At 44.3% G+C, this 63,688-nt stretch overlaps 2 protein-coding genes across 2 annotated transcripts; both read right to left on the bottom strand.

The window, feature by feature from the left end:
* Positions 1-5,628: 5,628 nt before the first annotated feature.
* On the bottom strand, positions 5,629-12,531 carry LOC122403559 (L-lactate dehydrogenase A-like 6A). The gene is made up of 6 exons (XM_043407150.1): positions 12,370-12,531; positions 7,377-7,494; positions 7,097-7,270; positions 6,848-7,021; positions 6,525-6,766; positions 5,629-5,805 (listed from the first exon to the last, which is right to left on the bottom strand). The coding sequence occupies exons 1-6, from the start codon at positions 12,529-12,531 to the stop codon at positions 5,629-5,631; spliced, it is 1,047 nt and encodes a 348-aa protein (XP_043263085.1).
* A 1,146-nt stretch (positions 12,532-13,677) lies between these two features.
* On the bottom strand, positions 13,678-19,175 carry LOC122403560 (L-lactate dehydrogenase A-like 6A). Its single transcript, XM_043407151.1, has 7 exons — positions 19,110-19,175; positions 18,467-18,616; positions 18,276-18,393; positions 15,254-15,592; positions 14,970-15,087; positions 14,748-14,871; positions 13,678-13,875 (listed from the first exon to the last, which is right to left on the bottom strand). Exons 1-7 carry the CDS (start codon positions 19,173-19,175, stop codon positions 13,678-13,680), a joined length of 1,113 nt encoding a protein of 370 aa, XP_043263086.1.
* Between the last annotated feature and the right edge of the window lie 44,513 nt (positions 19,176-63,688).

Here is a 63,688-nt window from a genome sequence, read left to right as displayed (position 1 = left end):
ATATAATTATCGAGGGCTACGCGCGACCTGTAATCATCGATCTCACGATGACCGACTTTTGTCTCTATCGACCAGCAACAGCTTCGAGCGACCAGACACGTTAGTAAACAGTAAATTAACTGGGACAAGTACGTCGTAATACTTTGTATCGAATTATAAAATATTTTCATAAACATATTAATTGGAACATTTATGATGCACATTTTACTAATGTGTTTTGTATATGCAACGAATAAGGTTTCATTTGATTTTATTTATCGGAAAAGTATTACTTTTGTATTTTTATGAAAAGTTTTTTTTACGTTTGCTAACTTTACCGATTTCGGCGGTTCAGTCGAGTATAATTCCTCAAGTCACCGTTCTTTAAACAAGTTTGTCGCTCTAACACCACGTACTTTTTACTAGATCGGTACTTCAGTTCGTGGGACACCAACTATCATGAGCTGGAGGGTCCATCGTGTATCTCGTTTATGCTCGTAAACGCCCAAATCGTGAGCCATGAAAAATGTGTTACCTCCAACCATAAGTTCCATGGTTCTGGATCGAATAGCGATGCCGCGGGTCATCTTCAGTAGTTGGTTCCTCTCGCGTACAAAAGATGGCGCGGTTATGATGATTTTTTTTCTAGAAATCGTCATCAGAGTTTATAGATCTTCTACGTATTTGTTTTAACACGTTTACTGTTGGATCGTATACGTAATAAACATCTGTCTCATTTTGTCAATATTGTTGACAATACTAAAAAATGTTTTAAATAAAAGTTTTAGGCTAATTTAGGTTAAATTACTTGCAAATGTCTTGTATCGAAATCCCCTTAATTTGTAGAATAGATTACTAAACTATAAACGTGTTAAAACTGTTGTCTTCGTTATAATTTATCTGCTTGAGCATTTCGAAAAATCGGAGTCACAGAATTACGAAACGGTGATTTCTTTGGATCGCAATAACATCACCAAAGTCTATATAAAGGTGTGACAATTTGGAGAGAACGTTTCGACTCACGTAACGAGGGATTTAATTAACGCGAGAACTTTCTTATTGAGTAAACACGTCTGTTGGACCACTCTTTTCGAAGATACGACCGGCGATATTAAACGCCTGCTTAAAACATTTGTCGCGCGGTGCGCATACGATACGTAACGGCCGCAGTTATTATGAATTACGGCTCGCGTTCTGTGCGACCCGGTACCATATATTTGATTTAATGAGGTAACAAGTGCACCGAGACTTATAGCATGAATCCGAACAGGTGATTAATCTCACCCTGATTTCTACCTGGGGCTTGCCTGGATGCGTCTTACTTTATTTAAAATGACATCTATTTCGGAGTGTAACTATCTTGGATCGTTAACCTTCGCTCGCAGGGTCCACCGTTCCCTCAAAGCCTCGTATCTGATTGGTTGCAATATTCATTACTTATCGAAGCTTTTGCACACTGATTATACAGCCTAAGATTTCGTAACTTACGCAATTACTAATAAAAAGGTTTTGGTAAAGATGCTAGAACTGCTTCGTGCATCATTAACGCGAACAGCTTCCAGGCTATCCCCTTGGTACGTTCGATGGAGCTAATAGTAATTGTTTCACGATATGATCATTTTTAATCGGAATTCTTTAGGAGGTACTCTAATCTAGAGTTTAATTATAGGTTACAAAATAATTTCGGTTTTCCCGTTCTTAGCGAAAGATTTAAGGCGCGAAGTTTCCCTTCAGAATCAATTGAAGTTTTATCAAACATTTTAAAGATGCAGTAGATGATAATGAAAATGGCAACTTGACAAAAATTCTATCACAATTATGAAATATACGTTTCATGACTAAGACAACTTTCATAATAAAGTATTTCTTCGAAACGAAAGAATCACAATTCGATCGAAGACTTCCCAACGCGTCCGTCCAGACCACTAAGCAGCGAGCACCGAACGAATCGGGTTTGGGCCTAGTATACATAACGAGGACCGATCCTCGTTTTATTTGCCCTTCGATCTACTTTTTTTCTGGTCCCCCGGGGGCCGATTCTTCTTTTTGGGGGATTAATCACGCGCGTAGAATCCTCCGGGCTGCCGTACTGAGCGGCCAATCGCGCTCGATTGATTCACGGGCGCGCCGTTGGGCCCAGAACCAGGAAGGATAAGGTAGAAACTGGCGAAAGAAACGTGAACGAGAGAGACGGAATCACGGCGAAAGGAGAGCAGAAGTTCCCCGCTAATGCACGCCCGGGAGAAGACCGATCGAAGGGGTGCTGCGTTGATTAGCGGATATCTTAATTACTGATTGGCCGCGCGGACTAATTAAATCGTAACTCAATCAGGATCCTACCCCACCCGTCGTACCGTTTCGATTTTACGACGACATTCGAATGGTTTAGGATCTCGCGTACATCCGTGTCGTGTTTGTTGCATAAATGATTCTGACGTATCGGATATTGCACCAGAGGGACCGTTCCATCGGCTCTGCCTTCCTTTCGGCCCCGTCTCCTTTTTACTCCTACACGCGTTCCTTTTTCTCCGGCCTCCTCCGCTCGCGGAGGACCGAGGCTGCTCCGACCGGCCAGGCATTATGCCGGGACGGAATAAAAAGTTCAGTAATTAGTAGTACCTACCGCGGTGTTTTGCAGGTGAACGATGTCCTCGGGAACCTCCTTTCGGAATCGTATTTCTCGCTAAAGACAATTTCCCTCGCGAAAACATTAACAACCGATCGATCCTCGGATCAGGACTTCGTTAATTGTTGCGCTGTTCCGTCTGATTTTTATTTTCTTTGAAGGTTACACGCTGTGAGATCCAAGTCTAATGCCTAAAGTTCGCTTAAAGAGTTTAAATACCGTGTCATATAACAATTTAGACTAGAACACGCATAGCACTCATACGAAGACGCACAGAACAATTGTACAATCAGTCGTTAACGAGCACAGAAGCCACAATTACAAAATACTATAAATTACAATACAAACGCTTCTAGCTATCCTCCTGCTCCACGCATCCAATACTACTTACGAAGCGCTCTGTAAGAGCTGGTTTGGAATCTGAGAACGAGTATCGGTTCAATATTTTATTCTAATTGGACACGGTAATATGTGTTTAAATTCTTTAAGACGCAACGTCACAATTCCTTTGCAAGTAAGAACGTTGCATAAAATCGAGCGGTCGAACTAGGTTGTCATGTGGCCAGAATTTAGGATGACACCCGAATTACCTAATTGGAATTCAGAGCTACCTTCGCGGCTGTCTCGTGGCTAGGCGCGTAATAGCGACTTTCCATCGACGAAGCAATTTAGTCTCGATCGCCGTGCACGATTTCTCCTGGATCAAAGAGTTTCGATCCATTAAGAATCAAGTATGCTGCGCATATTGTGCACATGGGCTGGTCGCGACGTCTTTCAAGGATACGTTCTTGGTCCTCTTTTATTTAACGTTTGTGCGAGCAATTTACACCTTCGCCTTGCTTTTACAAAATGCAACGTTTCTTGCGCTTCAAGGTAGTTTCTGCTCTTTTTTAGTACGGCGGAGTGAGAGGGAGTTGAACGAAAGGGAGAGGAGGCAGAGGAGGACCGAGTGACGTTTTAATTTCGGATGCGTTTTGAAAGTCAAATGCGGACGGACGCTTTATGTCGAGCTGAATGCCGACGGGCGGAATTATGTCATTAGATCCATAATCGCGGTGCGCGGTATAAATTATGTACTCGGGACGCGTCATCGAGATAATACAGAAAAATGGCTTCACCTCGGAAGCCGGTGCCTCGGAGATGAAGACGTTGTCGTGCTCCCCGTCGTTATTGGTGTGGCTTCCAGCCGCAGGAAACCCTTCGTGTGTGTTTTCTCTCTCTTTCTCTTTCTCGTAACGCACATTCGTTAGCATGGATAATGAATCACCGACGCGTCGTCGTGCTCCTGTCGCGAGTACGACGAAGAATTCGCCGGTGGGTCGCCGACGACAACGCGCCGCGTACATAGGAACCCTCCTGTTACGGCCCTGGCCGTTTCGAATACGAATCGAGAATGAGAAAAAGAGGGACGAGTCGGAGCCATTAAAAGCAGCAGGTACCAGCTTGCCACTTGCCTCTCTCTTTCGCGCATTCTTTAGACGAGGTTTCGGCACCGTCCACTCGATGAAATTTTGACTCCGTAATTGTCGTAATGAATCACTGACGATTATTTCCTGCCCCGTGTATCCGCAAAAACGAGGGTTCGTTCGTCATTGCTTGAATAAATTTCTTCCCCAACGTACAAGCTCTCTGCGTCGATGGCTCGTTATCGCTTTTACGAGATAATGCATAATTCGTGCCCCCTCTCCCTAAGATTGATTATTCGTGTAACTTAGGTTACTTAGAAAGTGTGAGAATAAGGTTTGTACGGCGATGTATAGTAATCCCTCGCTAATGTTTGCTGACGTGAACGTTATTGAGGGAGATACTTGGATATTGTCGATTGTTATTTCTGTTAGACTTGATCGTGGGATAAAAGTGAGAAACACCGAGAGAGAGTGAAAATTCTGGATAGAGTTATAACCGGTGCCTGATATTTTCGGTTACCCATCTCTCATGCTCTGCATAATGTGGTCTCGTTCGAAGCAATATCGATGATAGGACCTCCACGAAGACGACTCGTTGCATGGACAGAATCTTTGGCAGTAGCGTCGAAAGCGTCGGCACGCGAGCGTCTTAATTAATGTCGCGGCTGACAGAGACGAAAAGGCAGTATCGGCTTGCACGAATTCCATAACAAATTGCCGTATCGTTGACCATCGCGGCCTCGAAACTGGCGTTCTTTATGTTTATAATAGCAATCGTTTCATCATCCGGATCGCCTTCGGCGAGACGGTTAACCGCTTCGTACATCGGCCAATTAATTACGGCTGGTCTGCATTAATCTCTGCAAATTAGCCGAAATCGTCCAAGAGGCGCGCGTGCGCGATTTATAGCACTCCTCTATTCATCCGGTCGCGCAACAAAAAGAAATCGATTTGTAAAACAAACGCGTATACGTCTTGATCGTATCCAGCCGCGAGTCGGCGCGCAGCCCTCGCGAAGACGTCGTTTAGCATAGGATAATCGCGAAATTGACACAAGGAATTTGCTAATTAATAAAAAAGTGCCAACTTCGATATTCATAGAGCCGCGTATCTATTGATTTCTATGCGTCCGAGTCTTAGATTTGTCAGTTTAACGCGTTAAAATTTCGCTTTTCATTTAAGCGGTGTATAAACATAGAAAATGAACATTTTATTTACTTTAGAAAACCTGGTAAAATTCACACAATGCGAAGTTTATTTGACGTACGTGCGATTTTGTGTCGCTTTTCAGGTGTTTCGAACCACCGTGTGCGGCAGTCCCACGTGCTCTCTGCCACGGAAACGTTAAATCCAGCGCGGCAAAGAGGATTTCCGTGAAATTTCTTAACTGATGCAAACAAGCACATAAAACGATTCGCGATATCATCCGCGAGTCACTTTTATTTGCGTGCGGCGACCCCGGCATACTTCTTCCTGCGCCAGCTTTCACGTGATGAAACACGATCGAGATCGTACGGTTTCGCCGAGAAGCATTTATAATCGCGAATTTCTTTGATAATTTACTGCACGACGCGAATTGCCGGGTGTGTTCTCAGCGTTTTCCGAGGTCATCCTGACTCATTCAAGCGCGTTAACGATCGACCTTTGAGTCTCGTAGATCGTGCGGCAGGATGCTTCCGTGAGTTCTTGCTCCTCGGGCGTGTAGGGATGACGCAGAAACGACTGTATACCGTTTCTACCGACTATGCAGGGCAGGGACATGTACACGTCTTTTTCCAAACCGTGTCGACAACCCTGAAAAAGTCTGACTTTTAGTTAGCTCACGAACAAATCTCACATTTTCATCCGTTCGTGAATAAAACATTCCCAACTGTGGCGAGTAAACAAAAGGATACCGGTAAACATGGGCCCGGAAAGCTGGCCACTTTCGAATCGTATGTTAACACAGATGGTGGTGCTATGGTGTGTCAAGTATAACACGATGGGAACAGAGATAGGAAAGAAAGGAGGAAAGGAGATCGCTTCTTAGATTTATAGGACTTGTTTATAAGACTTTATGGCTAGTGAACTAGTCGCTAAGTCAACCTAGCAGATCCTGTCTTAGGCACTGGGACGTTCGATGTTTTTTTCCCTTGGGTGATTCCGAGCGGTTCCTATGGCACCTGGTGATGGGACACCCTATAACCCGTTTGTTACTTGAGAACTGGTTGCGGCTACTTATTTCATAGTGCTAATAATAGAGCGTGCATTCGAGGGAAAAGGTTAAAAAATCGTCGTACCTTGAAAGGGGAGTCAAAAGTAGGTTAGTAGGTTAATATATTATGGATAGTATATCTTTCTTGTTTGTTGTGACTTCCTGAGTATTATAGATGTCTATTATACATCCAGTTCTCTGTTACCACGCATTAGAATCGCCAGAATAGCGTTTGCATTAAGGATAGTATCAACTTTTGGGTTTCAAGAGATTGGTAAAATAGTGTATTTTGTAAGATTGAATTATTTCAAATCGTCACCTTCAGATACGTCGACACGGTGATGCAGATACACGTGTTCCGCACAATGGCGTCTACAACTTCTGCAGCGCAGATGCCTATGCCCCAACACCGATACCCCTTCCTCTTGATAAGATCGCTGTCGCAGTCGATGACTTTTTTGTGCAGATCGCCCCAAGATTCGGGGTCCGAATTCGCGCCGATGTCCTTGTTGATGTCTTTCAATTTGATCCCCATTACCGTCACCGCGGACCAAATGGGCACTGTCCATCAGATTTTAATTGCACGTTGAAAAATTCGATGTCGAAATATGACAAGAGGGCGTTAATTCGTGTGCTCGTTACCGGATGTCGGCCCATTCTCGCAGATCACAGAAGCTTGCACCGCGCTCGACGAAATTCCAAGCTTCTGCGCGATGAAGTACTGAAGCCTACAGCTGTCCAAAAATGTGCCCAATCCTATCACGCGCTGCGGCGGGAAACCCGAGAGCTTCATGGCAACGTACGACAATATGTCTACTGAAAGGTGACGATTTCGCGTTAGTCGAACGCACGTGCATCGACGTTAAAGGGTGTCGACCGCGTCAAAAATACCTGGCGTAGTTGCGATCAACAGCACGCTGTTCGGCGCGTATTTGCAGACGCTCGGTATGACGACTTTCAAGATTTCCAAATTCCGTTCCAGCAAATTGCCATCTTCTTGCACGTTCGTCGACTTGTCGCCTATCGTGATCACGCATACCGTTGCGTCTCTGGCCAAAGAGTAATCTGAAAAAATAGCTACTCGTGTAGTTTCTGAAGAGAATTCAAAGAATTTTGCTTGTAATGAATTAATCTACTTCTGCAAGAGTTTTTAATAGAGATTTGTGATCACCTTTTGTACCGACGATCTTCGGATTGCTGAGAAACGCCGCCCCGTGGCTGATGTCCTCCGCCTCTGCTTTCGCTAAGTCCTCGTTTAGATCTATGAACACCAGCTCGGAGGCTAGCCGCTACGCAGGCCCGACAACGAGCAACAAAAAGGCAGATTATAAAGGAGTAATTAACGGGAACCGGTCACTAGCCGGGGGCCAGAGTTATTACACACTCGGAATCGTTACGCAATCAAGACCCCCAAGAATCGCATTAAGACTCTACGCGCGCGCGATCGATCGCGCCATTCGAGCGATCCCTTAATGCGAAGGATCGTTAGGATATGATCGTTTCTGTTCGAGCGGGACGAGGTTTTACGTGCCCTTCGCAGGGAAGACCCACTTTGTCGGTGTCCGTCGATCGCGGTCCTGATGGATTCGAAAAAAATTTGAATTTTTCCGATTAATATTTAATTCGCCAATACATTTATCAACAAACGCAAGAAGTAATCCTTTAATAAGTCCCTGAAATACTGACTCATACTTAACGCATAGTCGACTATAATTTAAAAAATCTAATTATGCTATATACCACCGTAAATATAGAAATTTAAATTACATTTAGTAAATGAAATGGGAATGTTATTCCCAGAATTATAAGTCCTGTTCTGTTTCATCGTAATGGTTAGTACGTGTTAATAAATGCTTTTCATCATTTATTCTTATTATTACGGCGCGTCGAAAGAAGGCTGTCGTCTTCTTGAGACTCCCACAGTAAAAACTTAAGGTAGCGTTTTTAAACTCTGCAGGTAGGCGGTTGACGTTTCAAAAACGACCCTTGCAACAATTTCATACATTTGTCCTCAGTTTAAAATCTACAATTCTAGGTCCAACGCCTTGTTTCTGTTCTTGCGTAATTGATGTTCCCAATCCATCATCCGAAACCTGTAATTTTGTGTTGAAACTTTTTAATACTGACACAGATCCCCGGTAGGCTCTCGCGGTAATTTTTCTTAATCACAGTCTAATTCGTCCGGGCGAAGAAATGATAGGGTATCGTTACTCTACGGGCCACGTGGGACGAACACATTTTCGTGGTGCACGCTTTCGCTTCCGCGCCAGCAGATGGACACATTTTTCTCTGACAGATGGTACTTTCACACGTTAAGACAAACCAGCGGCTACCAACAGAAACGGCTTCCTAATATATTACGTTACGCCCTTGTGCCTTCAATCTGTTATTGTACACCGCTTAATCACCATACTTCATCAAGCATGACTTCCGTGGCGTACATAATATCCCAGCTGATGAAGTTTCCTCGCAGCCCTTCGCCTCTTTTTTCTCCGCTGTCCTTCGTAATACCCGTACACGTATCCCGCGACGATATTGAGCGGTAATTAACTCACAAACCTCTTTGTGTACACTTTATAACGAGATTTCTAATGACACGTGACCGACACTGATGCGAAATTTTCAATAGCGTGTCGCGGGTTGCAACGATCGCAATTTGTATTTAATCGAACCGAAATCGAACTACAGTAAAACCTCGATTAACCGACTCAATCGGGAGAAAATGCAGGTGCAACAAACTATCGAGACTCGAAGGTAAATAACTGAAAACGTGTTTTCCATACAAAATGAGCTCTTTTGTTTAAATTGTATTTTATTCTGATAACTTTGCTCTTATAAGTGCTATATCGTATCAACTTTTTACAGTTAATAAATTTTTGTTACGTATCATCGTGTTCTAAACATCGAACAGCATGATTCAACATTGAGGCTAATTTTTTCTTATTGATCCGTGTACTTAATAAAAGCTCATCAACATGTTCAGTGAACGAGATACCGTGACGAAATTAGTTCTGATTGATGGAGTTCTGCTTTAGGAAACACTGGATAGCCGAAACCACGGTGAATCGCGATCCGGTTAATCGAGGTTTTACTGTACTTTAGTTTGCTACATCGTGCAGTCTCCCATGCGTTTCTAGTTACCTAGCCCAACGTTTCACCCTCGGTTACCCTTGTCCTTTCTGCTTCGTAGAGCTACAAGCAATCCGAGGACACCGCGTAACACTCGATCCTACGCACATTTTATTATTCTTCCGGTACATCGTTCTTGTTAGTTTCTAAACACTCGAACCTGTTCGTAAATATTATTTTCCTGATGCTCGGCAGTTACCACGCGCGAAAATAAAATACATACACTACGCGTCAGACACGAACAAAATATTGTCTGATTAAATTTTTCGCGGAACAATTATATGCAATAACACTGTGATTACACATGAATTACGGTATAATCATAATCGTAAATCTTTAAAGCGTGTAATAACTGTTTAACTATCGTGCAATTATCGCGTGATTACAGTGCAATTACAGAGTGATTACATATAATCGCATCTTGGCAACTGTAATAAGATTACATTTTTGCTCGATCTTGTTACGTACTAAGTAAACGCTTGGAAATAAATTGCTCGCGCAGAAAACGATGAATCTAATTAAAAATATTAAACACGTGGATCTGGTTCGCAAATATTACATCTCTGCGAAGATTCTAGTCAAATGAAGAGAAATCCAAATTTTAATATGCTTAATAAAATGGTCGTTTCGTGGGTTTCGCGAGCAAAGTCGCGTGCAAAAGTTGGTTAACGAGTTTTAGTTAAATGAACAATATTGTTTTTAAATTAGATTAGGTAATAGACGTTCCAGCATACTCGACCATTAAACTGGCCGTAGGTATCTGGTGCATTAAAACAAACTGAATAGCTTAAATGAGATTCGGAGCAGGAAGCGATGGTCGGAGGACTCTTCATCGTCAGCACCGACCCGCAAGATGGTTTGTACGATTTAATGCGGTCCGACGGACATGACATGTTACAACGGGTCGAGGAACGACGAGAACAAGAAGAAGATGAACGTCTTATGCAAGTACTACCGAGGAACTTGGGCGTAGTATGGTCCGCAAGGTGGACAGTAAGCCCTGAAGATGGTACTGGAACGCTGGTACCTCGCGATCATCTCGTTGATGCGATCTGCCAAGCCTGGACGAGGAGAGCAACCGTACGGTTCACTACCTCGTCTTCCTTTTCTTTCTCACCTGCTTTTCCTTTTCCCTTTCTCGACTGTCTCCCTCGTTCTTTAACCATCGTGCTCATCTTCACCGACGCGTATTGGAACCGGCGGACACTGGCCATTTCAGTTCACCTTAACGAGTTCGCCGTTTCCGCGGATGGCCTTTGACATCGTCGCGTTCGAATATTCTAAACTCTCGCTCCTTTCGCGGAGAAAATTAACGACCGGTGACCGGTTAAATAACATACGAAATATTTTATTCTCAGCCGGCTACCATTATCCCGTCTTGATGACAGACCGTAACGTTAGTAGGTAATAGTATACACTCGTTAAAAAGTCCCGTACAATGATGGTCAACGAGGTGAGTAACAACCGTCAGATACTTTGCCTCTATAACGATCCTCGGAAACCGAAACCTGAAATTATTCGCCCACGTTCATTACCTCCTACCGGAATGTACCGAGCGGCAACGATTACGTCGCTTTATTGCCCTTCCGTCGACAGTTTACCCTATTTTCCTTCGGCTTTCATTTCCTCCAGCGTCAGCACATGCACGAAACAATTACTCGCGGCTGTATTCGTTCGAATTAGGTGACTCATGCGCCTAACCAGCTGGCTTCGCTCCCGTTGCATCGAAAGTACAAGGTATTGCGTCTCGAGGGGCATTAAGATGAGTTGCGAACTCGTAATAACCGCCCGTTCGTAGGCGGTGGAATTTTTCAATGACCACCCTACCGATTTGCTTGAATCGTTACTTCCGTAACCGGGGAAACGTCCACCGTTCGCACGAAAAAAAAAGAAACGAAGCCCGGATGAGCAAGCGCGATAAGGGCGTCGCGTCCTCGTAGACGGGTATGGATTTCAAGCTTTCCTCCTCGGTGACTAACATAAATCAGCCCCGCGACGATCCTGCAGGGGCGTCCTACGTGTAAATGCTCGCGTTACGATCCGATAACGAGCAGGAGGAAGCACGTTCCTCTTCTACTTCTCTCTCGTCCTGCCCTTTTTCTTCTCTCGTCTTCTCTCTTCCTCGCGTTCCGATCTCTGCCTCTTCCCGTAGCCGAATTCCCTCTTCTGGTCTTTCGTGAATCATTTGCATAATAGCCTTTTTGATCCGGCACACTAACGAGCCCACATTCAACCTTCGTTCCCCGTAAACGTACGTATACGAGCGCACACGTCCAACGACCAGCTGAGTCGGCCCATTCCTCGGACTCCTCACCCTTTGTCGAGCACGACTCGAAGATATCCTTCGAGATCCGCGACCTGGGCCCGACGATCGTTCCCTCGGACAAATACGAATCACGCGCTGCATCGGTGTGTGACTAGTATGCGATCTTCTTAAACTGCCCGAGGTCGCACACGTCGCTTTTCCTACGCGTGTTGTCAACCTTCGACCGCTGATGTTATTTTGTTGAGTGTGCAATATTTAGTTTTATAGTTCAGTTCATTATATTTGTAACATCTTCTAACAGAAGCTTCAAAGGCCACATTCTCTAACGAATTATCCTCTTGTTTCAGTGTAATTTTTTCCAGTTATAATTCTGTCATTAAATTGGCCAAGGTCCTTTTGGCCAATGGCGTAGAATTTTATACTGGCTAGTATTCTCGTCTATTGACAATTTTAAAGCATCTTCGTTTGTTACGAAGTATGGATGAGTTAATTTAGTGTGTTCTATTTATATTCGTGTTATTTTGACCTGGTCATTTCTTTTCGTTACGTAACATTCTTGCAGATACTAGAGAATTTAGTGCTTGGGTCCAGTTATTCAAAAGTCTTCCCTTCATCTTACTGTTCCCTTTTATTTATACAGAGTGCCATCGTATATGGTTATGATTTTGTACAAAATTTAAATTCGTTGATCAAGTGAATCTTTGTAATAGTGAATTCGTACATAAGCAAGAAGGAGGTTAAAAGCAAAAACGTAGAAAGTTTTACAAACCTTGAAAAGTATAGCAATCCCAACAGCGACGCCAGTATAACCACTGCCAACGATAACGATTTTCACGCGATGGCTGTCCGCGAAATCCTCCGACTGTTTCGTCAGTAAAAACGCTGCAGTATTTCCACGATTGTCGATTAACTTCTTCCTCGGCACGGACATAGTCACTGAATCCGATACTCAGGACCGGGGCGTTGCATCCCGAGGATTTGAACGAAATAGAATCTCCTCGGAAGATTTAGTAATTCTCGCGGTACTCTGATAATTTAGCCTACACCATTTCAATCGACGAAAGCAACAGTGAAACATTGACATTGACGTTTGAATTTGAAGTTGTCTACCGACAGAAACGTGTACGAGCGAATACAAGCGATCAAACAAAATTGTTACGGTACAAAGAAGATTGTTAGGCAGGTTTCGATCAAAGTAACGATTGAAACCGCAAAGAGCAATTTTTCTAAACTTTAACCGGAGCAGGTCTTTTAATGTAATAGATTAATTGAAAAAAATTAGTCGATTAATACCCATTTCGAATAGACAAGCTAGAGTGAACAAAGGCGTGGGCGAACGCACGGAAATCGACAGACAGCTGCCGAATTCGTACAGGTGGGATATACGCCATAGTCGAACGCATACGCGAACTTCAATTTCCGCTTTGGCGGTCGCACGAGACCAGTTCCTTTTTTTTTTGTTTTTACAACGAACATTCAGGATCCACTTACTTACGGCACCGGGTCGATCGACGAATACTAAATTGCAACCAATTTAACGTCACCTTCCATATTAACTTCCTTCCTCTACCGTGCTATTATCGGGGCATATTTGAACGCGAAACGTGTAATTACGGAAATTTCTAAACCTAAACCCTCCTCGAATAACAGACTTTACGAAATAATTTAACCAGCTCGATTACGTACCCGTTTACGGCGTTCGGTGTTTGAACAACGTTCGAGGAACGTAACGCGGATAGATTCATCGATGCTTATATCGCACACGACGAAGATCTATAGATCGACGCCACGGAGAACGCATAATACGACGCGAAATAGACAACCAGTCATTCACGGGTCGCGTGGAACGCGATAGTTTCCTAGGAAGTCGATTCCAGTACTGTCATTTATTACGACGATCAAATACGCGTACAGAGAAAACCGGTCGCCAGGTGCGCCGACGTTATTGATGAAGACGCCTTCTAAAACGCTGTTTCCTCTCCCTCTATCTTCCAAGCTCAGACCGCAATTTCCGGTAGTAAGAGCTCTGGAGTCTTCTCGCCACCTCGCCGTCCATCCCAGTCGTCCTCCGCGTTCCTCACTCCTCGGTCTCGTTTTTCGAGTCTTGCAGTACCCCGCACTCGCGCAGTACGGCTCGAATGTTGTTGGCGCACGTCTGCACATCGGCCTTCTCCTTGTCGGTCAGCTTCTGTCTAACAGTGCAATACACACCCTCCCGGCCGATGACACAGGGCACCGACATGTACACGTCCTTGTCCGTCCCGTGGGCGCAACTCTGCGAACACAATACCCTTTCTTCGAGTCGCGTGTAAATCGTTAGGGCCGTTGACGCATCGACGCGTCCTCTCCTCGGAAGCTGCACGCCAAACGAGGCTAAGCGTATCTCGAGAACAGAGCTAAGGAAGTTGCCATCAAACCCGATACTTCTCACATCAATCTATCTCTTTTTCTTTTTTTCTTTTTTTTCTTTGGTCTTTAAAGGCAACTTGGAACGCTTTCAATCCCTTAGATTATTTCTGTCTCCTTCGCGAATCTCACGGATTATTTAGAATTACGTTTGATGTTGTAGTAGATCGTGTTAAGAATATAATTATATGCATTTACGAATGTCTTCTTTTATTGCAATATTAGATGTAAAACTACATAATCTTTAAAATTCGTGATAAAGTCACATATGGGTAACATATGATTTTTCACTAAGGAGCTACAAAAATTAATTTGTAAGATTAGACGTTAAAGAAAACAAATCTAGATAGGACTCTTGAATTCTAACGAGTAAAAATAAGTTATATAACAAATTGTATATGCTATAATAGTAGTTTCCAATCGTTTAAAAACAGAGTTTTGTTTTCGTGGACAACATAAGTGATAGTAGTTATCGTCAAAGTTTAATTAAAATAACTCAACTGGTGAAAACTTACACATTCTCATGATACGTAGAATATTCATCAATAATTGAAATATATTTAAACCTTACTGTGTAAGCAAATCGTGTTTGATCAATTAGACGATCAATTAAAGGACGTAGTTAAATTACCTTTCACTAGAAATTGACAAGGAAAAGTCTATACAAACGTGGAGTAACATCAGGTTGTAATAAATGATTTCATTCGATACTTGGTCGTTTAATGAAACGTTGACGCTTACGTGTATGTGAGTCGAGGCTGGAAGGACGACTTTAGTGTTCCTCACAATAGCGTCGACGATCTCGGACGTACAAAGGGCATGTCCCCAACAATTTAATCCCTTCTTTTTATCGAGCTCTTTACCACTGAAACATGCACGCATCAGAATGAGACAGGAACTTTTCACTTTTCCACGAACGATATATACAATTGTTCTTTATTTTACTCGCAGAGTATCATTAACCTGTTCTTCACGGCCTCGGTAATCTCATACCACTTTTCTGGATCGTCTTGTTCTCCTATTCTGGGGTTTATGTCGCGGAGCTTCATGCCTCCAATGTGAATGCTTGACCATATGGGAACTGGAAACAGTCGCAATTATTATGCTCTATTCACTAAACATCTATTCACATTAGCTACGTATGTCATGGGTCAAAACCAGTTAATATCTTAATTTAGGTCAAATAAAATAATTGGTACCTGAAAAATTTACCACTCATTTACGTAAAATAAAGTGCAATAAGATACCAGACATGTCTCCTTGAGCACCAATTGTCATGCAGCTGACGGAGCTCCGCGCCATATTTAGTCTCCTACTGACGAAATCCTGGAATCTGGCACAATCGATTAATGTGCCGGTTCCGAGGACGCGATTGGTCGGAAATCCTGACAGTTTCCAGGCAATGTAAGACATTATATCCGTCGGCGGGGTCACCACCAGTAGAACGGATTTACAAGCGAACTGTGCTATACTAGGTATGAGCATCTTAAAATTTTTGAAGTTCTGCTTCACGTTCGGAGTTTCGCCAGACGCTGGATCGTCCGTGCTGATTATCACTACTGCTGACTTTTTCACCATGCTGATATCTGTTGCAACGAAAAGTGCAAATTACAGTAAACCTTCATTTACACATCCGTAGGAAAAAATACAAAATACAAAATTAGAATCTATATTATCAAAAGTAAATTATTTGAGAACTTGAGAAACGTTCTGTTCGTAAAATTCCATCACATTCTTGTAAATATTCATGCGGAACGCGATTCTAACGGGAAAGGATGTTCGGAAAAATTGTTAAGAATCAGATATCCCTTTCCGGAAACCTTTCGCTGGTGACATCTTCCTCGATGATGAAGTCATCGGAGGCTGGTGGAATACAAAACACTGGACGGGATCAAATACACCTTTTTCCACCGTTTCGGGGTAAGGAATTCTCTTTTACCGAGAGATGCGCAGATAAGGGCGCGAAGAGTACACAATCCAGCTTGGTCGGTAGAATAAAAAAGCACAGATTTCAGTTAACACCTTTATAGACGCCGTGTAACCATGCATCGCAGCTAAGTTGCGCGCGAGGTACGTTCCCTCGTGGCGGGGAGATGATGTTCGAGATAAATTAGCCGGTAAAAAGTCGAGACTGTTCTACTTGTCCCAGTAATTGCTACCTCGGATGGGCCGAGATTAAAGGGGAACTGTGTGGTGCTGCAGAGGCGCGTGTGTTGCAAAGAACTCAAGATTTTTACATTCCCGAAATGTAAAAACCTGTAGGATATCGAAAAAAGATTGCAACATTAAACGAATAAAATTGTATTGGAAGAAAGCTGTGATCGTTCGAAGTTTGTATATCGATAACTCATAGTAGCCGTAACATTTTTCTATTTCGAAAGCGTCATTTATATCTGTATACTAGTTTAAACACCCATTCATTTAAATACCCACTCGAAAGCGTCACTGCTTGATAGATACCAGCGTAGGGTCCCATCCATCAAGAAGGGAAAAGGACATGACAGTTTGGTTAGGATTATTTTCAACGGAAGCATGTCGAGATCGTAAGATAACGTTAGTGATAGTTTTCGAAATTTGAAAGGTTTTATTGGATTATAAATTATGTTAGGTATTCCTAAGACTATAAAGTATGTATTAGATTACAGTACAAAAAATTAGTTGAAAAGAATAATCTTTTATAATTGTAAATCAAGCAAATCAAAGCTCGTATGTTTATTAGCTGCTGAGATAAAAATGATTCAATTTCGAAAACAATAAATTGATGACATAAACCTATTATATTATCATATGGACTACACATGACTGGCACAAAGTTGCAAACTAAGTTAAATAGGATAAGTGTTTATATGAACTTTCTTAATCGTTTGAACGATCTCTTGAAGAAAGGTGCCACGTGTTATTTTTAAACCCGTAAACGCGAGAAAAGAGGAACCGTGCGATTCGGGGTCTGTCGTCAGGAAACCTGGAAATCGCGCGCGGTTCGAAGCACCGTTTTCGACCGCGAAAGGAACCAACCGGCTTTTGTTCCCGAATTCCCGAGCAAGGTGGTATATTCTTTACAAGCGACCGTTTTACGGGGCCAGCGGCCACGCACGGCCGACAGAGAAAGAGACAAGAAGACGCCGAGAAAGTCGGAGAAACCGAAAAAAATGTATCGTGGAGTCGATCACGGCCGAGATAAATAAGAGTGGCACGAAATTTACGAGCCTGCCCGTGAAAAGCTCGGGGAAACGCTTGCTCGTTGGCCACGTGTAAGCACGCGGCGATGTAGATGAGGACCGAGATTAAAGGACAGGACCAGAAAGATCTCGGAACTCGCTCCTAACCCAAAACTTATTCCCCCTTTCGGGGCTGTGACCGTTGTTTCTGACCCGGTGCACGTTGACAGAGGTCCCCCTGACGAGCAACCCGACGCGACGGCTCGTCTCTTAAAATGGCCGTCGATCGAGCCGAACGATCGCGGCTGATGCTCGCCAGGCTCATCAGTCCGAACGTATCAATCTGAAATTGCTGGAACTCGGCCTGTCGTGGAGTCCGGATTATCGTCCGATCACCGACACGTGGAAAGAATCGTTCAACTGTCTCTGAACGAACGCTTCTGGGTCCTCGATTCTTTGACAGTAAGTGGGCTATGACGATGAAACCGCTTGGGACGTGACTCACCTCCTGTGCATCGTACAAGCTTTTCTCTACCCCTTTTCCGCTCCATCATTTTTACTTTCCCGGTAGTTACAGACTGCGACAAACATCCATTCAAATTTAACGCGTCTGGTTTTTTACATCTTTTGTCGTTTTGCCTTAAATCCAAAAATGCAAAAACTCTATAGGTATAGGTGTGGATTACCATTTTGTTTGCTCGTCTTGAGAAATACAAATTAAGGCACAAACAAAATTTTTTAAAGCATTACTTTACTCCTACCATCACGCTCGCAATTTTCAAAAGTGCAAAGTATGTGTAACACGATTCTCAGTCGTAAGATTAACCTTGATGTGTTAACAACGTAATTTGAAGAGAAGTTGAGACGAACCCGAGCCTCCACATTTTACGTTTATTTCGTCCATACGGGCGAACGTGAGTTAAATAAAGGGTTGATGTAAGGGTATCTTCATAGAGGAGCCAACATATTTATGCACGGGTAGAGCCATCGCCGAACTAACACGAGAAGAGGCAGACCGAGCCAAAGGAATTAAAACCTGAATCTATGAGATGCGCTTTTGGGGGGAAAAAGTGATCGTAAAAATGGCTTGGAGTGAGATATATCGAAGTACCTGACGTGCCAGTTACCAGGGGACTTCCCAAAAAAACACCGACGTGCTGAATGTCTTCGGCCTCGGCGGAAGCCTTGTTCGCGTCGTGGTCGATCAGGCAGACCTCGCTCGCCAACCTCTAAAGATCACGGAGAATCAAACGGTTGATCGAGCGTTGCGATCTGCACGCCTCGTTCCGCGGCTATACTTACTCTCATCAGGATCGCGATGGCGCAAGCTATTCCAACCTTTCCTATGCCCACGATCGAGACTTTGACGCGATGGGGATAGACGTCGCAGTGGCCCAGCTGGGTCGTTATCAAGGCGTTCTTCGTGGTGGTCGTGATCGGGACTTTGTCGTCCTGCAATGTACAGAGCCCTTGTCAACCAACGTACGCGAGGCAATAGTCCTTGATTACCCTGCGACAGGGATTGTAACCATAACTCAAACCTGACTCGATCCTCAACGTTATACAATAATTGCTGTTCAGCTTTCAACCGTCAAATTTAATGAAACTTCCTCCGGGCACGATTAATTATATTTCTGATACACATTGTTAAATTTAATTTGAAGTAACTGGGTTAAGAAGCTTATGTCAATTTTCCTGAGCATACCAACATTATACTAATTTTCTAGCAAATCGAAAACATATTTCGTTCAAAAAATTATTTTTGCAAGCAACAAAATATCCTATCGAAAGTTAACTCGGTGCAAACGATGCACTACTGCTCCACCATGCTCCAGGCGTTAACTCGAGTGTCCTTTCGAGTTAAACAGCGGTTGCAATCCCTGTTGCACGTGTTCCCATCGTAGAATAAAAAGAAACGAAAAGGAAACGTGTCACGAATATTTACATCGTCGCACGGGTCGGAGTCGGCGTCGGTGTCGTTCTTTATCGGCGTAACCTCCGGCTGGTCCATTCTCGGAGACCCGGAATCGTAAGTTCGTTAACTCCGTGGTTTCAGCGGGGGCAATTCGATCGTCGAATTTAAGTCTCGCGCGAACCTTTTAGGGCGCTAATTGGGTGCGCGAGTTGAGACGTTCCACTCCCCCTGGCTTCAAATTCTCCCGGTGCGCCCCTTCCAACGCGTTTATTGACTCGACCAGGCCCAGCAGTCAAGGTGGTCGCTGTTCCTTAGACGTTCACCTGAAACGAGCGGCAGGTAGAAGGTTGCTGTCCGGTCTTATGCAGATCCGGATCGACCTACGCAACAACAGCGATGCTTCGAAGGGAGCCAGGTATTTCAGGCTAATCGCGCTCTCCGTTACGAGAAACGGAGAAGTGCCGCGGAGAGAAGACAACGCGCGGGAAATTCTACGAGAGGAGAATAACGACGGAAGTTATCCGCGTGGTTCGTTGTAAATTAGCCGCAGGTAGTCGCCCCGGGAGCGCAGGTACATCGCGGCCGGGATTGTTCATATATTTCTGAACCCTCGACGAATCGAGTGTGTAAAATACATTTATTTCCGCACGTCGATAGCGGGACCACTAGTTGGTTTATTTTTGTGGGCGATAGATTTGTCAAATTAAATTGTAAACCGTATACAATTTTTCGCGAAGATAGTGCACCCAAACTTTGCACTGTGCTTTGCAAGAGAATAATTTCTTCCGTTCAAGCAGCCACAGTAATTAATCTTTCCACGTAAAAATAGAGTTCTTCTCGGACGACTTTCAATGGCGTTTGAAAACGACTTCGGTTCAGTCAGGTTATTCAATTTCCAGTTCAATTATATACTCTCGACCATAACTCGTTGGACACAATAAACATGCATATTAACAATGTTAAATTTCTTTTTATCAACGTATATATCTAATTCTATCACTATTAGAAATTGTTCGAGTTATCCAAAGAGTAATACGATAATTTCCTGCCTAATTCTACGAGTTCGTTTATGCAAACGACGAATTTGCATCCCGTGCTGACCCAATTCCCTCGCAGAGGAGTGCAGCAAACCCTCGTAGCGAGACTTCTTCATTTGTTCTGAACCCCTTACGATAAATTAGGCCTGTCGGTTTGCGTGGCGAGGCGTTCCCAGTAGTTCGGTTATCGCGGTAGCTTAAAACACATTTAAAAGAGGTCCTTTCTTTTCGCGCGTGGTCCTCGCGTGAGCGCCACTCGTTGCTCCCAGACACATTCAATTTTAACGTTAATAATTGCCGGGAAAAATGGCTGGCTTAAATGCGGCCATTAATCAGCGCCGATCGATATTGCGAATACGGCTTAACGACGGAGAGATAACATCGGCCGTCCCGGGCCAGAGTTATTGAATCGCGTCAAATAATATACGAGCCAATAATGTATGAATAGTCCTGCAATTATGGCTCGCCGATCGTATCTAAGGGCGCGTTGTAATTTAGTAATCGTTCATTCTCGCCGCGCGGGCGGGGAACCGCACGAATGTCGGAGGGTCTGCTATCGCGTGCATGCGATTTCTTTCATCAACCGTCACGATTTGTCCACCCGCAACTTCCGATCCACCGTTTTCATTCGCGAGATCCATGCGTAGAAACTGGAGATCGAGAGGTTCTCTGTTTTAGTTACTTCATGAAGTTTTTCTTCTTTGTTCCTTTCAATTTGTACATTCTGTTTACATTAATTTTAGACCATGAATCACGAGCTTTGTTAAACCAGAGATGGATCATGAATTTACAAATCAAAATGTCATTTTTGATTGTGTAATATAATAACTTTAAGGACACTTTATCCGGTTTTTTTGCCCTTTGCCCTCTGCGAGAGACACGTATTCTTCACAGATAGGAAGTACACGCGATGAGTTTTCCAATCGGTTAATACGTCTAGCTTTTTACTGACCCGATGATACTTATCATCATTCATAATACTGGTTGAAATCGGTATCTATGAATTAAACGATTCCTCAGCAAGCGGCTCCGTAGCATCGCCGTGGCGAGGAAGTAATTTAAACTCCGACGTTTATAGCGAAGCACAGGCAAGTGGGAACGAAACGACGCGCTTCTAGATAATTAATTTCCCGTTTTAATTAATCATCGCCGCGATTTTATCGACCGCCCGGGTCAAGTAACAATACCGATCGCGTAAAGTCGGCCCTTTATCTGTTATCGCGCTGTTACGAGTACGCTAGGCCACGATTTACCATCGCGATCTGCCAATTAACCAAACGCCAATTATTGCGGGGGTTGCAATAAATTAAGAATTCGAATTTTCGTTTATTATTTTGTCGTGGTATTGGCTGCGTCTTAAGTCATGAAATTAACAACTGCACGTTTCAATTTCGAAGCAAACCGGTTGACTCGTAAAGCAGAATCAAGTCAGAAGTTGAATTCGTGTCGTATTAACAGCCTATGGTCAGGATGGAGTTAATTGGTTCCTTTGCTATCTCTATTATCCCAGTATGTAATTATCCTCTACTGTTACGATATTCTATCTCAAATTTGTTGGTATTTGTATCTTCCACACAGATAAACCAGTGATATCGATCCTTGTGAAGATTGGTTAGGAAATTTTACAAGAATTCGTGCATGTTTTTAAAACTAATATTTCTTTACATATGACATAAAACTCATGAAATGTTATCAAGTATGGGGTGGTTATATAATTTTGTTCGAAAGCTAAAAAAATTTGGTTTGGCTGATCTTAAAACGCCGAAATTTTCCCAATTTAACCCCTCTGAACGCGTGGTATCGGGCTTGTTCGAGCAATTTTGAGAAAATGATTATCGACAAGTTGACGATCAACCGCTAACGAGGTGATCCCGATCCGCTTAGCACGTGACTGGAATCGAGTTTACCCCCTTTCCGGCTTGCATATCGCGCGTTAACGCCCAATTTAAATTACTCGATAATGAAGTTCTCGTTCGCCACCGCCATCCGTGTATTGACCGAGTAATAAAAAGAGCGACGATAGTACAACGATATTGCTACCGGCGCAGGAATGTATGATTAATTGGGGCCGAAATAGCCCTCGGTCGCGAATGCTTTTTTAATTAACCGCGGTCTCGGACCGTGACAGCGGGAGAGTCCGAATTGTCCCGCGATAAAGGCGCGATTGGTCGATAACGATGTCTCTCGAGAGGCAAGATTCAGCTGAGCGAACGGTGCAAACGAGTCTCCACGCTCACCGCGGAGATAGTCCTTGAAGGTTGGTCGTAAGCAACCGATCTTCTGGTACCAGGCCCAGTCAACCGATCCAGACACCGGCTCGCGCATGCCTCCGGTGCACAATGGTTGGTAGTACTGCAGCTGATACAAGTATGTTCGCCGTGCAACTGGAATTTTAATTGGCTATTTGTTTGTCCGCTACACTTCGCGGCGCTGCTATTGTCCAGCTTGCCGGAGAGGAACGATCACCGTACTTCCCCTACCGAGTCTCCCGAGTTCCTCCGCTTCATTTTCACTGGCACGGTATTAATCCGCCATTGAGAAAAGTTTTCTCTTCGACGGGGAATCGTGGCCTCGTCTGACCAGGGAAGAACTCAAGCTTCTTCCGATTTTGATCTTCTTCGCAAACAGAATATACGGGATGTTTTGGGGGGCAATAGCACAATTCGAAAGGAGGTGATTCTACGTGGGGGGAAGAGAGTAGAAAATGTATAGACTTCTTCATTTTCAAATAAATCGATGTTGATGACTCTGATATAGTGTAGTTTTGATTATATTAATTTGAGAATAAAAAGGAAGTGCCAAAAGGGTGTGTCGCCTAAGATTTGGAGTAGAAATATTTTTGAAACTGGAAAGGTCACAGCACGTCACAAAAATTGGAGGTTTCCCGTTGGCTGGTAGCGCCCGGAGTGCGTTTCGATTCTGGGATGGCCCCTTTGGTACCGATCGAAGATCGAGACTCGATGAAATTGCAGTTATTACCCAGGAACTGTACCAAGGCCTGCATGTATAATCCTCCGGTCGGAATCCTCCGGTACTCTCGGCGGTACCACTTATCGACTCATTAAGTATTATACGGTGTAATTGCGCCGTTTTTACCCGCGGTTCCTACTGCAAGCGACATTAATCATCGATACGATCTTCTTTCGACGCCATCGTTGCGAATGTCTCAATTCGCCCCGTCCGAAGAGAAAGATCGCGCGCGCGTACGTCGGTCCACCTCTCGGATTTATCTTCGTCGAATCTAATTTCGTGAGTCGGGCGCGGCTACGAATTTAATTCACCGCGCGTTGGGCTCTCCCGATTCTCTTCGGTAACGCGGCCTAATAAATTAGGAAGCGACAGGGCCCCCGCGATTCGCTTTAATCGCCGGCGCAAGAACCGACGCGCGGACCAGTTGTCCAGAATCCCGCGGACTGCCCGAAGCGGGGCAAGGAACGCCGCCCCGATCTCGACCAGCTTGGAAGTCGGTGGTTTTTGCACGCTCCGCGGAACTTATTCCAATTAAAATCGTACCTCTATTTTAGGTCAGACTCCGGTCCGGGTTCAAATTAATCGGCGGGACCCGAGCGTACACCGGCCGCTCGGACCCGCAACGATTTCCTAAATAAGCAACGACACGCAAAGCTTGCTGCTTACGTAAGCGTTTCTTGATCGCGACAGATCGTTTTTTCACTACCTTTTTCACCTCGCGTCGCTTGGGTCAGACACTCGTTACATAAGTGAGAGAGTGGACAATAGCTGGAATGTTCATTGTCGGTTAACTATACGATAAGACGGGGCTGACACTTTCTACTGTCTTCTTATGGAAAAGATTCCTGCAACTACACCTCTTCGCTTTGAATGATCGTCTGGATTTTGTCCAAAATGAACATTAAGAGTGGACAGTGAAGAATGTAGAGCCTCGATTTGGATGAAACGAACGGAGCAATAGACAAGCTTGCAAAACTATCAAATGACAATAGAAGCATCCAGTATTGCGACCCAGAGGACAGGGTAATTGACTACTTTTTAATTTATTCAAACACAAAGAATTAAATAACTCAATGAAAAAATAGACTTGTACTAAAAACAACAGTTCCATTCATAAGGAACAAGTTTTCTTCATTTAACCCTTAAAATTACAAGCATTTATTTTTAAATTTCTCCGGGGGGAAAAGACAATATTCCTCAATATGGCGTTACAAAAGTGTTTTCGAATAGCCAGTTAGTTCTATTAAAATGAATTCTTGAAGTGCAAAGGGCTAATAAAGGGAATCACCATTATGTTGCACGAGTACGAGTAACTGTATTTTGATATCGAATCTAACATTCAATAGAGTGACAAAGCTTCTCGTTATCATTTCGAATTTAGAAGCCCATACATTGTGTCTACATGTTAGGAAAAATTAGTTGAAAAATAAATATCTCACGAGTTATTTCAAGTTTCTAAACTTCATTCAAGATTCCGTTTATTCAATCTTAACGCAAGCAGAATAAAATTCAAATTAAATTTAAAAATTAAAAGGCTATTAAAGATAAAATGATACGTAAATATAGTATATAATCGTGGATGAATTTTCGCGAATGCGTCTTGTGCGACAGACTGTATCGGTCGTCGATCTCCTTCGGCTAAAACCGAACCGACGACTCTCGATCGATCACATTCCCGCGTGCGCGTATTCAGCCATAATTGCAGCGTTTACCTCGATACTAAAAATCGGTCCGACTCGGTTCTTTCGATCTCTCGGTTGCAACGGGAGACCTTGGAGCACAATCGTAGGAGGTCGAGGATCCGCTTTGCTAGCACGGACGACCCCCGTGGCTCGTTGAAATATCGCGCGGACGCTGCTTCATTTCGATATTCCTGGCCCTGGGGCCCCGATGAGGAGTAACTCCTCCGAGATCGAAGCGACGCGAGAATGTGGAGGGAGATGGACGGGGCACAGGGTGGAGGAGGCCCAGCGAGAGAGATCTCTCGTTTTATTACGTCGTATCGGGAAGGGGCGAGGCCGATGCGCAATTGTTTATGCTCGTGTCCCGCCCTATTGGACGCATTGAACATACTCACAAATACCCGTCCACGTAGACGAGGTGCGCGAGCGCGCTGGAGAACGGCGTCGTGCGTGGTACACGCAACGTGCCCTCTTCTCCAACCCCCGTCCTACCCGCATCCCGCTCCACCTCTTTGTTTCTTCGTTCGGGCTAAGATTATTAATGGCGTGGGTTCGGGCCCCGGTACACCGAAGTGTCAGTTCCCTGACAATGACGAAGTTTGCACCTCGGGCCCACCCCTTCTCTCCATTTCCGCCGAAGAGAAGGCGCGTCACGCGTCTCCGCGCGAAATCTCTTACCTTTTTTTCGATCGTACGGAGGATTTATCCGCGACGATGAAACGAAGAACGTTGAAGGAGACGTTCGATACTCCGATGAAGATGATCGACAACCACGGATAACGGGGAATAATCACACTGTTCAAGCTTTTATCGGTACCTTAACCCCTCGTTGTATTATATACCTTTCGTTTAACACTACGTTTACGGACAATTATATTAAAATGCAGTTTTTATTTTAATTACATTGATTAAATTCAACACAATTTGATAACAAATAGTATTTATGAGTTCTGTAACCTTCAGTTCAGAATCTGAAAGCGTCAAATTGACCTAGTGTTAAAATTGCCTTTTTCTATGAAACTAACTTTTTAGATATTCTTCTAACGTGTGTGGTAGGGGGTTATTTTCAAATAAGCAATTTTTTATACATAAATATATGCTACCGTCCATAAGCCATCGGACATTTTGCTCGTTAGTCTCGGAGAATGCAAATTGAGATACAGATAAAATTTTTTGAAGCGACTTTATTATCCCGCCCTCTTACACTTAGCCATTTTAAATTCTTATTTTAATATACATTATATAACGCTTGTATGAAATTAAAATAAATACGAAACGCGTGTGATATAAGCTTGCACACACTCCTAAAGGTTGCTATCGGGACGTCACGAATTAATTTCGACTCTCACTCGAGGACAAGACTATCATGCCCGCGATGCAAGTTCGATCGTAAGGCAAACAGCCATCATAAACACGGAACAACTTCAACGTGTTCTGCCATCGAGATCGATGTCTCAATCGTTGTATCGATGGATCGCTGCTCGCGAGTAATGACTCGAGAGATATGCGAACGCATAAACCTCGCCTGGTCGTACGCGCGACGTAGAGGGATTGCGCCGAGTCGCGCGACTGATTAACTAAATTAACAAGTGCCCCGCGACTTCCTTTATGCTAGTTTAATTTACGTCCATCGCGGGGCGACCGGCGCTTGGACCCGTTTCCACGGAGTAATTGCTCGATCGCGACTACCGGTCCGAAGCCACTTCGAAACAGCAAAACAGCCGTGATGCAAATAGCAAGGTACTAACAAGAACCATTATTTACGAACAGTATATATTAAAGGCTACGCGAACGTCAGGTTGGCATCATAATAAAGCGTCATAATGGAGAGGTAAATAAGGCTCGGAAACGTTGATTACGCGACGGTTTGACCGGTAGCCTCCACTAAAACACGACGATGAAAAGCAGGTGCTTTTAAAGGATCTTTATGCGAGCCAGTTTAGACGCGCAGGTGTCTTCCTAGTTATCTGATCACAGAGTGGACTGATTTCAAATTGATAAATATCTACGAACCTAACTCTTCCTCTACTCCTTCTTTTGTATTTGGTAGCTTTCTAGAAACATACATTCTTTACTTCCCTCAACTACATTGTTAAGAATTGTACTATTTCCGTACACTGAAATGCACTATATGATATCAATATATCATCTAAAGAATAAAAATATTTCAAAGAAAAGTGTAAATACTTTTCTGAACGGATGAACTCAAACAATTGATTTTCCACGCACGTTTTGTAGAGAATCTTACAAACAATAATTGTTACCTGTAACTTCAAAATGCAATTTGTGTAACGGAAATGGACAATTGCATGAAATATAAAATCTCGTTAACAATATCGTTATGATCTATCTAATAATGCTTTGAGTAGTCCTTTGTCAAACGACGCCGGCATATCGCGTGCAAATTAATCACTCCCAAACGAAGAAATTTCAATCACCAATAGTAACAGTATTGATTGTGATTCTGCGCCTTGTGCTTAGAAGTATTCTAGCTCACACCTATAACTTCTCGATCGAAGGATCGTAAACACGAGCTTCCTGTTCAGCACATCGTTGTCAGGAGAGATATTGGACTCGTAATAATTAGCCCTCTGGTCGTTAACCGAGCTACAAAGAGAGTAACAATCAGCTGATCTATCAAAGACAGACTTCCAAAACACAGGAGCCTCCAGCCTCGAAGATGCAAATTGCAACGTTTACGAAATGTCAGGTAATCGGCATAAACCTAGACATCTAACCGGAAACCATGAACTGGAACAAACTCAAGTCGTGAAATGGTTTGTTAAAATTTTTGATGCCTAAAGAATCGTAAAATCGACTGCTTTCGGCCATCGTTCCTCGCAGATAAAAATCGGTTCCGCGTGCTCGAATAAAGACGTATTGCTCAACCTCGTTCCTCGCTCGCGATTCGCGAGTGTAGCATCGATCGTTAGCGGGACGATTCTAGATTGCCATCAGAACGGCGCGGTAATTGGCACGATAGAAGTCTCTGACAGAAGAGAACGAGCCGTTGAAAGACTAGGAAGTCCAGCGGCGTTCTCGCGGCGATAATTAATACCGCGATTCGAGAATATGGCGCGGGCTCGCGGAGGTGGCACGGCGAGAAGGTGGGAAGAGGAGGTGAAAAGGCAGTAGGAGGTGACGGCGAGACGAACGAGTCGACCGGTACGAGAGAGGAGGTGTACGGGGAAACGATAAAATCGCGCGAGCGAGAACGCAACGCGGTTATCTCGCCATTTGCCGAGCACAGTCGCGATACACCGGGGTCTACAGCATCGAGCGTCTCCGTTTTTCCTCTTTTTATTCGCCATTCTTCCCCGATCTGTGTCTGCCCCCTACCCTTACGTCCGTGCTTCTCACTTTCCAGTTGTTTCTTCGCGCGGCGCGCAATCACGGCGCGAAAGAAAATTAATACTCGGCAAGTGCGCCGCCATAAAGCTTCCCCGCGACGCGGTAATTATGTGGGACCCCGTATTATGTGCCCTTGCTCCCCGTGGCATCCAACTTCGTGCGCCCCGCATGCTTTACGAGCTTCTGACCCGTAATAACGAAGCACCGTTGCACGATGACGCGTTAAAAATATTCGATGAATCGCCCATCGACGCCCTTCTTTCCCCCACGGTTCGAGATTCATTCCATATGTGGAGTACTAGTTTGTTTAAGATGAATACAAAATGAGAGGACAGAAACGCTGCATGATATCATAGCGAAACTGATAAATTTTGATACTTCAAAGTTTCAGTAAAAATGAGAAAGTTTTGGTCTGTTTGGTCACTTTGTAAAATTAAAATTCTTATCATCTAATCGAGCACAAAAATCACAATATAAGTACAGTCGTCTTAGGTAAATATAAATTCCAAATCTTAAAACTTACATGCACCCATTGTTCTTCTCTTTATACTTTACTAAGTCGCTCGAAAATATAGAATACAATTCTTCAAAGATAATTGTATCTAAAAATCTCTTGGATACGAGTGCAACTGAATACGACTTGGCTAGCATGGCTGTCCATTACTTGTTACTTCTACTTGCGCTGATATCAAACTCGTACTCCATTGCACGGCGTAGCTGATAAATTTTCAAAATAAATTTTTCCTAAACTATATCTACTGACCAAACTTCTAATATAATTTTGAAATATCACTTTAACATTTATAAATCACTGAAAGCAATACTGAATCGTAGTGTCGATAGAATATCTTATTCTCTAAACATGAATCATGTAATAAAAACCTTCGGCCCTTTGAAGTCGATGAAAACGAACAAGATACGCAGGTGCAAAGCCTGACAATGCAACGACTATACCGGTTGTCCTTGCAAGAAATTAACTCACTAACATTGTCGAGTACGTTGAAGCGATCACCGATGCGTCTTCTATAATTTGTGGTTTTTTGTCATTACGATTTCAGCAAGAGCGTGTCAGACCTTGACTGAAGAAACATCGTAATTTTTTCAGTAGGGACGAACCACCCTGAATGGAGCGACCGTTTCGCTAATAACAGTTGTCATCCTTGGGCATCATTATTGCCGTTGGTCCGATATTAAATTTCAGGACGATTAAGCACGGCCTAGGTGTATTTCTTCCTCTCGCGTGGCTAGCGAAAAATATCAACGGCAATAACAGCAAACGAGTCTTCAATTACTCAGATTGTAAAGCAGCCGCGTGTATTGCTCTCGTTCGATCCACTTTTACGATACTCGGTACGCGCTTGGCCGTGCTTGACATGCTTTTACGCGTAATGACAAGGTGCACCGTGCACGGCGAAGAGGGAAAAGACATCCGCGGAGTAAGTTGCACGTCAGCATCGCTGCGTGATTACGGCCGTGAAACTATTTTCGCCGGGGAATAAAAGCGGATCCGGCGGAACCCGTGCAGTAAACTCGAGCATCGGTTGCGCTCTACGTTTATTTGTTGCTCGTTAGACGCCCCGGTACGTCGTTGTTGTAACAAGTTGTTACAGTAAATGGCGTAACAGGTGAAACCGGATCGTGTGTCTATTCGCGGCAAGAAATTGTGCCAATGGATTTTCCTCGGCGCCTCCGGACGCCATCAAGAGCATCAGTAATCACCCAACTAGGGGTCAAGAATCCCTTGGCTAAATGTGTCGGCATTTCCTGAGTTGCTCGATAACATTTTATTAACACTAGCAATGCAGTATAGCGATTATATAGCTATTACCTCTGGATCGGTAGAGATTTGCTTACAAAATTGACCTTGACTTAGAAATTCAAGGTTAAACTTTTTTTTATTACATAATTTTCTACTCGTTGCAAGGATATAAAATATCGAAGGAATATTAGGTTGGAACTCAATTCTTCTCTTGAAAAATGATCTCAAAATTGCATTCCGACCAGTCCAGATCATTTCCATGTGTTTACGTTGCATGCGTTCAGTAAAATTCAGTGCACTTTTTTGAAATCATCACATGGGGGGAAAGTAATTTTAAAAAGCGATTTCCAGACCGTGAGTTTCTCCTTGTTAGTGGCAACCTCGGCGTTGCTAAATTCCCGAGTGCGTCACTGCGACTCGGAAGCGGACACGGTGGGTCTATGCCGAACGACCGGCAACCCCTCGTCCCGTAATTTACTCGCGACGTTCCGGCCTATTCCCAAAGCCACTTTGCATTTATATGAGCGCGTCTCGTCGTCGGTGCACGCGCGCGTTCCATCGACGAGACGCGCACGGGCCCCGATGCATGCATTTCTCTGTCGGTGGGAAAAAGAAGACAGCTCGAGGGACCGATGCACCGAGAGCATAGTCGTTCCATCGCGGTTATAGGAACTCCTAAGTCGTTGATTCGCTCGCGGGAAAGGATGGAAGAGACGCAGAAGAGGAGACTAGGAAGGCGAGAGAGGAACAGAGGGAGAGAAGCGGAACAAGCGCGGAAGAAACGACGGGAGGGAAAACGGGCGGAGGGGACGAGGGAAGAAAGAGAGAGGCCGCGAAAGCCGAGAGTAGATGAATTATGTTAAACGCCTGTTTAAATACATGTACGCCTAGGGATACACACAACGCGCGCGCGAGTCAAGGAGGCCGCGCGCGCCATTCGTCTTCTCGATTTATATTAAATCGCCTCTCGAATGACCCGACAACGCACCGCTCGCTCTCTGCCCGAACCGCGCCAGTTCGCATTACTTTATTTCGTCCTTCGGTTCCGATAACAACGCCGCGGAGACGAGTGCGAGAGCCCCGTTTCGAATTAAAATACCGTGCTGGCGCACGCGCTTCACGGTCTCCTGTCGCCGCGATACACGATTACTCCCGCGGCACCGAGAATACGAAGCTACGTCGCGTAAAGATTTCGTCACTTTGCCGCAGCGAGATTAACTCCTCCGGTACGAAGGTATTTTTAGTTGTCCCCGCGCGCAATGGACGGGTATTTGTACATCTTGATCGATGCCGCGTAGCTTCTTGCAAGAGGGAACTAACCGTTAATGTGGTCATAGTTAAAGCCAGATACTCGCGTATCCTTGTAATGCACAGGACTCCCTCACTAATTTTATCGAGGGAGAGTCATCAGAATGGTCAGCTGTTATTTCTTTGCAGTCTTCGATTTTAATCTGCTTTCGCAGAATGATAGTGATTCCTTTCGATGTATGTAAAATATTAGGTGCAGATATTCAACGCTTTTTAAGATATAAATAATTAAAATGGGACTATTAGAAGTTCTGTATAACCCCATCGACTGTTCACAGGATGGCTCGTGAAATTTTATATTAATACAGTTCGTAAGCTTAAAAATTACCTTTGTAACCTTATTTTGACTATCATGTTCTACTACTAAATAACTAAATAAATAAGTTTTTGTGCAAAGAATAATCTTGCGTTACTGAAATATTTTGTCGACCAAAATGAACCGGGATCGTGGAGTCGTGGATCGATGCAACGGATCGAAGTCGAGCTCGGAGAGGTTAACACTTCGATACGTACTAATTTCCCGTTAGTCCGTAACATTAGAAGCGAAGGTTCGCCGTCCTTGGGAAACGTTCAAGGAGAACCGGCGACGCTATTGTCTTCAGGCGAACTTTGAACCATTCAAGGCTGAAGACCGATACACGACACCGTGTCGGTCCCGGGTCAAGGTCACGTGGAAACAAACACGTAGTACGCTTAATTTATGAAGGACATCTTTACGTACTTCCAAAAAGGGTGGTACACGCATACGCTTATCAGCAGCATCGACGCTTAAATATTGGCACATGATGGGGGCGGAAATATATGTAATACTAGCAAACAGTAGACATAGCATTGCGATCCTAGTGAAATTTTAAATAAGTTCCAAAGATTTTTGGAGCAGTAAATTACGAAAACTAAAAATTTCAAAATTCAAAATGGATTTATAATTAAAATTAGTGTACAATCTGGTGATCAGAGCATCACATTGGTAAAAATGAGATTTCACGAATACGAATTGCAAAGTCATCCACCTCCCAGCGAATACAAAATGACAAGCACACGTAGGTGGTGACCAGCGATATTTAAAAAATGAGACGAAATTTCGCCAGCGCCGCCGGAGCCATAGATTTAAAAATGACGTAAACCTGCGCCATCGGCCGCGAGTGTGTTAACGCAACAACACGGATACGCGTATTGGAATTTGCATTTACAAGATCCATAAAAATCCTGACGCTTCGTTCTCGCGGGTTTCTCTGTTTCCTGGTCGGACCGGGTGTTTTATCATTTATCGAGAAATCGTGGCACGACTTGCACACCCGTGTCTTCCCGGCGTTCCATTCGCTTTCGTACCGTGTCGTGTAATCCTTGACGCACGTCCGCCGCACGTACGTTTCTCGTATCGGATGTTCGACTTAGAACTGGCTCGGTCGAACCGAGGCCGCTCGATCATAGCTGATTTACTTTATGACTCTACCTGTGCCGCAACGGTATACACGCCACGTTCCAGCGAGTGATCGCGGCAGATATATATTCAGGTGTAAAAGCGGCTTCCCGTGCCCTCCGCAACTAACTCGGACGTTCGCGGAAGAGGAAACCTGTAAGGTTAGCCGCGAACCATCCTCGACAATGTTCAACGATCTCCCCTGTGTGCAGGTGCACACAGTCGAGGGTCCATGGTCGCTCCAACGACTCTTGATGCTCGAATTCTTATCGGCCTAGCGAAATATTATCTACATAAATCAAATTATAACTTTGCAATTCAGAATTCTTATCGAAATTAACGAAGTCAACATATTTTTGAACAAACAATTAATTTTTCTTCTATGGTCACACTTGGGCCAACGATTCCTACATCCAAAAATAAGGGGTGTTCCCGGGTTAAATCGCCAAACTTTAAATATGAATTTAGAATTTTTCTCTGGAAGTATGCTCGCAAATGCTTCCTTCAAGAGATATTTACTACTAAAATTAAGACCGAAACTTTTATTCTATTAAAAACAACTAAGAAACACGTTTGTCAGAAACAGTTTAATACGAAATACTCGTCTGTGCCTAAACTGAAGCTGCATAAGCGCAGATGCAGCTTCCCTGCAGTTCACAAAAGCGAATTCAATCCCTTTGCGCGCACCATTGCCAGTAACGATACCAACCGATCAGTAAATAATATCTGACCGTTTGTTCTTAAGTCCACAATGCAACAATCAGTCGTTCGAGCAAGGCAATCGTTCCCTCGAATCAGCTGCCCGTAACATCTTAGAACAAATTGATCCACGCCAAAGCCTCGCGTCCGGAGATTCATTCTGCAACACCCTCGGTTACCATTCGGTTTCTGGTACCGGTTACTCGCGATCGAACGTTCCGTTAGACGAAACCGCGTCCACCAGCCGACGCATCGTACGCGTGTAGGAAGAGAAACGTAGAAATAGAAACTTTTTTTAATTTGCCCGCGCCCGTATCTGAAGTCGTCGATCTCGGATACCACGCACAATGGCGGCTCGCTATTACTAGTTCTAATTAGACGATACATCCTGCGGACTTATCTAGATATACGCGCGGACGTAGCCCCGCGGAAGATAGGAATCGACGCTTGCCGGTGCCGATTCGCGCGATTCATCTCGTAGGAATCACGCGCGAATATCGAGTGCCGCGGGACATGGGGGCAATAATAATAATGAATAGACGCGGAGGCACGGGCATATAGCGGTGTTTCATCGCGAGCCTGTAATGGATCGGCCCCCACCGTACGGCGGGGTATCGTCGGCCCGGGCAAATAAACGGATAAATATTAATTGAAATCGGCGAGATAAAACAAATGAATCCTTTTGCCACCGGGACGAGCGGGGCCCGGTCACGAGTCAGACCTCGTGGAAAAAAAAAACGAGTACGAACGATCCGCTGCGTTTGCTGCGAGGGAGGTGGAAAGAGACGTGAAAGGTATCGAGGAAAGGTACCGGGTGGAATCGTGGCTCGAATCGCGAAGATGTGAGTGGCAAGGGAACGCGAGCGAGAGAGACGCGGCTATGTTGATGAAAAAAGAAACGCACTCGTGAGACAAGCGGTCAGGCTAAACGATGCCGCGGCGGCTTCGCCCGGTGATTTATATAGAATCATATCTCCATCTGAATGTCTTCATTTTTAACGCGCGGCCGCGCGAGATCGTACCCTCTTCGGCCGTAAGTTCGCGCGCGGCAGCTTCGTTTCGGCTGCTCGTATTCACCGTGCCCCGTCTCGCTCGCGCGCCGCTCGAGGACCGTAGCGAAGACACAGGCGAAAAGAGAAGAAAAAGGATGATCGCGCACGGACCTTCGGACCCTGGCAAATTTCACCGACGCCCGCTCGGTGGTCCTTACGGTTTAATTTCTCCAGGCACACCTCTTCTCTCTCTCTCTCTCTTTCCTTCGTTCTCTCCCCCGTACTTTGCTCGACCCCGATGCGCGCACGGCGAACACAGAAATCTCGTCGCGTCTCTCGTGCACGTATGACGATCACGACGCCCCGGAACCTGGCCCCGACGAGATCTTCTCGCGTTATGCTCGATGATGCGCGCATTTTGCACGGAGCGCCGATCCACCGGACGCCGAACGAACGATACGCTTGTACCGACCGATTTCGTGGCACTCGCGCGTGGATAATCGCCCGGACCGCTATTTTCGGCGCTCCTCCGAGCTTTAAAGGGTCGAAGTCACTCGTCTCAGTCAAAGTATACAATTTCTTGCTCCGTTTTCAACGAGAAAACGAACGAATTAAGTGGGTTCTTAAAAATTTTATTGTTATAGATTAGTTGTTCTTTTTAAGCAGCATTTTTAAGTTTGTCCGCAATGCTTTATAAATCTATCTGCTTTATTAGATTATAAGATCCTTCGTGGAGGATCACGTTACCCCAAGGATCCTTCTTAACTTAATACTCCAGGGTGACCCTTTAAATGGAGGTGTTTGTACCTGTCCCTACAAACACGAACAAGGGCCGTTGCAAACTACAACTCAGGGAGCTTTTACAGATAACCAATACGCGTGTTACGCCGTTTAACAGCATACCTATCTGTAAACGTCTTACGAGAAAAAGATAGTCGACATATTAAATATTGCATTTAGTTTCGCGTTCGTGTCCTACCAATAAGCTATATGTGTTATTCGATAAGATGCATACATTCAGTTTAAATCAGTTTCTTGTCTTTTAACGCACGGTTGAAATATTTTATTAAAATCATGTCGGTTTCAAATCCCTCAATTGATCTTGTATATGAATAATATTATATTAGATATTGTTGAATACGCATACATAGTCAATTCAACATTGTTGTGATAAGATTGCATAAACACAAAAAATATTACCTATTACCAACACATCAAAGTATTTATTTATTCACTCAATATACGGGAAGCCCCATAAGTGTACAATAATAGTATAAAGTGATAGTCAAAATAAAGTTAGAAAGGTAATTTTAACACGAAAAGGGTAAACAACATAAGGACAAAATGTTAAGAAAGTTTAAATACAAGTTTTTGAATGATGCAATAGTGCCCGTAAAGAAATCCAAAGTAGAATAAGAATTCACTATCAGACAGAGACGATTAAGTGGATCTACCGTTCCCAAATCTGGATCTGTCGACATTAGGGGAGAAATGTCTGTAAGAAATATCCTTGTGGGAGCATAAGAACGTATTAACTCCAACAATTGGGAACACATAATTAATATTACCGTTAATCGAATTGTGTAAGAATGACATGTCTGCTGAATGAATATAGTCATCTGTCTACAATTCTTACATCGACTTGCAATTAATGCTAATAATGAGTACAAGGAATTCAAATACAAAAATTTAAAAGCAGTTACATGGCGCCAGGGTTCAAAGGGTTGAGACGCGAAGAAATATTCGTCCCGTCCGCTGAAACCAGCGCGTCCTCTGCCTTCCACGCAGAAGGACTGAAACGAACGTGATCAAGTTCCGTTCTTTGTAAAGAAAGCCTCCGCTAATTTGCATCTTCGGAGGAAGACGCGTTTTGATAGCCAATTTTTCGAAGCCTGCTAATGGTACTTCGGTGTTCGAATGCCCGGTTCGGCGTCCGCGACGAACCACCGTTAATCTCGTGAAATACGCATATATTGTGGCTCGAAATGGTACGTGTACGGCGCCCGCGAAGATCGACCATCTCGCTCTCCTCGAGTATAAGAGAATATTTCTAAACGGTCGCCTACACCGCACGGGAAATTCTTCGGCGAGGAAACGCGACTCCGTGCGTACCGAGATAACGCAAAACTACGTACTATAAACAAGACGAAGAAGAACGCGCCTCTTACGATTTGTACCTGCCTTGTGACTACGCGAAGACGTTCGTTACGGATGGCGATCGTTACGGGGGGATTCATGGTACGCTCGATGGCTTCGGGATGACTAATTAGCTGGTATTATTCGCCACCAAACGTCGATCGCCGGAAAAATGTCCGTCGACGAGCCCACGAACTCGTTCGACGTTCTTTGTATCGTCAAGAGGAGACCCGACGACGCGTTACGAAGTCATCGAGAAGACTCTTGTCGTAGACACTACGGCGATCCGTCTTCCTCGCGTTGTGTCTCGAGGGTACTCGTAACGGGTCCGTGACGACTTCTTTCGAACGATGACTAGCGATTCCCGGCAGGCTGAGCGCTGACGATTGCCTTCGATCCCTTTCCCGACACACCCTCGCTCCGTTACCAGATGATATCCCATCGCCGTGGCCATGGATCATCGATGATGTATACGCTCGGTGGCTTCCGGCGATGTTCGCGTTGGAGGAGCAACGGTGCCTTTCCCGACACAGGAATTGCGGAGAAAATACTGGATCGAATGTTACGTAACTAGGGACAGGGGGTTACTCGCGTGATGGAATGCTTCGTGTGGAGATCGATAACGCCTAGTGGCGCGAATGTTGCTACTTTAACTCTACGGAAAATGGACCATGTGCCTTGAGATCATTGAAAGCCAAAGGGACCTCCTGGAGCCTATCTACGTTATTATCGCCATACGCTATTAATAATTAAAGGGGATATTGATTACCAGAATCCACAATAACAAGATGAGGAAACTGGCTGGAAGCAATCATTTTTTATATAAAGCATTTACTTGAGGCTCCTAAAAAGATACTTAAACGCCAGTCTTGAGGATGTAACTTTTCTTCGGCTAGGTCGACGATCACGCTTAGATCAACAGTTCCTATACCTAGAAGTGATCGACAACGTCATCGGTCGCGAACCAGCTACTACCAGCAGGATATACCAAATAACGTAGCATTATTCTCATGTGGAACATCCTTTTTCTTTGTTTTTCTGCATGCACGTTACTTCGAAATTATACGACAAGCCATATTGTTTTACGATTCACGGAATACAGAAACGACCTCGACACACAGGGACGCCGGTTGGTGATTAAGAAACGTCATCGAACACCGGCGCGTAAGTCAATCGATTTTTGTCCCTTGTCGTTGGACAGACAGGTGCATTCGAGCTTCTCAGCCAGGAAAGGCGAAGGAATTCTCTTTGACCCGCGCGCAACGCACAGGGAACCTCCATTTCGCGCCTCTTTCCCTTCGTCGTTTTCTCTTTTATTTTCGTTCGTCTTTCATCCTCGCGATATCACGCGGACGGCAATAATGCATGTTGAAACAGCAATGGCGAGGCGCGGGACACGTTGACCGAGCGTGCTGCAGTTTTGCTTTACGACGCGCCTGAGTGACATTTAATGCCAAACGGCACCCTTTAGCGTCTTTACAGGCCATGCGCGGGCTTCGTCTTCGGTCGTAGAATTGTCAGCTAATTTTCCGTGGATTTTGTCGTGAGTCTTTGGCGTAAGGACCTTCGATCTTTCGGACGACGCGGAAGAAACATCGCTCGAATGGAAGTTAGACGTGAAGAAAGCGTTTGGGGTTACATCTGGGCCGAAACGAAACAGGGAGCACCCTTTATGAAGTTTTTATAACGATACTACAAAATTAAAAAAAATATTTTACGATTAAAACATATTTAGCTTTCCCGGGACATTTTTAATACGTATGCAAGCCCCGTACGAACAAAATGGCGTTTTATTCATGGTAGCTCTTTTCACACTTGGGCGGCCAGGTCATCCATATATGAGTTACAAGACTTTTCACTTTGGAAGTGAAACAATTAATTCTATGGCGATTTACTGCATAGAGGAATATAGGAGTACTTGTGAGAGAGTCGTAGCCCTCTGCTGGCGACTGCAGGAGACGGCGCCATAATTCTCAAAGCCGAAATATTAAAGGAAATAAATATGAATCGGACTCATGAACTTTAGATTACGAAAATAAGTACTAAAATCAAAGTCATGTAAAAAATTGTACAGTTCCTGTCCTTCGCGACGAGTAATCCGAAACTTTTGGGCAACAGTGTACATGAAAGAACCGAAATATCGTAAACAGCGAGAATCGAACAAATTAGACTACGGGCTATGAATTCCCCGCGCGAGCTGGGTGCGCAGAACCATCGGACGACCCTAAATACAACCGTTTTTCTTGAATAACCATTCGCACGGAGAAATATGGCGTGCGTTAAGCGAGACGTTTATAGCTCCGCGAACAAAGTTACATCGACGGGACTTGCAAACATCTTGCGCGAAAGGGCGTGACCGGGGCTCCACGATATTCCAGACGATTGCAAAACACTTTCGGGTCGCGTTTTATGTCCCGGTGAGATACAGGTATTGGAAAGAGTTGCCAAAACCGACCGCGTCTTCGAATATCTTTTGCACCTGACGTTGTCACGTCGAGCTTCCACGGTTCGTCCGGATATCGTACGTTTATTAACCACGATTAAGAGTTATTTATTTTGCAATTATCGGCCACGTACTTCGACGGGCCCGCGTCTAATTTGCGTCGAGCTTATCGACGTTCGAAAAACTGCCCCGCCATCGTGTCCTTCGCTTTTATATCGTCGTGCAATTTTTTTTTTGCTTTCGTCGGCGGATGTCGACGCGACAGCTGACAATTACTATGCCCGCACGCCGTACAATTATCTTTCGGATGACAAGAAATATAGCTTTCCTTTGTTTGCTCGAAAAGCTGTCGGGCGTCGCATTGCTGGTAGAAATGGGTAAAATTATTATTTAGGTACAACAAAAAAAATTTACATCTGTTTAAAAGATTCTTCGAGGCCATAGAGTTTAATGCGTGAGAAGCTGTACGAACTTGCCGAATCGTTGTGCCCTAAGTCGCTGACTCGATTTCATGGTGTTCGCCGCACTTAACCCCTTTCTTAGGCTTAACTACGTACCGATGCGTATAAACTCGCACCAAGTACCAGCGAATGCGTCACGGGGTCCCTTCAACCAATGAATACATTGACCTCCGCGAAAGGGCCGATCAGCCTCCTCCAGGGTCATTGTTACCCCAACTTCGATCACTTCCCGCGAATGCCCTTTAAATTCATGAATTTCGGCGGTCGTGTCGAACAAATTCGCTTCGATTCGTGCAACGTTCCTAGAAAAACGTGGATGCAAAACTTGACCCCTTCGACTCAAGTTGTTTTAACCGCAGTTTTGTTATTTTGCCATTAGAAGTCAATAATGTTACGCTAGAGACCAGCTACATATTAATTTTTAATGCTGTTTGATGATTTTGGATATTGGGATACGCCTAACGGAACGAATTCCTAAAAATTGTTTCGTAGGAACAGACTGTGAAACGATGACTTTAAGTGGTCGTTCGAATCAAAATTTAATCTGGTATACGATGTGAATAATGCATCGTACCGCAAGAAATATTCAAAGCGTGTCGTAAGTATGCCTCTATGCAATTAGGAAATTACATAGTCGTTCGAGGCATATCCCTTAGAGTAATGGACAGGTCATTTAAACCAAAGGGGGTTTGAAAACGAAATGAAACTTGAACACCAGTAACGTTCGTTCGAAAGAAACAGACATTCCTCGCCGTAAAGTGATCAAAATCGATTTTAATTATGACGACATCCATGGGTTCTTATAGTCGTATTCCCATGATAGAGGCTCGTGAGTTATCGGACGTTTACGACGGTGCCCGTTATTCGATTCTACACCAGGAACGAATGGTAATAACAAATATGATGCCAAAGGTGGTCGGTGTCGTTACTGACTATCCATAACCACGGTTCCGGGCTGGCGTCTCGTGGATATACACCCGGTTGACGTAAACGTATGCCGAACAGGACTCGACTAATGTCTCCTGACGTGTGACAAAATGATCACCCGTTACGAGGCTCCTTGCGGAATAATTTATAAATCAAGGAAGCGTCCATGAAACGTGACGATGTAAACGTCTCGAGTAATAGAGTTCAATTCGGTGCTTCTCCTTTTCTCTCGGCTCGCGTTCTGACGGAAGTATCCTCTGCTGTTCGTCCTGAACATTATTCCTGTATAATAACGCGAATAATTATTTTCGTACTATTCATAAGATGCGTAGAAACTTCTTACCAAAGACTTCTCTAAATCGCAGAGGTATACGATCGGGCCCCTGGAATGTATTCGGTCGAAAATTTACTCGGACAGGTGGAACGTGGTCGAATCGCGAGTCAGTCTCTTTGCACCGATGTTTCTCGCGACGTACGAGGCCCGCACCATGGCGGATAACTCATAAAGCAGGCTCGTTTATTTCATCGAAGCCCCTTTCGCCGAGGCCGGCGCGTTGCTCGGTCCGCCGACAGCGTCCACCTATGGTCCGTCTACGCGGTTGAGTAACGACATTTTCGAAATATGTCGGTACTCGTCCTTTTTGCTGGACGAAAGTACGAGCTCGGCCGACGGCGAGGGCAGTCCACGCTGCCGTGGGGCTTCCCGGGCACGCAATGATCGTCGCGCGCGTTTCTACGTAGAGGAGGACAACGCTGGACGTGCACCTGCAGCCCAACATGGGAATCCCTGGAATTCCTCGATCAACCGGCCACGTTCTTCGGTACGATAGATGCAAAGCGAGGCTTGTCGTCGATAAACGACAACGTCCCGCGCCCGTGAAAGACGCCGGTTGTTTAATTTATACGGAATAGGACGCGAGAGGCGGCCGGGGGGACTACAAACGACGATTACGAATCGAAATTTATCGACCGCGCGGTTTTATGATCACCGTGGTTCGTTAGCGACGCGTGGTCCCAACTGAAATTAATAGGGGATTCTGATTTGTCGCCTCGAAAAATTGATTTTTACCTTACCTTTTTCCCTCTGCAGCTTCGTGAAACCAGTCGTCTTAATAATATACTATCGAAACTGCGCAAAATGTACGCAAAATCCGAGAGATAATGTTTTTAAGAATATACAAATGAACAGCGCAGCTGTCAGTCTTTGAGAGGATGAAACGTGAAAACAAGTTTTGTTATTTTACATCAGGAGGATTGATTTTAGTACCTAGATATTTTGAAAAAGCGTTTTTTAAACCTCTCGACGAGTACCATAAGCCCCTGAAGTTTCAGACCTTTCTCTCAAGGTCTAAGCTCTCACACCGCATGTGCTTATGACGCTTCTCATTTGTTGCACATGTCTTGCATTAGCCCCGAAGTGCATCGCGTCTCCCAGGCGCAGTTGAATCATAAAGCTTGACATTGATAGCAATTGGGAGACGCTGTTTCTACCGGCAAAGGTTAAATACGCAATACAGGCGTATACGTTTACAACTGTAGTTTGAGTCGGTGAGTTCCTTTTATGAACCTTTGCGTCGATGTAGTTCCCATACGTATCGAAATCCCGTTGGGAAACTGTATACACACGCGAAGGTAGAATGTGCACCTGCGACCTACTACGAACCCTCCATGGAATTCCTTTGGTGACAAACGACTTAGCGTGAGAGCAGCGCCGGCATAACTTATAATTGCTTTTCCGGAAGCAAGACGCGTGGAAATCGTTTCGAGCGAGTCGGGTGCGTTTCATTGTTGATCACTAACGGTGGAAAATTAATGAAATCTAGCCGAGAATCGTTTACGGGTCAAGAATCTATGGGAAAAGAGTTTGTCAAGGGGTTATATACAAGAGGCAATATCAATTTTAATTTTATAAAAAGTAACAAGCGTCAGTAACCGTCTGTTTCTGACTGTAATACGTATCAGGTCATTTTATATCAATTTATGTACACTATTTTCAAGTTTTTTCGAAAAATTAGGGTAGTCGAACTAATTCCACTCAACTATTTACGAACAGGGACCAGTATTTGAATATTGTATATCAATTCTGTAAATACTTGTGAACATTTTGGTACTAACAGTCAGAGGAAGTTTGTCCCAATCAACAAATGGCGGATAAACCTTGAGTATGTGTTTATTATTATAAATAATACATCCACAAACAGACAGGGTAAGATAGCCACTGATATAACATCTCCAGACTCACGTTTAGTTCTATTTTGACCACCTACATCTAACACAACCCGCTGTAGAATGATGAAGAGAAATACAGGAGCAGGTGTCGTACGTCAATAGCACGACTAACGAAGAGTTAAGTGAATAAAAGTGAAACAAGAATTCCGAACAGACCCTCAACCAGCCACTACGATAGTACCAGATCGATAGATGCCCCGTTCGTGTATTTATTTTCATATTTCTGGCCCGTATCGCGTCGAACAACCCCGAAGAGCAAGACAAATGACGCCGACGCGTTCCTCGTTTAAGGACAGTTGATCGAACGGGGTCCCCTGTCCCGAAGGGTCGACCACCGTGCAGAACAAGCAGCCGTTCTCCATGGCCGTGGAAATGGTGTCCAGTTGAAATTCCTGAGATAAGATAAAATACGGACCCGGATAATCTAACACGCTCCTTCTCGTATTCCGATGGTTTAATTTCTCCCGGGTCCGTGTCGCGCGCGGTACACGCTCGATCCCGCTGGTTCCGGTTACTCGCTTAGCATACGTTCACACACGGTGAGTGAATCGCGTTATCAAAGGATCGGGGAATGCGTCTCGTGGAACGTTTCAACGTCGAAAAAGGAATTCGCGAGCAACGCGCGTGTAGGAGGCGGAACAAACGGCAGCGAAAGAAACGGCCTTAGATGCGAACTTGTCGCGCACACGGGGGATCGTTTAAACGAGGTGGCGACGTGTCCGCCTCTTAACTGATATCCGATATGGCTTCTGCGAACGTGCTTTAACCCGCGCGAAAGAAAGAAAGTCAGGTGTTTAACGTTTAAGCGGCCAAGCTAACGGTCTTCGGGCCGATCCGATGATCCACCGATTGCCGCTCGAACAGAATGCCTCCTGTATCGGTTTCTATTCATTTTTTATCTGGAAACACTGTCTGAAATTCGCCACCGATCGTTATCCAAACAGGTGCTGAAATGTTCTCGGACGTTATCGAATCGAGAACCTTTCGTTATCTGATTTTGCGGGGTAATGGATACTCGTTCTAATTTGAATCTTGTTTCTGTGACGAGAAGCTCTTGTGGATGCTTAGGGAAGTTTCATTCGTCATTCTGAGTAATGAATGTAATGGGCTTTATATTTGTTTACATTTAGAACCTGGTGAACCTATTTAATCTTTAAGTGGATTATTGGGGCTGCGGCCCCCTGCAAATTTAAAGTAATAATTATTTAATATATGTCAATGTAATTATTTGAAAATGTATGTAATCTTCTATTAGTTCGTTATTTTTGAAATGCTTTAGAGAAAAGTTGATTTCCATTTATCAATTTGGTAAAATAATTCAGTTGAAATTGAAAGTCCACTGAAAGGGAAAAAACACTGTGACCACTATTTTATCTTTTTTCAATGCTTTCTTTCCTCGCAGTAATGTGTAATATAAACATTCTCAACAAGAATCCACGAACAATTTCTTAAAAACGGACAACTATCGCTAAAATCAATTTACTCACCGCATCAACTAGGTAAACACCAAGTCGAGGTGGGCTTGAAGCTTAAAAAGGTTCACGAAAAGATTCACCGTGCGTATCAAGACTAGAGAAACCAGCCTCTCATCGTCGAGACTTAGGGTCGTTAGCATGGGGTTAATAAAAATGTCTTCCACAACGACGGTATCCGACAAGCTATCAAACAAAGCTCACAGTCAACGGCATAAAGGGCTCGTAGCGTGCGGTGTGCACATGCGTCGCTCTTGGGCGACCATTCAGTCTTCGACAAATGCACACTTAGGCCGTCGAGTGGCGGACGTCGAAGAGAATAGACAAGTCGGTTCTCTCCTCGGCGCCTCGAAGGAAGATGAATCCGCGTCCCGGGAGTCCGAGATTCCCGGAATGCTTGACGCTGCGTTATCGTCCGCACGCGTTTATTGTGTACGGTAGCCGAGCAGAGTCCGAAGTGACAATGCGCTCGTCTAGAAATCCCTGGACGGAGTCGCCTACTAGCAGCGCTCCTCGAAGGTACCACAATACCGTGGAATAGATAATACCCAATCACAGTGGTGGCTCAATGCCACGGATGACCATAATGGCCCTAATGCAACGAGTGAATAGGCCTCGTTGCTTGCGCAACCGACTCTCAGGGCGCGTTGTTGCCCTTCCTCTTCTGCTTCTCCTTATACCCCGTCTTTCAGTGTGTACATATTTCTCCGGTGAATCTTTTCTTCCCTCGCGGTGCGTGCGTGCGCGCGCGCGTTTCTCTCTCGTCATTGGAAGTGTCCGGAGCGCCTGAACCCGCCGGTTCATCTCCCAATCTCCTCTTCCTCTCCCGATGACGCGTCTGTGTCCTTCTTCGTTACCTTGGGTCTCTCGTTCGCCCCCAGGAGAGTGGAGAGAAAACGTATAGTTAGGTCGATTGTTCGGCGCGGCCGCGAGGATCGCGGCATTGTCGGTCCGCGCATTTTTGTTTCTCGTAATGAACTATTGATCGCGAGCTGGCGATCCTTTCACGCCGCCACGGGGCCCGGCGCGCTCGAGCGCGGTTAAGGTCCTCGAAGCGACCGGGCACCGAAGAGGATCGCCTTCCACGGCGCGCCGTAGGGCCCCGGGGTCCCGGTGGGAGGGGTCTCAAGGAGGGGGGGACGAGGGGCGAGGAGTGGGCGCGCGCATTCACGGATCATTACGCGACAGTGACGAATTATAACGACGCGACCGTAATGCGTCTCCTTGTACAGCGGGCAGCGTTTTTGCCACCGAGACACCGGGATCGATAGAAGATCGAGAGGGACGCGCGGGCACGACCGGGGAAAGGACCACGCAGGAGATACCGAAAGGAGAGAAGAGGCAGCCACGGTAGTGCATCCTGCCTCGTAAACCTGTTCCTCTTTTCGCCGGTCGGGAACCGCTTTTATTTACGAGTGTCTCGCGTGCTGCGGAATTTCGAATTCGTTCACGGCTACCGATCCGCGAGGCGGTGGTTCTAGCAGCTCCGGCGGCCTTCCTAACCAGGGCGTGTCCTAACGAGTGTCCACCACTTCCTCGGCGAATTCCCGCTACCGGAATGACGAAAGAGCCCGATAGAAATGCGCGCCCTAAACTTGAAATGGCTCCAACCTTTTGGTGTGGGCATTGACGTCTCCTTACCACTCGGTTAGTCTCGCGGGGTGTTTTTATACCTTTCGATATATTTATCATACTTGTGTTTTATGATATTTAGGAAACCTTGGATTTATTTTAACCTTTACAATCTTATTGCAGTGCTTGTTGATTGTTCTGTGCGAAAATATTTGTGATTCATTTCTGGGAGTCAAAAATAACTGAAAGTTATAGCGATATCAGGATAAGGCACAAACGATATTTATGTGGGGACTAATTCGTATCTAAATAATTCTCACATAATTTATGTTGAATTAATATTTGAAATAATTTGACGGTAACACTGAGACTTCACATTTAGACGCAAACAAATGGAAGTAAGCATTATGAATGCTCACTTATTCAACTTCAGAACACGCGTTAAAATTAAAATAATTGACCAAATGTCCATCGGACAAATTGTAAAGCTAAAATTTGGTTTTCATTAACTTTGAAGAATACTAAAAATTTAAATAGCAAATTGATATATCCTGATAATGAAGATCGCAAGAAACTATGAAACATAACGCTTTGCTTGACCTCGCTCCCGAGTTATGTCCATTCACGCGTTCTAGTAGTCGCGTCGACCAACTGAACCAACATAACTGACACTGTTTAACCTTTCACGCTACTCCGCAGTGTTTTATGAATCATATCGCTTCATTCGTGCTGTTCGCTTCAATGAAACCATTCATAACGTACAACCTTTTCCTTCTTGGAAACTACGGCTATGATTAATGATAGAAAAATGGCAGTATCGTATGTACCAGCACGTGCAGGTAAACATTGTTTCGTTCGACTTCGGACTATAATTTAGTTGTAACAGATCTCCCATAAATCGTAGTACAATCGCAAATAGGAAAAACCTTGATTTATTGTCCGAAAATGAATACCACAGAGAACCAATATTTATTTATAGGAGGCTCAGACATAATAAATGCTTAATAAAAATAATAAAAGAAATAATTGATGAAGAACGACTGACCCCTAAGTCCAAAAGAAACCCGATCGACAGGAAGTCTCGTGCGGAACGTTTCCATGAAATCAGTGTCACGATCCTCGAAACTGTCGAAACGTAGGCGTCGAAAGGCTATCCGTGCGGTTTACCTCGGTGGTCGATGATTTTGACGCTAAGTAACCGCGGAATTACGTGATCGATAACGCCGGGGTCGCGGACGATCCATAAATTATCGTCGCTTATCCGTTTGTTCGAGGTCTGCGGTTCCCACGTGGTAATGAGACGACGAACTCTCTCTCTTTCTCTCCCTTGCACTCTCGCTTTTTCTTGCCCAGAACTCGAACGATTTCGTTCTAGCCGGGCGGCAGTCGGCGAAACGAGCGATAATATATTACCGGTTGATTCGATCGTTGCTGTCATTTGCGCCAGACAGGTCGGGGATTAATTAGCTCGGCCAATGCTTCGAGATCTCATTCGGTGGACTCCTGTGCTCCGATACTTTCTTCCCCCTTGCATCCTCAGCTTCTTCTTCTTCGCGTTTGCTCCCGCCTCGTTTCGCTCTCTCTCTCTCTCTGTCCTCAGCGGTTGGACCCCGAGAGATAGAGAGATGCGTTTCTTTCGAGAGAGCGACGAGCTGCCTCTCGATCTCGTCCCGACGGAACGTCCTCGCGGTGGAACGCGCGTGCCTGATCGTCGTTTAGATTCGCCGTTTCTCTTCGACTCGGCGCACCGGTGCGCCGTTTCCACGCGGATGACAAAGAAAGGCCCGACGCGCCTGGAAACCGAGGCGCACGCTCGTAATTCAGTTTACTTGCGGCCGTGACGGCGTGATTTGCGACCATCGGCCCCGAAGAAACGCGTATCGAAGGGATCGTCTGCTCGCGAATGATGACTGACCAATCGCTTCGAAGGGAACTGTCCATTCCGAATCGATTCGCAAAGAATACTCGAGGTGGCTTCAAAATATCGAATTTTTTCCCTACATTTTCGTCTTCTAAACGTGCTTAGTTACAAATGCCTGCGAGAGCTGATCTACCCACGCGGAGTTTGCGTTACGACAAAGTCTGAATCTGTCGGTGACCGTTCGACGAGTCAATAATAGTCTTCCCATTGTGTTCCAACTCCGCCTACAAGCTTCTCCATTAGCCTCGACATCGACCGGTTCTAAATAAGATGTATAATTACTCGCAACTACAATGGCTGATTCCCCGCGGAAGAATAGCGATAAGCGACGAACGGAATTTTTCGCGGATCCATTTTTTATCTGTCATCTTCCTCCGCATCGATGTTCACGAGAATCATACAACGTGTTCCATTATTCTTCCATGTATTACATAATAGGTTGCGTCTCTAATTAAGTTTAAAACTTTTATATTCCATTTATAGTTGATGTCTAATCACGTAACGCCACGTGTTCCTAATTGGATTATAATTTTCTTTGTTTACAATATTTTATTGTATTCTTTTGAGGGAAACGTTATACCATGATGAGCTTGGAACAAAGACAGAAAACATGTTCTATTTTAAATACAATTTATACCGTGAATAATTCTACGTGAAAAAGTAAGTCGAATACGTAGAATAAAATATTTTCGTGCAATGCTTCGTTTTCGAGATAACTGAATTTGAAAATTTTGAATGCGAAGTGTCTGACCATCTGCTTAGTGCTCGTCACTTCTACTTGCGCCGCAGAACTTTGGCCTACCCTGTACATTCGAAATGGTCTTCAAGTAACTTCACCGCGCAATCTCTGTTTCGCAGATCTCGAATCTTCCCGTCTGAAGTTCTCGTCGTCCGATCTGAGCGCCGATTCTCACACGTTCCTCGAATAATCTCGATCCCCGGTGTCCATCCTGGAGGGACAGGCAGCCCGTACTCGTCCCAGCTCGACTGCCAGGTTTCGAGGAGGTCTCTCAACGGCAAACGTACCGGCTAGAGTTACTGGCTGCCGAGCCGTTAATTCGTCTCGATCGAGTGCTTAGATAAATCGACACGTCCTCTCTTGAACGCGGTCGAGCGTGGCGGCGGTCTCGGGGACCTTCTCTCCATCGTTCTTCGGCCAGCACCCACTCATCCCCCCACGATTCCTCTAAGTCCAGCCTATATAGCCTACCTGACGACCGCTGACTGGTGAACGCCGTCCAGATAAGCCATCTGATATCCGGTTAATGCCGAAGATAAATAACAATTATTTTATAATTAAGCGACCGACCAAGTGGGTAGTAAATACACGTCCATGTGGCGATACACCTCCCAGCAACCTGACACCGCTTGTTGCCGCTCATTCATAAGACGTGAGAGCGGCATCGATCAACCTCCGCTAGCTCGAATGAGCCACGACGGGCTGGATTACGCGCCGGTCGTGGATGCACGAGGCAAATGCAGGCCGAACGGACGTACTTTCGCGAGAAAAGTACACGAAACATTGTAATAAAACGCACAAGTACGCTTTACAACGAGATATCGCCTTTCAATATTGGAATTTCTTATGTTGTGTCTCGAATCAACGAGGGATCAAAGCACGGAACATAGCGAAGTGACAATCGCCAATTTCGATCAAACAAATATTTGATCATTATTTTTTTTTATTTTCCATGTTGAAAAAGAAGTGAAATCCGCCCTTAAAGTATAGATAGTAGAACGTATTCACTCCTACATGGTGCAAATTATTACAAATATTGGAAAAGTGCAAACGGTTGAATGATTTATATTTGTACAGATTGGTAAAAAGTGCAGTTGCTAAAATTACACATTGAAAAACGAGCTTAAGAAGGATATGATTTCTACTCACCAGTGTCCTGTCGACACCAACGCTAAGATGTCCCCCCAAAATCAGTCCTCCAGTGTTTACCAACACACGTTAGCTTTTCGCGGTTCGATCACCTGGAACAAACCGCGTCGAACATAAAAATTAATTCGCCGTACGAACGGCGAGGCGTTGGATAGGATATAAATCCTCGCTAAAACAGTATTCAGATCACGACGATCGCATACTTAGATCGTGCGATAAGCACCGGTGACAGTATAGACCCCGTAAAGGGTCCCAATTAAACATCCAAACAAGCGGGGCCTTTTCCCACCCTCTTTCGCCCCACAATAAATATCGCGAGATATTTATCGGCAGCCGGTGTTCAGGATTTTCAAAGAGGCCCCGAACGACGCACCGCACGGTTTTCGCGTGAATTACCATTAAACGTTCGGTGGCGCGGACACCGTGGATCGGCGATGCCTGGTCCTCGCCTTTCACGAAATATTCGTGGAATCTCACCAACGACCGCCACTACCATTCCTACGCGCTTTAAGAGCATATTTCCGGTCACAGAGGGGCTCGTCCCGTCGCGATGGGATTCGTTAATAGTCCCTGGCGGGAGGAACGGATTTCACGCGATTCGTCCCCATCGGGCGACGACGATGCTCGGATTTCTGGTCGCTGTTTTCCACCCGTTGGACCCAGCGTCCCCTCTCTTTCGCTCTAAGCCGGCTCGTCCAGGTGAAATAAGGCACGACGGGGTCGTAAACCGGCCCTCCCGTCGTAAGTTACGTCCGGTGTGTACGCATAAAGCCATTATATACCTTATACTGTCCTGTAATACGCTATAAAATCCCGCGTTGTATATCTAGGCGCGATATCATCTGGGTTAGGAGCACCCGTAGAGCACACTCTGTTAGCGCTCTCGCTTCCCCTCGTCCCTCCCGTTTCTCCACAGTCTCTCTCGTTCTCTCTTGATCGTCCACTTTCGCTCTCTATCGCGTTGCAACGGCTTCCACACGATGCTGGTAGAAACGACCTTCCACGCTAGGAGCGTACAACGTCCAAGTACGTACTTACCGGCGCTGTCTCTTTTACTTCGATCGGGATGCCCATTATTTTCGCCCTCGCTGGTGAAACCTTTCCGACGGCAAGAAACTCCGCCGTGGCCATACGTCTCCAGACCCGCGGCCGTGTGTGAAACAACCGTCCACCGCGACCGCCCGACCAGGTTCCGAGGAGTCCTCTTTTTACCCTCGTAATAGCGTTCTCCTTCGATCACCCCTCTCCCCCCCACCTCCAAACGGGCTCGCGATCGCTCCTTTTTTGCGATTGTAATTATTTTATTTGGTCTTTCTTTTACTTTTTTTCATCGATCGACTTTTCAGCCGTTATCCTGGGATCTTAATTGCGTTCGAACGTAACGCGTTAGGTTTACGGTATATAATATTAACGGACACGTCCGTCCAGCTCGACGCGATCAAAGATCGAGGGGGGACGACGATTCAGCGATACGGAGGTCTTCGTTTCCGTCGTTGAAAGTCTGATCTTGAACGTACGGTAATGATTCTTAAAATGAACGTTGTCCCGAGGTTGGCGTGTTCATTTTTCGAATCTCAACGCTAGCAGATGTTTGTACACAGCGATATCGGTGAGCCTTGGAGTCGCCTTTGTCTTTCGCCGACAGCCGTAATCGACAACCGAAGAAAAGGATAGCGAGAGAAAGCGAACGAGAAAGAACGAACAGCAGTCGAAGCAAAGGACTATGTGCATTTAATGAAACTGTTAACGTTTATTTTAAATTAATTCGTTGCTCTTTTCTCCAAAATCTAATGTAAATATGTATTCAAATGAATCGATCAAGGAATCGTGGCAACACTTTCCGCACTCGCCAGCAGATGGCTACGCTCAACCTTTCTCTCTCACAAGTGCTCGATCGACTATTCGATGCATGGTGTTTAACACTTTCACTGCTACGTCAGCTATATATGGGTAACACGACTTCTCACTATGGAACTAAAACAAAATTAATTCTCAAGTTGAAATATTAAAAGAAATCAATTTGTATAGAATTTATCAATTTTATTGGGACAATTTTTAATTGTCGTTTAAAATCAGAGTTCTGATCTGAAAGTTGTCTTACTAATAAGTGCCACTAGAATTCTTCTATACAGTAAGACGCCACAGGATGATTTAAAGAAATTGGGCAATGTATCAGCAGAAGAACGTCCAGAATCGTTGAATGAAATACAGAAGAGTGTACCTAGTTATTCACGGTTAGGACACAGAGATTACACGTTAATTAATGAAGCGTAGATGACGCGATTGGCCAGTTTCCCCGCTAAAATTCCACGGCATCGGAGGACGACGGAAAGAACCTATAAACCAGAACGTTCCTGTGCGTAAATCGCGCCGTCGAGGAGCTGGGACGAGCCGGGTGAAAAGAACACCGCGATTCATCGAGTCGTCCGCGACCCGGCACGTTTTGCATCCATCGCAGGATCTCGCGTGGATTTGGTTACCAGCTGGCGGACATCGCGACGCGAACGATCTTCGCTTCCGAATGGGATAACGCGTGTTTCGCTGGTCTTCCAACACGATGAAGCACGGCGGGACAGAGGACAGCGACGGAGGTGTTACATTACAAAACTCCCGCGGGTACGTGGAGTTTACGGGATACGGAAGCCACGTAGTCGCCGGCTACCGAAACCCTCGCGTATTTTCACGGTGCGTGAGCGCGTGCGTGTGTTCGCGGGACTGTGTAAGCCCTAGCGAGCCCGGGTGTACGATTACGGGGTATAACATGACTCGCGTAGCCTCGCACCGCGTCCACGCATCGCCTTGACGCCGAGGGCGATACGCGCCGGCGTGGAATCAACCTCTGCGCATCGACGATAGTCGATCTTCGCGCTCGAAACCATGAGAAAAATCACACCCGTGATACTTTGGAGTCGCGCGCGAATTTTTGTCCCGGCGGAACCAGTTTAAATCTCTTCCATCGGAAGCACTTACCGGCGGTGTTTCGAATTATCGAAAAAATCGTCGAAAAACTGACGGACGAAAGAACGTTTAACCCGCCGGTGATGCGAGGGCTATTTTATTAAATAATTATCGAAGTTTAATCGCTGCGTGTATCCGCGCATGGTAATTTTAGAGCCTTGTGGGGTTTTCGCTGTTGTTTTTATTCGGTGACTATAGTAGACCCTCGCTAACTACATCGCCTCATACTAACCATACTTCTTTGAAAACGTGAGCAATGAAGTTTAGAAATAAAAACAAAATAGATTTACGATTGACTGGTGAATGTGTTAGAAAACGTTACATTATTATATCTACCTATATATTTGATGTCTGAACGATTTTAGAATCTGTAGAATAAACAAATGTTGAACATTGCTCTCTGTTTCACTCGTTCTCAGTGTCTTTTGCTTTTGTTTGCAATGCCATCAAAACCTAACGCAGATAACTGTCAGTAATTCCAAGAATAGTACACCTTCCTCGATAACGTTCCAGTTGGCGAACATTAACGAAGGCTCACTGCACTTCTGTTCATAATGAAGAGTGTATTTCTTATCAAGGGCGCTACAAATGTGTTTGCCATTTTTCACCGTGAGAAGACGAGTCAGAGAAAGACCTGATTCGTGAAAACTGTACATTTTTATAAAGTATTATAATTTAACATCGATACTGCATCGAGTATTAATGTTGATGAATGGCAGAACTCTTTTGTACGGTAATCGTACAGCAATGACTACTTAACCTGTTTTTATCCAGTGTGCATTAAGAGTTTCAGTTTCCGTTAGCGAGGCTTTTAGAGAAGTTGAATGGATTGTAATTTTTCAGTCCATAATTATGATTACTCATGTCCGACAAAAAAAGTGGGAGCGAGTTTTTATGGTTCTCGAGGTTCTGTTAGGTTTTCGATACCTATATTTGCAATAGTTAATTTTTCTTTACGCATTCATTTCGTACTTAATCGATTGCAGGCAGTCAAGCTATAAAAATAGTAAAGCCATTATCATTAATCCGTACGCGATGATGAGAACTGCTACCCAGTCTGTCGCTCTGCCATAAAATGGCGGTCTTGGTCGCGAGGATCATTATTAACACTAGCACTATCGACATTTATGGTGTACTTATTCGTACTAAAGAAATTAAAATAATAGATACCTGAAGAAATGTAAAATACAGTGGAAATAAATCTTTATTCATTCTCTTCTAGAAAATTACAGTCAGAAATTCAGTCGATAAAATTCATTTTGGCCATTTCGGTAATTCTAGTGTTAACAAATCCAAAATGCGATGTTTTGCATCTATGTTAATTCTCAACACTGTCTATCACCTCCAAGTCTTTCCTACTTGTCGTCCACGATAGCAAAATTGTTCTCGATCCACAAATATCAGAAGTAACAGTAATGGAAAAGTTACGCTAGTTGAACCAGCGTGCCCTCTCTGAAGGAACACGTTTTGCAATCAAAATGTGATATTGACCACCATAAATTGAAATCCAGCGGGTAATGCCCACAGACTGGGAATAGGGGCGGTCGAGGATGAGCGAGCAAAACGAGCATAGTCTTACCTGTGTTTCAACGACACTGGGTAATCGGTCGTCGTCGACGCGGACCACCGTGAATCGCTATGTAACATACTAACGTGGAAATTTTTGTTCGGAGCCAACGGACGTTTCGTAACGAGCGCGCCTAGACAGCGTGTGTGTAGCGGGATCGTTTAATTTGCGGTAACGCGACCGTTCATCCTGTTCGCGCTCGCGCCGGACGAACGTTCAAGCCACGAGTTTCCACGAACGTTCGAGCAATTATACCTGACAGAAAATCGTTAGCCGTTTATTAGAGACGCGCGCGCGCCCGTGGAACTGCAACCAATACTTTCTGCAACATATCACATTTTACGAGATACACCTGCGAACCGTTAGTCGATGGCTCGAACGACGAGCCGGTGGAAGTCATTAAGTAACCGCGAACTTATTATCGCGTGATTTCTAGCAATACTGCTTCGACATCGACCTTCGTGCACCCCGCGTGAAACATTGAGTACTCCTTTAAATTAATTCTCCGATCGTAAGGTCGTTTGAAACTATTTTTCCTAAGAGTGCTCCTTGAAGAAAAAGAATCTTGTTCATCGAACTACTCAACCCCAACGATTACTTTGTTGTATTGTTTTCTTTATTTATAAATTTCGAGTAAATTGCAGGGGAAAAGATTCGTTCGAAAAAAAGTGGACGAGACGTGGGAAGAAAAATGAGGGAAGTTCTACATACGCTAAATGAAAGAGTAATATAGGGTGGCCCACCTAAATATCTCTTCTAATTGTGAAGGTAGAAAAAATGTTTTGTATGCTATTCAAATGGGTTGGAAGAAACCATTATATTGCAAAAAATATTTTTTGTACCCCCACAATTAGAGGAGATACTTAGGTGGACCACCCTGCACATGGATCATTACTACCATTTTTTAAACACTCAATATTTTCAATTTCAGCTACAAATAGTCGTTTTATATTCTTAAACTAAAATTTCTTTTCGTGAGACGAGGAAGGGTGAAAGACATTGGATAGATCTTTCCGTGAAAATTGGGGGAAATATTTTTAAACAATCAACGTATAAAAAATGGTGCTATCATAATTTCACCCAGTTTCAAGTATTTTAAAGTAACTCCTCAGGAACAATCGCGTCGCTGATTGAATATTCCTGGACTGAGGGTGACGCAGATTGGTCCCTTCGACGATGACACTCCTTGGCGACCCGATGGGCCGCGTCGCCTGGTAATAACGACGATCGTACGACCATTTAATTTGTACTACGTCGCCCACGTGAAACGGTACAATGGATCGCGATGGGTCGACGTGTTCGCGTGTACGCCGCAGGAAACGTAGGAACGAAATAGATGCGGATAGTTGATTGCCAACAACCGGAGAACGTATAGTTACAACGCGGATACGGCGCGTTGCTGCGGCGTGTAGCGATCGCTCATCGACCGCGGGGACCACCGTGGGTCACGTGGCCGTGAGCCACGGTGTAATCCATGAAAGACTTTTCTTTACCGAGTCGCGACACTTTGCCGCGACAAATTGCCCGATCTCTCTTCTAACCGCGAATACGCCGGTAATCCAATTTGTACGCGATGCAGCCGCGCAGCGGGAAACCCCATTGACGCGCGGCTTAAACCTTCGCGGACCGGGGAATTTGTTCGCCGCCAACAAGTTCGCCACATTGACCGGGCCGTGTTCGAGAATCAATCACATCGATACCACGCGTTCGAGCCGGCCACGAGGGTACTTAGGAGCCTGATACCCGCCAGGATAATGATCCTCCATTTGTAACGGGACAATCGGACCCCAGACCTGAATGTACATTATGATTCGATGCTCTCTAAAACGGAGCTAACTTAGGTAGCTGCTATCCTTAGTAATCTTGAAGTTGATGGATCTTATTACGATTATTTGGAACCGCCGACAACCAACGATCGTTCGGTTATTTCTAAGTTGGGCAAATTTTATTCAAGTAAATTCAATTTTGTCTGTAGCATCGTTCGTTTGAATGCCTTTTTAAACATTCTATTCGTTAATCGAGAATCAAATGTACTCAACTCTGAGTTATTTAATTAATTAATTAATTTACGTTCGATCGCTAGGATGATAATCTGATTACATTTTAGAAACGTACAGAGAGTCTCACGAATCAGCCCTCCCGTGAATTTTCGTGTAGTTTCAATAGTCCACCAAAAGTTTGTCTTGACTCATTCGTGACGTATCCTGTATACTTGTGTAAAGATTCGCAAAATTACATTGTACCGCGTAACAAATCGCTTGCAGCACGCACTCCCGAACATAGAAGTCGATTCCATACCGTAATATCATAGTAACGTTGAAAATACATGCAATAAATGGTGTTACTGTACTTTCGACTATTCATCAACGCGGTCTAATTTAGGTGGCGATTCAAATAAGGTATCAGTACCCTATCGCTTTAAATTCCATTGATTTCTTAAGATACAGAGCGTATTAAGCTACGTGCAGGGACGTGAAATCGATTTCTTATTAACAAAACGGATATTGATTTAATTTTACTAGGGGTCGAAATGAACGGAAGCATACTGCAACGATTACTCGATGCTTATTTCTTGATCGCGGATGTACAGCCAATTACAAAACTCCACGTGTGCTCTATAAGTGTATATTATTATAAAATAATACAGTATACAGTTTATTACAAAAGTATTCGAACACCAATGGAGGTTGAGTTTAATACTATTATTTACAAAATATATACAGTGAACAAAATGAAAAGGATATTTTACCTTACAATATTTATAGATAACAAAAATATAAAAACCTTTTATTCACAAATATTTGACTCATTAAATAATTCTTTTCTTGAAGTTATAACATTTTTTCGAATTAGTCGATCCAATTCGTTTCATAAATTCCCCTTATACGTATATTTCCCATTTTGTTTCATAATTTAAACAACAGTGCATAATAAACAAAAGTTTCTGCCTATTTCTTATCTAGAATTTATTTATTTAGACGTGTATTAAAATTATATTGGTGTTTGGATATTTCTGTGATCGACTGTACGTATTACAGTTTACAGAAATTATTTCTATCGTTATAACTGTTTCTTTCAAACTTCCGCTGTGGATAGAAATAATCCTAAAACAGTTAAATCCTTTTGTAATGGTCGTAGCGTACAATTTTCTTGCGCCCTGTACGTGTTACGGAGGAAACGAAGGCATCCTGCGGAGCCGAGCAAATTTTATTCGTCTTCGTCTCGCTTGCGCGAAACTTTGTAAATTTCAATATTAAAAATTCTAACAGTAATCTGTTTCTTATATCCTGTCGGTCGAGGCGAGGTATCTCTTCTGGAGAGTTACGTAAATTGGAGAGTAACGGTCTTGGAAATGAATCTGGGATACACCTTCTGCTAGTCCACTTTTTAGGTTCATCCTCTAACAGGAAAATTGATAGAATCGACGAAGGAACATGCGCAATTTATTATTACCATGCAATTACAGGTGAATCAATTACTATGTACTCAATGGTTCCGGCGAGGTTAAATCTTTTTAAGGCAGACTAGCCATTGGCTTAAATGCACGAACAAGATGTAGAAATTTGTAAATCCATACATTTTATAAGTTTCTTCTTTGCAATTTTAAAGGGAATGATACATGTAAATTACGCTTTGCCCTGTAACTACCCTAACAGTAAGGGTAATATTCATTAGAAAAACTTTTCTTTGGGGGGTCGCGTTTTATTCTAAACAATTACTCAAACTTCAATTAAAGTAAAAAAATAAATCGTGCAACCATTTCGTCCCCCCATGCCGTAAATCCTGAAAGTGCAAAATTACGCGGTTATACTTCTGCGCGACAGTGTACCGCGCCCCAAAGAAATAAATTACACGGGACTTCCGCCGCGATGCTAATCGAGCACCGTTTACCTCGATACACGGAAAAACGAATATCAAAGAGCAGCGAACGCGACCGCGTCGCCTGGAATCGTGATAACGCTCTACCAGGAGGAATTTTGCGCATGTCGCGGTCAAGTACCGCGGATATCTCGCGACGTAACCGTTGTACCCTAATGCCCCCGGAGTTCTGTGCTCCCCAGGAACGTCTCTGTCGATGTAAAAATCCCAGCGGGTATTCCGTGGTCGACGTATCGGAGGACACGGAATTGACTTATTCGTGCGCGCTCGGAACAAGGGAACGCGTAAAAAAATCCAAACTATTCGAGATACGTGACGAGTGGTCTCCCTCTGTACCGCCGTTTGTCTTTTTTCTCACGATGATTTTACGACGAATTCGAAATTAATTCGAACGATGTCGCTCACGATGATTTCATCGAAAGCGTTGGAAGACGATTCCGGTTCGGTTTCCCCCGCGCGTTCTGCTCGATTTTCGAGCACGAGGCGTGTAGAGGTGTCGGCCGTATCCATAACGAACAATTCACGATGAAAATAACTCTGCTATGTAGTACAATGGAGCCCCCGTGCGCTCCGGCCACGAGGAGACAGAGAGGCCATGTATGGTGAACGATGGTGTTGCAGGTAGGTACCTTGCTTCGGTGAGCCCCCCCATAGAGAAGGAAAGAAGAGGAGGGAAGTCGTTGGGCCACAGGAACGAAAGAGAACAGTCGATTTCTCGAGTTATTTCAGCTCGAACGAAAAACAACCGGGGATTCCTTCCGTCGAGAAACTGAGAGTCATCGTCGACTTAATAACTAATTATCAATTAATTAAGCAACCCGGAGCCCGCCGGAAACGATTCCTTTTGTAGAAAATTCGAGCCTTCCGTCGTGCTCGTAACAACGTTGTTCGTTGCCAGGGAAAGAGAAAGAGAGAAGAAGACTCGTTAATGAGTTTCCGATGAGTTGTATTGTACGCGATAAAGGCTGATCGGATCTGATACGACGGCCAAGGAAAAGTTTGGCGTAAAGATTGATCGCTCGAATGAAATTGTTAAACGGTTCTTAGGAAGCTGCGAGATCAAAACGCCACCGTTTACGACCATTCGAACAATGTGCCTTCAGATACTATTCACTGTTGAATTGACCAGTCAAAAATTTTTGAAAGTATAGCATTTTCGTAATATGAAATATTTGTCGATTAAAAGTACACATCAATTGACATGTACTTGCTGTAATATAATAAACTTGTATTGAAAAAAGAAGAATTTAACGTATGTTACGTTCGATACGTGCTCAGGAATGCTTTCATCAGACATTTTATAGATAAAAGAATAAATGAATAATTTCAAAAAAACGATCGAATCTGTTGTCGAGAGAAACCGAGAGGAATCGTTGCGAAAGGCCGCGTTTATCCAAACTGGTGAACAATACTAACTGCGCCGTGTGTTCGGTAGTTCGCATTTATCAAAAGCATGACAGACACTCGCTGCGACGTTGTAACGAGACAGAACTAAACGCTTCGCGTCGAGAATTCAGGTGTCAGGCATACCGGCTTTTCAATTGCAGAAATCGATACATATCAAAATTCGCATACACAACTGGAACGACCACCTGCAACGCGTTCCTGTAGTATTTATTAACACTTCTAAAACGTGCCAAACTAGAATGTGTTTACGTCAACGTTGAATAATTTAATTTAGGAAAAATCTGTTCCATTATATGTAGTTCAGAATCTGATTATTTCGTTTATTTACTGTCCTCCATCGATAAGGTTCGAGTCGTCAGCATATGTATGTCTTCTGAATGCAAGCTTCTACCCTTAACCCTTTCGTAATAGAGGTAACAATCGACAATTTACTAGCACCTACGCGTCGTCAGCAAACGTTATCGAGGGGAGTACTACTAAATTGTCGACTGTTACCTCTATTACGAAAGGGTTAAGGGTAGCAGCTCGCATTCAGAGGACATTTGTTACAAAACAAACCGATGAATGGGCCATCAGAATTAATATCTAACTCGAGATAGTCGATAGTGTGAGATTCCGTTTTATCAGAAAATGGAGGAAACGCGAAAGACGCGAATCGTTCCATGACCGAGACACGCCTTTTTTGGGGTAGCCATGCCTGGACGATCGAGGCGCGATGTGCCCGCACGCCGACCATAATATCGAATATATTGGATAATGATAAAGCCGCGAGCACGTATACCCTCCGCGCACGGGTGATTGGTTATTAGTTTTGGGCCCGCGATACGATCTTAATGGGAATACTTAGGTGGGAGGCTCCGAGACATTGAAGATGATCTATACTCCGGGCCGTGTACACGCATCAGGACCGGCTGATAGATCGACCGACCCTATTCGTGGGCCCTACCGTACTTTCCACCCCTCCCCCTCGATCTGCTCCCATCCGACACACGCATGGTACATCGTGTAGCGCACACGAGCGTTCGCGACGCGGTATGTACGACGGTGCCGCTGCGGCAACGGCAACGGCAACCCGGCAACAACACAATGCAGCGAACACGGGGACCGATAAGATCGGGATCCGAACTGCTATGTCGAGAACGCCCGCTGGGACCCACGCCTTTTTTGCACGCAACCTCCCGACCGTAGTGCGTACATATATCTGCTCTCGCTCTCTCCTTCCTACGTGGCTCGTTGTTATTATTAGGATGAACGAGGGTTCCCCCTTTTCTCGTAGCCCCGGAAGAGGGCCTGATACGAAAGGGAGAGAGCCAGCAGCGCCGCGGCCAACGCAGAGTCACTTCCTACCGGACATCTGCTCCGGCCCTCCGAGTTTCCTGATCCCTTCCACCGCACACGCGCGCGCCAAACTGATTCTGTAGCCCTTTCTGACACCCTTTTTTCACGATCGACCGCGTTACGGCGATCCCGATACCGTGGAAATTAGGCCCAAGCTGCCATCGTATCGATTTAATCCAGAAAATGGAGGGAGACTTTTATGCGCACGTTTACAAGTTCCACTCTTCGACACTAGATTCACGGATTGTATATGTTTGTATTGGAACTTGTTAAATTGATAACTTCCCTTGAATTTTTAAATTTTATAATTTAACAACTGTTGAACACAATGTATGTTCTGAAAGAAAGAAAGAACAAGAGGCCCTTTCGTCCTGGGCCTTCTAGTGGGACTTATCAGTAAGGCTACCTTAGCAGGCCCTGCCTTAATACGCTGACTGTTCATTGTAAACTATATAACTTAACATTTGACTTAGTAGTTACTTTTGTAACCTCACTATCATTTATGAAACCTATTCAAATTTATTTCCTTTAACATTTCAACTTGAGAATTAAATTTGTTTTAGTTCCATAGTGAATAGTCCTGGCGTGGCAGTCAAAGTGCTAAACGTCAGGACATTCAATGGTCGGTCGAGTATTTGTGAGAAACGTAGCCCTCTATTGGCGAGCGTGGGAAATATCGCCACAATACATTAGTACCGTGTGACCATAGATGCTTTGTTTTGGTTGCTCCAGGGTGCTTTAACCCCAAGAAACTTTAAAGAAGCGTTTATTTAAATAAAAATATCTTACTACACGATGTTTTTTTCATAGAGAACTTTTGCATAAGTTGAAGTTTACTATTTACTAGACGATTATATAGAAAAAGTGTCATAGTGTTTGAAGAGCTTATTATTTCTCCTCGAGGTGTTCAATAGAGTTTCGTGTTTCAGCGACTGGATCGAGAGTATTGTACGACTCGGGGGTAGAAATATGGGACGACTGACCGTGGACTATCGACTGCACGAGCTTTTTGCAACGCCTCGTTCCTGGCGAGGAGCACCGAAATTAGATTAGGTTACTTATGACAGCGACGTAACTAAATCACATTCTTCGCGTGTTCGAGTTCTTTGCATGCACCTTTTCCCGTCGCACGCTTTGATTTATAGGCTCGGGGTATTCCGTTCCCCCATAAGCGGCGCTCGACCAACCAGTTACACTTCTTTCGAACCGTGGCACACTGGCGGTACGACGTTGTCGAATCGATCGTTTAGAATTTTACTCGAAAGAGTTTATCGTTTATGATATCGTGGAAATGAAATCCAAGTTGACGATCATTACTAACGAGTAACTATTTTTAGTAACGTGCTCTTGATCGCAATACCTTGTCTACGCGCGTTCGAAACATTTACAACCAATAAACTGGCGATTACAGTTTTATGCGCGAGATATACTTGTATCGAAATAAAATGTCCGCTTTTTAATAACATGGTCCATTCTAAATCCATAAACTGATCATTTGCTGAACGAAATCAAGCGACACCGGCTCCTAAACATATTTTGCACTCGTATCTCCATTTTAATTGCGCGTCGTGGCTCCATTAAGGCGCAATCATCGTATTTTTGTTCCCCCGGCGACAGAAGCGGGGAACATTTACCCGAGAAGCCAACTTCATAAGGCGTCCTCAGTTTATGGGGCATCTACATGTAAATGCAGGGACCGATGTCGTCGAAATGCGATGAGGAGGGGGACGGCGGAGAGAAGATATGCAGATTGACGATTACCATTTTTCATGTCCGACGTTTATAGTTCATGCACACATCAATGTGTCATACGTGCGCGCAGATTACCTCCCGTCTCCCCGAGGAATTCGCGGCGCGGATAAAGCGGGTACGCGGGTCCAGCGTTTACGCTGATCGCACGAGTAAATAATTCGGGACGTTTGTCAGCCGGGAAATTGCTCGTCGCGCGTCTCCATACACCTACGTGACCATAATGCTCGTTTTACGAGTCTCGGGGCTCGCGGTAGCTACCGTCAAATCGTCGAACATTGTTCCTCCTGAAACGACTTCGTGGAAACGCGTATTTATGATGACGTTACAATGTGTTCATTTCTGTCTTCGTTATTATTCCGGAGCCTCCAACAGATTAAAACTGATCAGCGTTGCTAGGGTCGTGGCAAAGCGGGAACGAAAAGGCCACGTGTCTCCAAACTAGAGTATATAGCCCTTTGCACTCTACTGGCATCACTATGGAGACAAACATAATACGTACCATAGCTTAATTTTTGTGGGGAAAAAGAATATTTTTTTATTTTTAGACATCACATCAGAAAATTGCAATTGGTATTGTTAGTTGTTAATATTAATAAAAAGACTCTCAGAGTGAAAGGAGCTAGAAAGGGAAACTTTGGATGTGATTTTCATCGATTTTAATAAAAATTTAGCAAGGTCTATGTACACAATAAATGTAACTACTAGTTACATGAAATGATAAACTAGTCAGATATCCGGGTATATTGAAAATCGTGGACAAAAGAGAATGATTCATTGTGTAAAAGCAGATCGAAAATGTAGAATGTATATATCAACGGATTTTTATGAAAAATTATCTCAATTATACTTTAAGGTTTAATGCTCTCTCAGACGACATAAGTGGGACGTTGGAGCAATTTATGGTTTACGAGATGTAACGTTTAATTCGTACCGTGTTTTATGCTTGGGGCAATGAACTTGATGCGAATACGTGCCGCAATATAAAAATAATGTTGCAATCATTCTCTATCAAGTTTTACGTAGGGTTTATAAACCCCATTAAACAAGAAATTGTGTAAATCTATTTCTTTTACATTTAAAAAACCTGGAAAACAGAATATTCTTCAAGTTTTTATTCATTACATTACATCAATTATATCTCATGATAGTTTTTACTACAGAAGAATACACAGATTCTTTTCCAGCAACTCTTATAATCAAAATAAAGAACAATTATAGGAGAATAATTGTAACAACCGTTATAGAAATTTATTTCGATTACTTATAAATCATATTAATGTCATCAAGAGAACTAGTTTCCACTACAATGTTCGTTATTTCATAAAACGAAATATAATGCTTATAATATGCTATTGATGGAGCACCAATCTGACAGAAATATTACGAAACCATTCTTCAATCGTACGCTGATGATAAGAAAATATGTGTATATTTAACGAAC

This window comes from Colletes gigas, unplaced genomic scaffold (assembly GCF_013123115.1).
Source record: "Colletes gigas isolate AHSC1104 unplaced genomic scaffold, ASM1312311v1 Colletes_gigas_Sc00060, whole genome shotgun sequence".
Taxonomy (NCBI): domain Eukaryota; kingdom Metazoa; phylum Arthropoda; class Insecta; order Hymenoptera; family Colletidae; genus Colletes; species Colletes gigas.
Note: the sequence above shows the minus strand (reverse complement) of the source record. Positions and strands in the feature narration are given on the sequence as shown.

What these genes read in the sequence shown, in the direction of transcription:
- LOC122403559 (XM_043407150.1), bottom strand. Translation starts at nt 12,531, where the DNA reads ATGTCCGTGCCGAGGAAGAAGTTAATCGACAATCGTGGAAATACTGCA. An exon ending in GAAGATCGTCGGTACAAAAG is followed by an intron (nt 7,271 to 7,376) that starts GTGATCACAAAT and finishes CTATTTTTTCAG; the next exon opens with ATTACTCTTTGGCCAGAGAC. An exon ending in CGAGAATGGGCCGACATCCG is followed by an intron (nt 6,767 to 6,847) that starts GTAACGAGCACA and finishes TCTGATGGACAG; the next exon opens with TGCCCATTTGGTCCGCGGTG.
- LOC122403560 (XM_043407151.1), bottom strand. Translation starts at nt 19,175, where the DNA reads ATGGACCAGCCGGAGGTTACGCCGATAAAGAACGACACCGACGCCGAC. An exon ending in CCTGGTAACTGGCACGTCAG is followed by an intron (nt 15,593 to 18,275) that starts GTACTTCGATAT and finishes TCGTTGCAACAG; the next exon opens with ATATCAGCATGGTGAAAAAG. An exon ending in ACCGAGGCCGTGAAGAACAG is followed by an intron (nt 14,872 to 14,969) that starts GTTAATGATACT and finishes TGCATGTTTCAG; the next exon opens with TGGTAAAGAGCTCGATAAAA.